Source organism: Arachis hypogaea, chromosome 5 (assembly GCF_003086295.3).
Source record: "Arachis hypogaea cultivar Tifrunner chromosome 5, arahy.Tifrunner.gnm2.J5K5, whole genome shotgun sequence".
In the NCBI taxonomy this organism is placed as follows: domain Eukaryota; kingdom Viridiplantae; phylum Streptophyta; class Magnoliopsida; order Fabales; family Fabaceae; genus Arachis; species Arachis hypogaea.
This window is the reverse complement of record NC_092040.1, coordinates 1,396,500-1,468,588: the sequence shown is the minus strand read 5'-3', so window position 1 is coordinate 1,468,588 and position 72,089 is coordinate 1,396,500. Positions and strand designations below refer to the sequence as shown.

Sequence of the window (72,089 nt, the reverse complement as noted above, 5' to 3'; positions counted from 1 at the left end):
AGGTTCCTCTAATTCTCTCTCTCTCTCTCTAGCTAGGTCTTTCATTTTCACTAGAAAACATTTCATTATAGTGATGATGATTTCATTCAAAGATGAATTAATTAATAAAAATTATTATTATATATTCAGAAAATCAGAATAATTATAATAATAATAATAATAATTAATAATATCTCAAAGTGGTTGTCCCAATGTGAATTCCAAATCCAAATTAGGTTTCTTGGGGCTTGTTGATGCTGACACGTTTGAAGATGAGCTTCCATCTGATATTCTCTCATAGCTTACACACTTTGGATCCATTTCCTTCTGAAAACAAACAAACAAATTAAATTAAAAAAATATTAGGAATAAAAATTTCTAGCTACTTTAATTTATGTATATGATAAAGAATTTCAAATATTCTAGTAATATCATATTTTAATAATTTTAATCATGAATTTTAATTATAAAAAATATATAATATTAATTAAAATCATCAACTAAAATATTTATAATAACAGAAAAAATTTAAAAAAATTAAATATAACGTTACAGTATAGTTGAAAGCAGCACAAAATTAAAGAAGAGATATTTATTTGAAAAGGGTTTGGGAATCAAATTAAAGGACATTTTGACTAGAGAATAATTACAGAATATTTATATCACTACACCTAAAAGCCTGCTAGAATTTGCAATGTTCATGTGATATAGCTTCCAATTATTTTTCTCCATAGCTACATTAGCATTCACACATACTAATAATAATATATTATTATTATTATAATAATAATATATATTTGACCCATCAGCTATAACCTGATAATTCAAAATGTTGTTAATAGGTTTAGGGTTCTAGCTAGGGGTTCTTTTTAATAATACGGTCATCAATAATAATCAATAAGAAATTAAATAAATATTAAACTAGAGGGGTAAGGTTGCTTCTTTTACAGCACAAATAATCTTTGGTTTTTAACCACATAGTAACTAGTAAATGTGAAAAGGACTGGTCTATAATACCCCCATTTGAATTTGTGAAGGACAAAGCAGCTTTATGCAAAGGCTTTTTTAATTTATTTTTTTCCTTTATATTAAAATAAAAAAAAAATGTGCATGGCAATAAGATGATGATGAATGTAAAAAGATCAAACGTTATTGCCTTTTCCTCTCTCAACTCCCTTTCATGCATTTCCAAATAAAGCTTTATTTGGGTATATGAAAAGGGCCTATTGAGTAAGATTTTTATTATTACATACCTCAAGGGAATGCACGTTGTTCCCAACAGAATCAAGCTTTGGCTTCCCATGCAACCAAGCTTCCCTGTTACACACAAAAATCAAAAGAATATTTCCCCATTACTTCAAAGCCATGCAAAAGAAAGAAAGAAAGAAAGAAAAAAGGGAGCAAAAATTGAGAAAAAGAGAAAGAAAAGCCATCTTTTACTATGTCTTATTTATAGCCTTATTCCCTTTTACTTATTCTTTTGATTCAAGATAAAGTGGTTGAAGCTGAAACCATCCATCCCCATGTGATAGTGCATTGCCCCCATGACTATGTAGTAATAACTTATCTTACTATATACATTTTTAATCATCACATATTGAAGCAAGTTTCAAAGGGTATATTGGCTTTGCCACCAAGATTTCTAATTATGGGAGGGCTTAGCTTTGAGACTAAGTTTCCCAATTCTAAGGGGCCCATGAAAATATAGCCCCACAAAATCCTAAGGAAAGAGATATATATGTATGGAAGGTTTTCAAGTGGATCGTCATACCAGTGTATCAGTGATTTTTAACCGTTAATCTTAATTATAAAAAATATATATTTTTTTATAATTAAGATCAACGGTTAAAAATCACTGATATATCATATGACGGTACACTTGAAAATTTTCTAATATGTATGTGAATGTGTATATATATTTCTATTTTTAAGGTGGATTTTGGCATATAGCATATATTAAATTCCCTTTTTTTTTTAAACTTACTTTTTACCCACTATAGAAGAAAGTATATTATTACCCCATCATGTAATTTGGATGCTCATGGTCTTTGGACAGACAGGACAAATTAAAAGCAAAATTTGAAATGATTTATTCTCTTTGTGATCAATTTTTTTGTGTGCCTAAATGTGTTTCCTTTTTTTTTTGTACGTGAGGTTATTAAGGAAGTAGAAAGAAAGAAAAAGTGAAAGAGAGAGAGAAATGCTATTAGGAATAAGACATACATAAATTGCTCCGATTATTATATTATTGTTACTTTTTCTTTTTGCAACATTAACGGGCTAACATATAGAATGAAATCTAAGTAGACTAAATTCAAAAACAGAAAAGTTAACCAGTAAGTAAAATGATACTTGGCAATGCAACTTGATAATAATTATTTAAAAAAAAAAAGATAAAATTCCCACTAGCTAAGGAAATAAATATGAAGATCATTGAAATAAACATTTTTCACTATATGTAGTTATATATGGTTGGAGACCTATGTAACGCACTGCATGCATATATAGTTTCATACAAATGCGTCTGTCTTATAGAAGGAAAGCGAATTTTCACCAAATTGTTATGAAAAGTTCCGATTTTCTTACTTGCACTTGGTACCAAACACATGTTATATACAAAAAAAAAATGCAATCTCCACACTAAAATAAATCATTATATATTTGTATATAAATATGTATTTTATATTTTAATATATAATTAATATAGTTGTATATTCATGTATGTGTGTTTTTCAATATCTTGCAAATTAAACAACATGATTCAAAGTAACAAAAAATAAGAAGAAATTTAATTAAATTTATTTTTGAATTATTATTTTGCATGCACTAAGAAAAAAAAAATGATGCACATGTTCATATACAATTAGCTAGTAGCTACTACTATAAGGTATATTAATTAGATGTATTATTATTACCTGGAAGAGTTACTCCAAAGGCCACGATATTCTTTATCTTGATTAAGATGATTGTTATTGTTATTATTATCTGTTCTTCCCTGCTTAACGGATAGATCAGACCTCCTTGTTGATGGTGAGTTTATGTCAAACATTATGTCTTCAGATGTATCACCCGATGATCTATTATCATATACATCAGATTGCCCTAATTCATGTTTATAAAAGAAAAAAAAAGTACATTAGAGAAAAATAATGGAACCAACAATAATTAATTGTTTGCTTAATTGTTATATATCTTCCAACAAGAATAGACAAAAAAAAAATGTAAATTAATTAAAAACTAATGCACTAACCTGAAGAAGCCGCTGCTCTATCTGTAGTTTTCACCGTCCGGTACATCTGCATTAAAATTTGTGCATCATGCAACAACATTATTAGACACAATAATAATAATACCATTATATCTAATTAATTAAATTAAGCATATTATTATCCGTAAGTAATAGTAATAAGTAAGTAAGGAAGCTTAATTAATTAATAAAAATAAGTTGAAACTTGTAAGTATTAAATTGAGATGCAGTGTGTACTGTCGAAATTGTATAGTATAACACAGAAGCATTTATGGCTTTTACGGTAAAATGTGCACATGCATGGGAGCATGTGACTAACCATGGTTAAAAGAGTTGTGGCCATGTGGTAACTAACATAACACAACAAAGACAAACCCATTTCTGAGGAACGGATCATTGAGAAATGATGGTGTTTTGGTACTACGTATACCCCTTCCTTGCTCACATCATTTTTTAATTATTCTTTTTTCGTTTTCTTCACTCTGTACTATACATACTACTCAGCCTTACCTTTTTCATTTTAAAATAACAATTTATTTATATATAGTGAAATTGAAGGGTGGGAAGAAGAGAAAGAAGTGTTTGTTTGAAATTGGGGGTGGTTGGTGGGTTGAATAATAATGAAAGGAAAAAAGGGTGTGTTAATGAGGTTGCGGAAGCAGAGGGGAGCATAATAGCAGATCTAATAGGAAAAAAAAAAGAAGAATTGCTAAGGATGTGTGATAGTCTCTCTGAGGAAAACATTGGAATTTGGAGTGTGTGTATTTTATTTAACTGCTTCCTATAATAAACTTATGTTCATATATGGAATCAAATCAATTTGATAATTAATTAAGAAAATCACACATATGATGAGATTTTTATTATTATTATTATTATTATTATACCTGTAAATGTGACTTAACATGTGCTAGAGTGAGATCCTTGACATCCATTAGTTCAAGAACTGATTTTGGTGTAGCCCCTAATTAATCATCAACAAAATCAATTAATAAAGGAAGGAAGGAAGGAAGGTTCGAGAAGAAGGGGGGAATTAGAAGAAGCATACTTTCATGGCCACCTAAGAGTTCAACGGCATGAACAAAGCGAGCATGGAGAGTGGTAGTCCAGCGCATCCTTGGAGCTCTCATGCTCCGTTTGGCGGGGAATCGCGACAAGAATCTCGACCGCATCAAAGCCTGGGACTGAAAGTGATGAGTGGAAGCGCCGGCGTTGGCGGTGGTGGGAGGAGACGAAGGTTCTAGAAGATGATGGTGGTGATGGTGGTGCTGCGGGAATGGCAAAGAAGGTGGGTTCTGGTACACCGGGATCCCTCTAATTGGTCTGAGAAAGCCGAGCTCCTGGCTGAGGGTGTGCGGCTGCGACTGTGGCTGCGGCTGTAACAGTGGATGGTGGTGGTGGTGGTAGTACTGCAGCGATTGAAATAAGAGATTATGATTATTCGTGGGGGTGGTGGTGGCGGTGTTATTGAAGTAGTGTGATGAGGGAGAAGGCCTTGGATTGGAGAGGGAGAGGTCGAAGTATGATGTGGGTTTGGGGAGGGAAGAAGGAGAAGGAGAAGAAGAAGAAGAGAAGGAGGTTCTAGAAGAGTCCAAGGCTCTCTTCCAGAACCCCAAATCAACTTCTTGTTGTTTGGCGGTGCCGTTGCCTGTTGGAGGGCTGATTTGCAAGGACAAGTCTGGTTGTGCTGGAAACAACTCCATCTCTATCTCGATCAAGAAGAATAACAAGAACAAGAACACGAAGAAGAAGAAGAAGGGGGATTTTGAGAGAGAGAGAGAAGTGAAGTATGTGTGAGAAAATGACACTTGAGATGAGAGGAGAGGAGAGGAGAGAAGGAAACAAAGGGTGGAGGGTGAGGGTGGTGGTGGGGATCGATGAATTAAAGAGACACAAACTTGTTCAATTCTTTCTTTTTTTTTTTGGGCTACCCTACTATACCCTTACAAAGCAATTACAAACTCGTCGACTTCACGTAAAATTGATAATTAAAATTTTTTTTAAATAAAAAAAATTAAATTAAATTAATTAAATTATTTAACAATTTTTAATTATCAACTTTATAAATTGATTATACCTAAATTTTCACCTTTATAAATACTACTATTATCATTTTTAAGGAGACTTTTGTAACACTATAATTTTAAGGACATAGGTTTAAGTTATAGAAATAGTTAAACTGGACTGGACTGCTTATATAATATTATCATTATATTTTGTTTGGATATACATCCAAATATTACGTAACTCATATTTTTTATTTTTATTTTGTAATTAATACTAGTTAATTATTATTTTTTATTGTAATTGATTCGAAAAGAATTACTAAATAATTATTAAAAATATAATTTATATTATATCCTATTTAACAATAAATAAATAGATATAATATCTTAGTACGGTATTATAATAGTTGTGTTAGTAAAATAATGAAAAGGGAATGGAAAAATAAGATAAGGAAAAAAGGAGAAAAAGAAGAAGAAAAAAAGGTAAATAAGTTTGGAACTTTTATTCCTTTTCACAAATACTCTCTTTTTCCTACCCCTTGTATGATTTCTTTTGATTAAAAATTGGAGGAAAAGCAACACATTTTTCCTATAAAAACTTTAACGTGTGCATTGTCTCTCTGAAACCCATAGTAGTTAACTTTCTAACTTCATACACGTACACACACAACAATAACCCTCTTTAACTTGACTGAAACCTAGGGCTCTCATGCTGCTTCTTTTTTGCCCCTGAAATTCTTTTTTTTTAATAATAATAATAATAATTGTGGAATTTACAGTCACATGATTGCACACAATTTTCAACATCTTACGGATTTGTTTTGTTTTGTTAACAAACAGCCCCAATTATAAACCACTCATTGTGGTTATCATGAAACCCTAATTCCTTTGCAAATCACATCATGCATTCTTCTTAGCAACAATTTTTGGACCCATCCATCACGTTCTTGTCATCTTCTTTTTTATAATCAAACCATGAAATTCAAAAGGTATATATTTGTGTGAGTTGTTAAAGATATGTATGGCTATCCAAATTTAGTACATCGTGAAAAGTCACATTTACCCCCACCCTATTTTACTTGTACATAATGGATTAAAAGAACAATGGATGGGTAGATTTGTCTTTGAACAAATTGGTCTCGTCATCAAAGAGACATTGGTATGTAGCAGTGAATGTACAAATATTCCATTTACTCTCGAACACTCACAAATATATACCCGTAGACACAACATAAGGAAACAAAATATAAATTTTAAAAAACATATTTAAGGTTGACTACAAGAATTTTCTTTTTACAAAAAAAAACGAGGTCAAAAGAAAGATATGATGAAATTGTATATAAAAAAATAATTTTTAATTAGTTAGCTAGTATTATTATTAGTTAATTTTTTATTACTTTAATTACTCTATTAGTCCTTATAGTTTCACAAAATTTTTAATTAGATCCTTGTATTTTTTTTCTTTTAATTGAGTCTTTGCACCATTTTTTTTAATTGGGCCCCTATATTTTTTTCTCTTTTATTTTAGTCCCTGTACGAAATTTTTTTTTAGTTGGGTCCCTATAAAATTAACCTAATTACTATCAACAGAAACCTAATTGAAAAAAAAATTGGTGCAGAGACCCAATTAAAAGGAAAAAAAGTATAAAAACCTAATTAAAAATTTCGCAAAATTATAAGGATCAACAGAATAGTTAAACCTTTTTTATTTTAATTAACTTTTTAATTTTATCATTTTTTAATATTTAGAATTTAAAACTTAGAATAAAATAATAATTTAAGAAAAAAAATGGCCGATATTAATTAAAAAATAATTAATTTTCTAGCTAAATTCTACAATTAATTGATTTCATGGAGAAGTTAATCATTTTAGAGCTTCGGAATAATTTAAGCTAGGCCTATGGATCGGAGATGATACAAGCTAATAAGGCTTAGCTTGTTATAACTTAAACTTTTGCATACGAAAGCAATTTAGCTTACCCAAATAAGGAAAATTAGATATCTGTGGAACGTTAACGGAAAAAGGAAAAATCTACTGGTGGGTTGTGATAGTATATCAAAAGTTAATATCTTATATTATGGTTTTAGAATGCACATATATATAGATGGTGTTATTGGCAATCTAAATAAGGGATGCTTAGCTTTCTTATATCTATATAATACTCCAAATATATTCCATCGATTATCATCAATGTATGAATAATATATAATCTATGTCTACCCTTCAATAATTCAGTATGTGTCACTATCAAGTTTACACAACATTATATATATGTGTGTGTTTCTTGACATATAAAACTACAAGAATTACCTGTGTATAAATGGAAAAATCTAGTCAAAGGGGCACACCCAATAATCACACTTTGTTAATTTCAATTAATTAATTAGTTCAGTAATAGTAATCATTTCTCATTTTAGTGTCGTAAAGGAAGAAAAAGCATTAGTATAGAGTAAATGCATGAATTGAATTTTTGTGACCTAAATTAATTAATTACTAGTATTGATTTTGTGTGTGCTATAGAGTAATTCCTTTGACTGAAAAATCAAACGAATTAGTACTACTAATTAAACTTGTATAATAATATTCTCTCTCCCACTTTATTTTACTACCATACATGTATATATATGGTTCTCTCTGAATATATGTTGTAAAGTTTATATGCACAAATACCGCTGCTAACAGCATTTTGCATTAAGACATTACGTCATGATCATTGACCTCAAGGCACAATCAACTTTCAGCAGGTTCTTCTCTATCTAGCACTACTCCTATTCCTATATTAGGATTAGGATCTGCTTGCTTCAGGGACAAAAAATCTTCTTATTCATTATTTATTTTTCATTTTTTAACTTCAAAAATTTTTTAAACAAAATAATTTACATATGTTCTTAAAATATTTACAATTAAGTAAAAATCAGGTACAGTCGACTTCACGTGAAATTGATAATTGAAAGCCAGACTGATTTAACTAAATTTTTATCTAACAGCTTTCAGTTATCAACTTTATGTAAAATTGACTACACATAAATTTTTATCTTATAATTATTTAACTAGCTAGTAATTTGTTAATCAAATAGTTAGTTTACTAATTTACTTACATAAATATTAAGAATTTAAATTTTACTTTAATAAAAATTAGTTTTTGACTTATCATATTAGAATATACAAAATGAAAAATAAAAATATATGTTCTTAAAATATTTACAATTAGGTGAAACTTAAGTGAAGTCGACTTCACCTAAAAATTTGATTAAATTTTCATCTAATAACTTTTAGTTATCAACTTAACGTGAAGTAGACTGTACCTGAATTTTTACTTTACAATTATTTAACTAGCTAGTAATAATCAAATAGTTAGTTTACTGGTTTACTTACATAAATATTTTAAGAATTTAAATTTTAGTTTAATAGAAATTAGTCTTTCACTTATCATATTAGAATATACAAAGTGAAAAATAAAAAATATATATTTATAATTATTTATTTTTTATTTAAAAATATAACTTTTTAAGTACCATATATCAAAATGAACGGTACGGTTGTATATAATCCAATTAACATATAATAATTTCTCATTCCTATAATTGAATCTGTAATTTATTTCCCTGCACCAAACTTTTATTAATAAAAAGGTGAGTTTCCTGTTTCCCTCTGATATTTCTTTATTCATAAAACTTACGTGCAATGCAGAAGAGAATGGTAAAAGCTAGCTAAAAGCATGTTATTAGGAATAAATAAAAATTAAAAATTTTTATTATCTGTTTACTTTTTTCATAAATAACAGCATTGGAACATTTATGAGTGTAAGATATTATGGCAGGCCTAGTCATGAACCCTAGTTCCTGGTGTTTTATATTTTTATTTCAATTTAAAATCCATGATGTGAAAGATTGTTACACGAGCAACTCCGTCACAAAAATAGTTTAAATTTATTTTATTTAATATTTAATTATTATAGAATATATTAAGTAAAGTCAAAAGTAACAAATTTTAGTAATTTTGACTCATATCTTTTTGTTATCAAATATGTTCGCTTCTTTAATAACTAATAATAAGAACTTCATAATTGGTTTCATCAAATGAAATGGTGCTGCAACATCAAATTAATGATATAGTAGTCAACCATTTTTAAAACCTGGGAAATGAAGATATCAAATTATCTTATATCCAGGGGTTTAATTTGTTTATAATAATATTTTTTTTTAAGATTGAAACACCAGTCACTATTTGTATTTACCAACGCGGTAAAATAAAAAAAGACGAAAAAAGAATGAAATTCTTTAACTTTAATATTGCCACAAATTAATTTTAAAACGAGGTTAAATTTGATGTAATTTACAAAGATGGAATTTTGACCCATAAATTCTGTGTTTTAAGGTATTACACCAAAGTTATATTTATATGGAAAAATTTCAGCCTAATTTTACTGCAAGAAAAAGTGACAGTGCAACTGGTATAAAAAAAAAAGGACTAAAAGGGAATGAAATTGTTTAACTTCAATGTTATAAAAAGGTGATATATAATCAATTTCTAGATTTAATAGATTGTAATAAATAGGTTGATTAATTTGGATCAGACTATTTTCTTTTGGGCCAGTTCGGGTCGGGTTGCATTTTGATTCGTTGGTCCCAGGGGAAAAAAAAATTGTAATGAGGTGTTGGATTTTATAAGTGACAATTGATACATAATATTGTTGTTCATTTAATTGTGATATAATTAGATAAATTAGAATAAAAGTATAGTTATACATAAGTTACATGGATTGTAGATTTGATTTTGATTGAGGGAAGAACCTATAGCAGTTCCTATATATAGGCTTGGCTACTTTTTGTTGGGTAAATAATTGGTATATGAATATATATGATTTTGCTTGCTATCATTTTGTCCTAATTGCTTCCTTTGACCAACATGCTTTCTAAAATTAGTGAAAGTTAAACTCACTTTTTGACCTTAATATAATAATAAAAAATAAACACAACACATACTATTACATTAGTAATTGGTAATTTGTCTTGCAAATCATTCTCATTGAGTAATGATGAGCCTCCTAATTTGATCGTTAAAGAATAAAATGTTAAACCTAGCTATTTTTTGAATTGGTCATCATTCCTTGTAACTAAAAATATACAAAATAAAGTTTCTATTAAAACTATTTTGATATATTTATTTTCATGCAAGGAGAATAGGTATTATAAGAATGTATATGCTAATAATCAAAAGAAAAGTGAAAAAACGGTGATAGAGAGATGTAGATTTTGTTATTTATATATATAGGGTTTGTGAGGAAAGAAAGTTGAATTAGGTTCTTTTTTCTATCTCCTTTTAATGAAAAAAGTAGAATCACTAGTAGGATGTTGGGCAAATAGAAAGATGATGAAAAAGCTCTAATAATAATGGCTTTAAAGTTTAAACCGTGCCTACGAAGAAGAGCATTGGTATGCGTTAATCTTTGCTACGTAACTTTGCTTTATTTTGATGTCCCTTCCTTGACTCATCAACCATCCATGGCATATAGGACCCCAATATCCATCCATCCATACACACCCTTCTTTTTCATAAAGCCTCCCTCGGTCCCTCCTTATGATTTATACTTATTTATGAATAGGGTGAGCACGGGTAGGAGATACCCAATTATTTGTATAAATTTGAATCGAATTAATTAAATTGGTTTTAAAATTAACGGGTAATTGAGTTTAATCCGAATTAAACCGATGGTCTTTGTTAGTAATTGGTTCGGATATCGATTCTATGGGTGCAGAACCCGAACCAACTCGCGAACCCGATTATATATTAATTAAATAAAAAAAATTATATATATATATATATATATATATGACTTTTTCATTAGACAAAGATTATTCATTATTATATGTTTGGATTTTAATGAATTTAGTTTTTAATGTATTTGGTATTTAATATGTTTGGATTATTTCTATTGATGTTACATGTTTATTATATTTGTTAAATTTTTAAGATAAAAATTTAGTTTTTTTTATGAATTTGAAAGTCATTGGGTACCTAATTACCTGAACCGAATCAATTTGTTCCTAATCGATTTGGTTTGGTTCGGATATATATACAAAAAAACACAAATCCAATCCAAACTGAACCAATTATATTTTGATCATTTCGATTCTAATTTTACCATGAACCCAAACCAAACCGATTCGTACTCACCCCTACTTAAATCAATTTTCTTTCTTATATACATAGCACTTTACTTGAATTAAAATTAGGAAATTCAAGCCCGCTAAAAATAGACTTTTGTTTGAAATAAATTTTAAATATTTTCTTTACTTGAATTTTGAATGTTTTTATTTTTAAGAGTTTTGAATTTTTTTATGTTGAATGTTGACTGTAATATATATCAGTTGTTCAATATTGACTCTTAAATTTTTTTTTCTAAAATTTTTATGTAACATTGAGAATATTTTGGATTTAAATTTAAAGTTTTCCTCTTTTGGGAAAAAATTTTAACTAACTACTAATTCAAATTAAAAATCTTGATTTAAAAAAATTGTTTAATGAAAATTAATGATAAGAGACCAATGAACACACTTTTAGAATGTGAGAAAGAAATGTTGATCACTTAATATTTGTATTAATGTAATGAATCAAACTTGGGGTCTAATTTAAGCTTAGATAATTTAGCTAAAATGAGATTATTAGGACAACTTATTATTTTAATTTGTTTGTACTTTATGTGAAATTTAATGATTGTTTGTACTTTATATGGCAAAGTAACTAAATAGAAATGATTATTTATGATTCTATTTTTATATATAATTATATTATTTAATAGTATTTAATGATGAGAGTCAATTTATTAATATTATTATAATCTTAAAATCATGTTTACGGTTATAAGCTATTTCAGTTTCTAACCCAAAACATACTAGATTAGCTGACAAATAGTCTTTCATAAGGTATATTTTATTTTTGCATTTTTTTATTGGTAGATTAATTCATTTGATTTTGGAGGAAATGCCTTGACCTATAAAATATTAATTCTATTTTTTTTATTTTACAGTATTTTTTAGTCTAATAAATTAAAGATTAATCTATCATATATCTGAACTTCATTTAAATTCTATCACTAATTAATAAATTACTGTATGTATAAAATAAGATTGTATGTATAAAATAAGATTCAAATTCTCAATACTTATTTAAGTGGACGAATAAGTTGATCATTGCACTAAACAAACCTAAATTGTCCTGATTCCATCATTTTGTTTGGTCAACCATTCTTCGGTTGACTTCATTTTCAACTCAAGCCCAAAGACTACTTGGGCCTCATTTATGTAGGGCCTGTAAATTTTTCGTAGTGGCAAACAGTAACAAAGAGAATAAAAAAAATTCCCTTTTTAACACGCACGTGAACCTTACGCTTATGCACTTATGCTTATGCATATGCATCTTTCGCTATAAACCTTAATATCATACTTAAACTCGTAAAATTATAAGAGTTAATAAAATTAAATAATAAAATTTAGAATAATACTAGCTATAATTAATTTTTATTATGTTAGACTAATTTAATTAAACTTGATTAAAAATTTCAATCCTCCTAAAGATCAATTCAGGTACCTATTGCTGAACAAAATTCAAGATGTTGAGTGTGTTCTAGACTTCTAATAGTGTTTTCTATTTTGATGGGATTTGGCAAAAACCCTAATATGGTTAGTTGGTTACTACAAAAAGATTCAGTTGTAGTTTTCCTTGAGAATTATTAGAGAGTGGGCATAATGGGAAATGGCCTTATTAATTGACATAGCCGCATAGGAAGGAAACACCTAATGAAGGCTATAGTCACATCTATTCTATTAAATACTCTATGGAAGAATATAGCTAGCTAGTTATATTATAGGGTCCTAAAAGTCCACAACGTACAACAATGGCTGAGCCCTTTACCTTCTTTCTGCTCTAAATTATTATTGTTGGGGATTTTGTACAATGTATTTAATACCTTTTCAACATCGACGGCTACTATACGTACACAAATACCCACCCTCAATTTTAGTCTCAATAATCTCTCTTAAGTAATCCTACATTGAGACCAACAAAATAATACTACTCTTAAATTAATCCTCCTATACATAAGAAAATGACATCTAATCTTATCTTTAACCAAACATTATTATAAGGTTAACCTAATGACAAGTGGAGAAAATACATAAGAGGAGTAGATATTTTAAAAGATAAAGAAAAATAAAGCTAAGAGAATATATACATGTATATATTGATTTTGATACTTGACAGTATTTGTTCTTAATAAAAAGATATTGATTTTAAATATTTTTGTTCTTAATAAACTCTTAATGATATTTTTATCTAATTATCTTATTATAATAAAATTTGTTAAAAATTTGTTTGTTTCATACATATTAAAAATTCGATTAAAAACAGTGGATGAACCAAATTGTCCTACTGTTCGAAAAATTTTAAAACATAAAAATTTGTTAGAAATTAAAGTATCGTATCTAATTCTTTTAAAAATCAATTTAAATATGTAATCTAAGTTTTATATAATTATCTAATTATATTTTATATTTAAATAATTTTTTAAATAATAAATAAAAAATTAATTATTTTTAATTATACATAATTGGTTATTTATATAAAATTCTTTTATTAGTTAAGTACACAAAGATTATATATATATAAATAAATTCATTCATTTTCTCATGGCCAAACAAATTAAAGAAAGACGCAGGTAGTAAGTACTAAGTACACGATGATGCAATATTTTTATTTTTTCAGGTCAAACAAAATGCGTCCAAAATCTTACAGTCTACAATATCTACTAGCTAGCATATGTAGGTGACATAGTATAGCACGTATATATATATATACATATATATATATATATATATATATATATATATATATATATATATATATATAATACTCATCAATGGCATTGCATAAAATTAATTGGGTCATAATCAGATGAGTTTTATATAATTATGTTATGAAATTAGTGTGTATGTTCTGCCTAGGGTTCCAGACAGCATGGGAAGCAATGTAATACATATACTATATATTATTAATTATTAATATATTAAATAAATAATAATCATTTGTAACTTGTGCTGTCTTAGTCCTAATGCCCATAATATAAATAAATAAATGGTAACGGCGATTGGTATGGTCCAGGAATATATACAGGCCTGACATTTCATTATTTCATTTTATTTTCTCAAGTTATCAAAAATGGATGTCAACCATATATTCATTAAAAATAAAAACCTGGCTTTGTATTTAATGAAGGTTTGAATTAGTTTATAATTATTTTTTATTGTTTTATAGTTATACCAGGATTCCAGGAACTTAATCTCTTGTGAATAAGTAGTACTGCGTATTAAATTATTGTGGTTTGAGATTTGTGCATGAGAAGCATCTAAACTTTGTCTCTTAAGTATTTCACTATAAACTATTTAATCATAATCATCTATGCTTCCCCCATGCTCATCAGGAGGAATCTTTCATTTTTGTTAATTGCGATTATAGCGCTTAAATTGCACATAGATCTTTAATATATTTTTTTCCCATAACACTATAGAAAAAAAAAGTTCAGGCTTATTTTATTTAATATTTATTAATTATAGCGATAATTAATAAATATTAAATAAGATGAGTTTTGATTTAGTTTTTTTTTGTTTTTTAAATATTATTGGAACTTTTTTAGTGTGAAAAAGTTTATTTGATATTAGTATGCATTGATTTTAACTATTGAAGAAAAGTTAAATATAAATGTTTGATTTTGAAAAGAGATTTGTTAGAGAGGATGTATCTTGTTTATCCAAGAAGCTTGTGTTTGATTTTGTTTGTTTAGCAAATACTATATATAAATATATTAATAATTAATTTTAGTGTATTAATAATAATATTTTGGTTGATCATATTTCCGTCAACTGAATATGGAAAGCACATGTCACTTCTTCCGCAAATTAAAAGAACAGAAGTAAACAAGGAGATTGAGGTTATTAATTAAGTATAATATCAGCTTTTGAAAATCGAATTTGTAATTGAACCTGCGGAATTAAATGTTCAATTAATAGGTATCAGAGTTTGTAGGTACGAAGTTCGATTCTTATTTTTTTTTTTTTGAAAAAAAGATAAAATAAATCTTAAAAAAAGTTTTTATTTAAAAAAATATGTTAAAAATATAATTATTTATATGTTTTATTCTATAAAATACGAATATTTTTTTGATTTGTCGTGTCTGTATATTTGTCACATTTTGAACACAACACTCGTTGCGTGTTTTTCGTATTAAATTGTGTCTTAATAAAAAATAAAAAATTTTCGTCGTACACACTTGGACACACCTAAATACCATCACGTACCAACGTATCCAACCTTATTTTTAACATATATTCTTAAAATAAATTTAGAATAATATATATTATTAATTATTAAAATAAAAAATATTTTAGATACTTTATATAATTAAAAAATGACACTAAAAATAATTAAAAAAATTAATTTATATTTTAATATCAATAAAATACTAAAATATCATTATAAGTTATCTAAAAAATATTATATATATATATATGTCATGTCTCCGTATCTTATAAGAATTTTAAATTTGTGTGTTTGCGTATTCCATGTCTGCATCATAGGTGTTATCCTGTTAATTTAAATTTTTAGAAAAAGTAATTTTATGATAGAATAAAAAAATTAATTAGTTTAATTTAAATTATTATCTAGTTATTGTATGATGTCTAATATATTTTTTTTGTTGCTTATGGTATTATTCAATATAAATTAAGAATTAAAATTTTGAATTTTATTTAAAAATAGATTGTTAGTTAATAAATTATTACATATACAAAGTAAAATTTAAATTCTAATATTTAATCAAATAAATAAATAAATTGATTATTTAACTAATTCAAATTAATTATGATAAGATCATCTTAATGAATAATATTATTGGTAAATCAGGGCCATATAGCCATATATGTGTAAAATAAGAGTGATGATGACAACTAGTTAATTTAAATGGTTGCAACAAAGCTTAGCTTCCAAAAGGGAAACATTGATTCAGCTTTATCCAACACTACTACTCTATAATTCTCCCACTTTAATTGCCCAGAATATAAATTATGAACAAAACATACACAATAGTAATAATGTGATATTTTTCACGAACAAGATCTACAATGTAATCGCGCAATAGTACCATTAGCACTGAAATGATATCAGGCTACAACGAAGAAGAGTTTAAAGGTAAAGCAAGCGAGAGATATAGAGATTAGAGAGAGAGAGCAGGGTAATTCTATTATTAAGACTATAAGAAAATTGTGAAAAGTTAAGTGAAAACAGTTGGTAGGGATTACTTATAGTAATGGGACTAATCAATTGTTATTTTGAGAATCACACATGTTAAAACAAACTAACTAATAGATTAATTAGTCAATGTTAAATGTCAACTAACTAACTGAGAATATGTACATTAACTAACTGTGCTAAAATTTAATGTATCTAATTAGCAGTCATATTTAATTGACTAGTTTATTCTATCGTGATTCTTGCTGTTCACTTTTTTTTTAGTGCTTTAGATTTGTTAAGCTCATTTATTAACTCATTGTCATGACTCCTGCTGTTTTATTCTGCTATAATTGTCACATTTGCTTGAAGGATTATATCATGTTTACTGTTACTACTGGTGTTCTCTCTTTTTGCTTTTTTACATTGCTTCAAGACTATCTTTCTTTTTAACTTTTTTTCATTGAGCCTGACAGAGGGAGACTTGTACTATTTCAGGTCTTCTACCATTAGTTTTGCCCTGAATTTCAAAAAGGTAGCACTTGGTAGTAATTTTGTTAACACATCAGCCAATTGCACAATTTCAGGTACATAACTAACTTGAACAACCTTTTTGGTGACATAATCTCGGATAAAATGAAGATCAATTTTAAAATGCTTTGACTTTAAATGCAAGATCGGATTTGCTGTCATTAACACTGCACTGAGATTGTCACAGTATATTGATGGAGATGTTGAGAGTGGGATTCGCAGTTCAACTCAGCAACTAGGTCTACCATAGCTCTATACCCAGCTTCAGTGCTGGACCTTGCAACAGCACCTTGCTTCTTTGAGCTCCATGACACCAGATTTTTTTCAAGAAAAATACAAAAACCTCCAGTTGATTTTCTATTATCTGGATCACTTTCCCAGTCAGAATCACTGTATGCTGCAATGCTTTGGATACTTGTTTTGTGGAGATGCAGACCAAACCTAATTGTGCCACTAACATATCGCAGCACCCTCTTTACCAACTTTCAATGCTCATCTAGAGATGTATACATGAACTGTGACACCTTGCCTACACGATATGCTAGTTCTGGACGAGTGACAGTGAGATACTGTAAGCTTTTTACAACCGATCTATAAAGCTTTGGATTATGGAAGACTGAACCACCAAAGGCAGAGAATTTGACTAAGGAAGGGAGGGGTGTGTGACAAGGTCTATAATTCTCCATATCTGCCTTTTTAAGTAAGTCTTTTACATACTTTTTTTGGGACAAGACTATACCACCAGTATTAGTCTTAGTGACATGAATTTCATGGAAGTAGTGCAAATCACCCAGATATTTCAGTGCAAATTTGTGATTCAACTGCTGGATCACTTGAGAGATTGCTTCTTCCGAATCACATGTGATGATTATGTCATCAATATACACAAGTATAAAAAGTGTGAAATTTTGTTTGAATCTAATAAAAACAGAAACATCAGACTTTATGGCACTGAACCCAAGATGCTGTAGAGCTATTAAGAGCTTGTGATACCAGGTCTTTGGTGCCTACTTTAAACCATATAATACCTTTGTGAGTTTGCATACTAGGTGCCCAACTCCAAGTTCATAGCCTCTTGGTTGCCTCATATACACATCTTCAGTTAAGTCACCATGCAAAAAAAGCATTATTCATATCAAACTGCCTAATTTTCTAATTTTTGCATAGAGCCAAAGTTAGCACCATTTGAATTGATATAGGTTTTACTACAGGGTTGTATGTCTCGGTGAAATCAAAGCCTAGCCTTTGCAAAAAGCCTTGAGCTACCAATCGGGTTTTGTATTTCTGTAGGCTACCATCATAGTTATATTTAACTCGAAACACTCACTTGTTGCCTACTGCTTCTCTTCCCTCAGGCAAGGGCACTGATTTTCATGTATGATTTTAGATTAGAGCATTGTACTCTGCATTCATTATAGCCTTCCAGGCTGGATTTGATAAAGCCTCTCTTACTGACCTTGGTTCAACATGAGTAAATAACACTCTGGGCTGGACTATTCCATTCTTACTTCTTGCGATCATAGGATGAGTATTTAAGGTTGTAGGTAAAAGATCATCTGTTAAGGGATGCATAATTTCTAGGTCTGAAATAGGAATTGGGATTGGGGTGGCTGATGGTGTTGTTGGCATGGGAAGGAAGAAGTAGGATTGGGGGTTTGGTTGTTTAGAGTGTTTGTATAACACCCTACCACACAAAACTTTACGCTTAAGCTGTAAACTAGAGTTGGAGTGGTATTACGACCTCTAAAATAAAATACATACATAATAGTATTGGAAAGAGAGTAATATACGAGGAGCCTTGAAAAACAGGTAAAATAACATCTCAAAATAAAAAGCGCAACGCTCAGAAAATGAAATTACTTGCGTACTAAGAAATCTAAAGTTTATAAGTATAAATAAAAAGAAAGTGAGAGTAGATAGTCAAGGATGCAGAATAACTAGCTCCTGACTCAACCTGCAAAGCCAAGGCTGGTTGGAGAATATTTACATACATATCCCAAAATGCCCAAATTGTATAGATAAAACCCTAGCTCTCCATAAACCTCTAAGAGGAATAAAAAGAAAACAAGTTACTCGGGGAGAAAGTTAAGTACATATATACATGAACTAAACAACAAAAAAACCCAAGAACTACTCCGTTTCAGAAGTCCAAATGCCTAGCGAGGTGCCTCTCAATCTGCATATGAAAACAACAACACAATATGGCGTGAGAACCAAAGGTTCTCAGCATGGTAAAGGTGCCACGCACATAATATATAAGGTCTGGAGAATGCCAGAGGCAATTCTAGAACACCGACACTCAGACTATAAAGCTTAAAAGTATTAAACGGAAGTCATAAAAGGTGGTCTTATAAGGATATCTAAGTCTAATTTAACTTAACCATCTAAGACTAACTTAACTTAACCTTAATTCTAAGTCTTTCCTCCATACCTCCATTTCCAATGATATATCACAGACAGTCAAGCAAATAAAGACAAACACAAGTAGAGTACAAGTACTGCAGATAACAATTATACATTTAACATAGCAAGTACATTTAGGCACACCCAGTTAATGCACTAACAAGTAATTCAAGTAATATGCATATGATGCATATCTGACCTATAGCTGATGAGTCTCATCTGTCGGTTATCAAGCCAACCCGACAAGTCCGGTTGCTAAACCATTGGACTGTCCCCCAACGTGCATCCCCAAGAGTCTATGCATAGCTTTTTCTCATATATATATGTAAAATTGCTCAATGGGGTCAACATTCCCAGGAATTTATAAGTGTCTGGTCACACTTGCGTCGTAGGGTCAACAGAGTATCGGGTCTCAACCTGGTACACGTGGTGGCAAGCCACGGTTCTTTACCTAGGAAAACCCGTATCTCAGATAACATTGAGTGCATAAGCCACAATAGTATTTATAATCATTTCATATTCATTCCATAACCTTTCATCATAGCCATGTCATCATCAACTCCTCATACATTCACATCATTCTTATATGATTCATCATATTTACCCTTTATTTCATCCCCAAGTTACCTTAATTTCCTAACTGCATCTCTTTACTAAGCTTTCTAACCAAGTTTAAAACTAACAATATGAAAGTAGAGGTTTAGGAGGTTAAATTGGCTTTGAAAACACAAAATAATCATTTGCTGAAAACAGGAGTATGTGTACGCATACACATGTATGCGTATGTATTGACCTCTTTTTGGCCAAAATACGCATGCGCTTGTCCGCGTACGCATGTACGATGGACAAAATTGAATGCATGCGTATGGCTCCTGTATGCGTTCATGAAACAACTATTTTTAAGTGCTATGCATACGCATGCACATGTATGCGTACACATAGGTATCAAACAGAATGTAATCAATGCGTACAAAGGTGTATGCGTACGCATGCAAGGCTTTTTACCAAAAATTTGACTAAGTATGAAATCTGCAGATTTATCATTTTAAAATTTAAACCCTAAACTTCCGACGCGCATAACTTTTTTGTTTTAAAACATTTTTCATCTGTTCTTCGAACGGTGTAAACTTCACGGACCCAATTTTTATATAAAATAAGTTTGAAATAATTTGGGAGGTCAGGAAGTCGAGTTATGGCTCGTCGAAATTCGGCCAAAAATCAATTTTTTCCAAAGCTCAAAACCTCAATTTCATTAAAATCAAACTCAATTCTCACCTCCTATACATATATTCAACACAAACACATATCATAGCTTTCCAAAACAACATTACCATCCACTTATCATATCACACCCCAATATGCTTTAGTTTTACCCAATTCACACCCTAAGTTCCTCATTTTCATCAATAAGGTAATCAACATTCTAACATACATATATAATCAATAACACCAACTTGTCAAACATTATCTAAACACCCAATAGCATATATTTTCACTATAACCATGATCACCAACATATGATTCACTTATATCATCAATCAATACCATTAATACTAAGCATCCATCCTACATAATCATTCCAACCTATCCTATGGTTCTTTAGCCTAAGTTTTCACAAGACATTATATGTTAAATACGAGAAACATAAACCATACTTTGGCCAATTTTCACGTATTTTTGAGACACCACCAAGGCACCCAAAAGGTCCAAAGCCACCCAAATAAAAGCACTCAACCTCCACCAAGTTCCAAAGCTTACAATTCAAACTCCAACATATACATATACACACCTAATACATATATACAACACATATACACCTGAATTCAATACCCAATACACAAATTACAAAATTTAGCTAGGGTTGAGGATCCTTACCATACCCACAGACCAAACAGACCAAACCGAACAAGTTTCCTAAGCTAGATTGAACCTAGAATACCAAAATCAACAAAATCTCAATATGGGTTCTCACCAATTTTTAAAATTCAAGGGGTAGAGAAAATGGAGTAGTATAGTTTCTTATCTATGAAATTGTTCCGATGAAATCATAGAGCTCGACGCGGTGATCGCGTGGCCGCAAACGGTGCGGTGATCGAAACTCGGATGGAAGAGATATGCTTGTTTGTATGTGGTGTTAGGGTTTGAAAGCTTTCCCCCTTCTCCTCTTGTTATGCAGCGTGAATGAAGAGGAAGAAAGAAGAGGAAGGCTGGGTTTATTAAAGGGTTTTGAGCTGAGTTGGGCCTTAGGCCCATTTTGGGCCCAGTTCGACTGATTAGATCTGTTCGACTCAATTTTGGGCCAAATTCTTTGAAATTAATGTCAAAATTTTTGTTTTAATGAGCTCTTTACTAATTTAATATAATATTTATATTTTTAATTTTTATTAAAATTTAATTTATTGACTAATTATTTACTAATTTAATGGGATTTACAGTTTGAAGGAGCAGAATTAGAATTGATAGTCAAATTTGGTGTTGGTGAGGGTTGAAAACTGCTTGAGCTATGCTGGGTAGGTGTTGATGTGTGTGATGTAGAGTTAGGAGTAATTAGAGGTGATGGAACATTTGAACTTGTTAGTAGATTGTTGTTTGGAGCTGAAATTATGAGATTTCTTATGAGAGGGATGGTTGGTGGTAATTGAGAGTGAGGTAGGGAAGTTGCTTTTTGTGATTGTGAGACTTTGAATGTGCCAGTTTTGAATAGAAAGTGGTGCTCATCAAATACCACATTGTTTGATATTATCACTTTGCCTTGTTTAGTAAGGCATTTGAAACCCTTGTGAAGTGTGCTGTAACCCAGAAAAACACAGGGTACTGACCTGAATTCTAACTTGTGTTTATTGTATGGCCTCAAGTGTAGAAAGCACAGGTAACTAAACACCTTAAGGCATGTGAAATCAAATTTCTTTGCAAACAACTTATTAAAAGGGGATTGGTCTTGTAGAACTTGAGTTGGCAGCCTGTTTATTAGGTAGAGTGTAGTCATAAAAGCTTCTCCCTAATATTTGTTGGCATTCCAGCACCTGCAAGCATTACAAGACCCTTCTCCACCACATGTATGTGCTTTCTCTCAACACTGCTATTTTGCTGGTATTCACGTGGGCAGGATAACCTGTGAATTACTCCTATGCCTGCAAATCCTTAGCTAAACTTATATATTCAATAGCACTGTCAGACTGAAATATTTTAATTTTAGTATTCAATTGCAGTTTAACCATTTGTTCGAAACACTTAAAGACTGATTTGATTTGAGAACGAGTTTTGATCAGGTACAGCCAGGTATATTTACTATAACCATCAACAAAGTTCACAAAGTAATAGTTTCCATTCCAGTCAAGAATAGGGGCAGGGCCCCAAATATCTGTATACATTAGTTGTAAAGGAGCAGTATATAAAGTATTAGAGAGAGGATAGGAAAGATTGTGAGACTTTCCAATATAGCAGGATTCACAAAGGGTTTTATTTGAAGAACAAACAACATTACAAGATTTTAGAACAGCAGAGACAACATTATTCGAAGGGTAGCCTAGTCTATTGTGCCATAAAAGAAATTGATCAGCTGCTGTGGACACAGTTGAGACAAATACAGCTGAGTTATTTGATAGAGCGAAATTGAAGAACTTGTACATTCCCTTTTCAACCTCTCCATGTATGACAATCTTTTTAGTTATCTGAGATTTTATACAGCAACCATTAGAATAGAACTCAAAATAGACATTATTATTACAACATAATTTATACACACTAACCAAATTCTTTGTGATGTCAGGAACATGAAGTAGTTTGTATAGTAAGAAATTTGTATTACTCAAATCAATTTTGAAATAAGAGCTTCCAACAAGGTTAATGTGCAAACCTGATCCGTTCCCTACAATCACTTGATCAGTGCCTTCATAATTCTCTTTCTCAATTAAATTTTGCTGGTCTGAGGTCATATAGTGTGTAGCACCCGAGTTTAGATACCAATTTTGATCTCACAGTGTTGCTGGTGTGGCTAGCACATTGCTCAAATTTGCTTATGCTTCTTGTAGTGGCTTGTATTTGACCTGCTATACTGAATTTTTGGACCTTCACTCCTTTCATATTTGTACCAACATGTCTTGGTAGTATGTCCAGGCTTATCACACTTGACAAATAGGTTTGGCACAGTTGAACACTCTTGAGCCACCATTGTTGTTAGTGAATCTTGAATCATTGTAAAATTGAGAGCTACTATCACCGAAATTATTTCCTTCTTCAGGCTTTGAATTGTAATAACTTGTACCAAACTATCCATTCTTATTGTAAAAACTTATGTTACCTGAATCATCAGTTCTTGAATTATAGCTGTTCAGACCAAATTGTCTACTCTCATTGTAGAAACCTCGATCATCTCTCATATTTCTGCCACCACCTCTAAAACCACCTTTGAATCCGCCTCTTATGTTAAAATTCTGTGAGTATCCTTGTGTGCTTTGTGCTACATTTGCTTGTACGAATGAATCTGACTTTCTAAACCTCTCCAGCATGCTTTCATGAGTCAATAAAAGTGATTTGAATTCTCCAACACTGATATTTACTGGTGTTGCAACCACAGAAGTAATTACTGTTCCATATTCCTCATTTAAACCATTTAAGATGGTATTGACATGATCACTCTCCCTCATTAGTTCTTTCATAGAGGCTAAGGCATCAATTGTTCCTTTTAATGCCAATACATACTCATTCACTGAGTTGTCTATATTAATTATGCTTAGTTTGTTCTTCAGCTGAATTATCTTTATTCTAATTTGAGAAGAAAAATGATCATCTAACATTTTCTAGACCTCATACAAATAGACACAGCCTACCATTCATATTGTGAAGGGCTTAGTCATTGAGGCAAGGAGCCAAGACTTCAACAATGCATCCTGTCTCTTCCAAATCACAAATTCTGGTATTATTTGTCTTGATCCATGAAGCCGTTGAAGAATTCCTTCTCCTGTGATGTGATGAAGCAGATTATGGCCTTCGATTGTGGACTCAACTTGATCTTTTTACTACAATAAATTATCATCATTGAGCTTTATAGAGATTGGTGAAAAAGTGAAGTTTGGAGCTATGACTAATTATTTCATTGAGATCTCTGTTACTGAACTATTTTTGCTATTAAATTGAGTGTGTAAAATTCTGATACCATGAAATGATATCAGGATAGAACGAAGAAGAGTAAAGGGAAGAAGAGTTCAAAGGTAAAGTAAGAGAGAGAGACAGAGAGTAGGGTAATTCTGTTATTGGGACTGTAAGAAAATTGTGAAAAGTTAAGTGAAAACAGTTGGCAGGGAGCTACTTATAACAATGAGACTAGCCAACTGTCACCTTGAGAATCACACATGTTAAAACAGATTAACTAACAAATTAATTAGCCAATGCTAAATGTAAGCTAACTAACTAAGAGTATGTACACTAACTAACTGTGTTGAAGTGTAATGTAATTAACTAGCAGTTATACCTAACTAACTAGCTTACTCTATCAAGTACTATATTCTCTCACTTTTCACACGTAAAATAAGCAATTGAATAGAGGAACTTCATTCAAATTTCAGAGCTAATATCTACAAAACCATAAAGTCCAATACACTTATTAACAATTAGATAAAGTTCTTAATTAAACATCCCGTCTAAAAGAATTAGTTATTATTATCAATTTATAAATCTAAGATTTAAAGTTAAAAAAACATTTAGCTTGCCATAAAAAGAGTAATATATCTAAAAATCACTTTAATATTGTTGGGGTCTTTTTCAATTAAAAAATTAGTATTATAGATATAATTATTTATATATTTTTTTATTAATTAAATTTTTTATAAATAACTAATTTCATTATATCAAAAATTTTATAATTAGAAAGTCTAAAATTCTATTTTCATAAGGAGACACTAAAAGTGTTATGTGGCGAATATTATTGATAGGATCATAGGAGTACAGTAACAGATAAAAGATTATGTTTAACAAAAGAGTAAATAATCATTTTTAATTATGAAAAATTTAGACGTTCATAAATCTATTCATGAGAAAATAAAACAAACATTATAACTATAAAAGATAAACAAATTTATCAAAACTCTAACAAATTATTCAAAATTCCTAAAATACACCATATTCCAACTCCTTGAATGCTTGTTTGGATCTCTAATCTCGTGTCCATTTTTTTATTTTATTCTTTTATACATTATCTCTATGCTATCACTCTCTTTCTTGTTTTTCTCTCTCCTCCTTTATCTTTTATATCTGTTTTTATGTGCACTCTCTTACGATTTTTTCTATAATTTTTAACTTCACTTGCCTTTTTCTTAAATAATTTTTTTCTATTCTTTTTTTCAAAATCTTGTTTATAAGAACAACAAAACAAAAAAATTAAGAAATGACAGGAAGCATAAACTTAATTTGCAAATATTCTCAACATTGTTTCAAGAATTGAAATTGTGACGTGTGTTTAAAATTCTGATGCATTTTTAATTTGTCTCTGCTTTTTTCTTAAGTAAGTCAAAAAATTAATTTTAACATTTTTTTCTTCTCACATAGCAGTAATTATTTTTCCTCCCTATAAATGGCTGAAAATTAATTATGGTGCTAGTATTAAAAAAGAGAATTTGTCAAAAAAGAAGAGAGGTTGTGGGATTAAGGAGAGTGGTGGTGAAACTTTGGAAGTTGTGGCTGGGTTAAAAATAAATTTTAATTGGAAATTTGGGTTAAATTAAGTTATTAAGGATAATTTTAAAATTTTAAATAATTTTTTAGAGTTTAAATAATTTTGTCGGTCAAATTCCATTTTTTATAGGTGTAACATCAATTTTATTTTTTATGAATAAATTTATCAATATTTAAATTTTTTATAGTTAAAAATAATTATTTACTCTTAATAAAGTTATAGATGACATGTGTATGAGTAGCTTGTGTTAATTTGTATGTAGATAATTTTTGTATATCTTGTTTGGTCAGATTTTGAAGTATATTTCTATTTGATGTGGGTAACAAAAATGGTAGTTTGTAGTTAGTCATTAATGATAATACCAAAGGAGATTGATTATGAATCAAAGACACTAACTCTCTTATTTAAGTCAAAACTTGTAGAATCACTTAAAAAAAAAAAAGTTCTAAAATTTTATTCTTGTTAACTCTAAAAATAAAATTTCAATGTAAGATTAATAAAAAAAAAAGCTACACATAAAAAAGTATATATTAAAAATAGTAAAAATTTGTATGTAGTTATTTTTATGTAAAGTTAATATTTAAAAATTATTAGATAATTTAATAAATTTAACTAAAGCATCATCTAACAATTCCAACTATTAATTTCACATAAAAATAACTATATGTAAATTTTCACATTATAATAATTTATGTATCTCTTTCAAAAATTTAGTTAAATGTCATTTTTTTTCTTATCGTTTTTGTTATTATTGTGAATGGATATGAATTGATTTGGTAAAGGGGATCGGTGCTTATTTTCGTGTCTGGTTTGTCCATATGGTTGCAGTCTCTTTTGAACTTCCAAATTCTTAGAAAAACAAAAAAAAAGATTTAATTAATATATATGTGCTTTAAAAATATATGATAATATTATTATTAATAAAATTTAATTTTTAATAAATATAAAATAAACATATTAAAATTTAAATATTTTTATATTTTTAACAAAAAAAGTTTATAATTTTAATCTGTATTTTGAAGACATAAGGTGAAAAAAAAAAAGAAAAATAAGGTTGAAGAATTATGAAAAAGTGAGTATTCTATAATAAGAAGTGCATAATTATCACTGAAATTTGGGACACACGTGATTTGATTATTTAGGGAGTAGTGGGTGACTTTATTTGAGGTGGTTTATTGTTGCTCTTACCGACACAACGATATGATAATTAAGATTTAGTTAATATATATTCTAAAAGGGGAATGCTAGTGGGACAATGACTTTGTTGAATAATATGAACAATCACCAATCAAATAAAAACACACTATACTTTTAAATTAACCCTCTAAATTTTAATATTAAAATAATCATCCATATACTAGTAAAATAAACATCCGATATATCTATTGTTTACATTGTTTAATATTTTCATTGTTCACCTATACTTTTCCATTCTAAAAATATATGTTAAATTTATAAATTAAATTTTTTTTATTAAAAATATAAAAATTTTAAATTTTAAATATATTTATTTTATATTTATTAAATAAAAAATATTTAAATTTTGTTAGTAATAATAAATTTATTATGTATGTATTTAGAATATATATTAGTTAAATCCTAATAATTATTATGTAATTATTATTATTTTCTTTGTTACTACTAGTATTACCATAGGAGTTTGAGAACATAATGAGATAAATGTATTTCCCGTGATAAAAGCAATTTGTGTCGTCCAAGCTAAGTCAAAACCCTTGCTTTCCAATCTTTGAACCACACTAAATTTAATAATATTGTTCAACCTAGGTTAAGGATACTAATTACATGGGTCTGTTGAGCGATGACATCTCGAGACATATACCTTTCACATGTTATTTGAAGGGTGTACGATTATATTATAGGATATTACGTATCAGTTAGGTTTTTCGATCGACAGACAATATAATAGTGAATGTTTGACGGACTTTCAACAATATATTGAGGACAATCGACCTGCATGGACTTGATTTGAGGAGTTATTGGGTTTTCTGCACCGACAAATTTACTGTCAAGTGCGTTTAGATGCAGGAGACATTCAGTGACGGCCTTCTTCAAAGCACAGACAAGGAGACAGTCAGGAGGTACTTGGCATGATCCAATTTCAGTACTTTGTACTCAACTTCACGGTGGATGTTATAAGTCTTCACACATAAGACAACTTCCTCTTTATTCTAAAACTGTTGACCGACTTAGAACTCATCTAGATCTGCGGTATCCTGTAAATCTTTGGTCCTAAAACTGGATTCTACATACGAGAATCTCTGTTGTCTCATGACATCTAAGTCTAGAATCAAAAAGTGCGGTGGATACTGCTAAGTTTCTGAGCTCGATGCTCCACCAGCCCCAACAAGAATACTCTTCTCTATATCATGATTGTTATCATCATCAATCATGGTAGGCTCCACATCATCATCATCCCCCTAATACATCTTCCACGGCATTTGGTTATCCAACCTCCCCAAAAACAGGGATCATAACAGAAGCATTCCTGTTATCACTTATTTCTGCAATCTCATCACGGTGTAGATCAACTGTAAAAGACGAAAATACCACCAAATCTCTCGTAGATGCCGTTACAGGTAGAGATGAAGACTCAACAACAAGGGTTGAACTAGAGGTTGCTACCATTACTACTAATTAATGATTTCGGTTCGATCCTCTTAAATTAGAGACCAAATTTCCAAACTTGGCCAATAGTTCATGGGTTCTCACCTTTGAAAATTGGCGATGATAGTCAAATAAAACTTGCAAATTATCTTCACTGTCTATCACAAACGAGTCGTACTTCACTCCATCGCAAACAACAGAAATTATAATTCTATAAAATAATTTCTCTACCCGTTTCATTCTATGTAGTCTGAATTTCTGTAATATGGTATTTTGAAAATCAACAAGTCTCGTAGAAGGTCTGATAAAGATACTCAATGGGTCTTTATCATTAAATTTTATTCTCACTCGCGTTTTTTTCTTAATTGTGCATTTGTAGTGCACTAGAAATAAAAACCCATCTTCATTAACGATCGTGGATTTACCTCTATTGAACACTCCACATTTTAATCCTATTTATATAGCACAAGCTCCTTAGTAAATCAAATTGATTTAATCAAATGCATGTTTATGCCAGTAAATTAAATCTATTAAATTCAATTTATCATGATCTACCAATTCATGTAAATCGGAACAAGTTGTTTTGATTTATTATATTTTATGGGTTTCCACCATAAATCGAATTTTATTGATTCGAATTATATAAATACAACGTAAATCGAATTATATTACTTCAATTTATGTTAATACAAGGTAAATCGAATTAAATTGTTTCGATTTATTTAGTTTTAGAATTTTCCTGTAATTTTTTTACATTTAGAATATTTATGTAAATTAAAAACTTTAATAGTTTGTTTATGTAATTTGTCCTTTAAAATACGTTGATGAATAATGTAATATATATAACCTAATCCTTAAGAGCAATCTATTATTGTATATAAATAGTTTTGCACGTAATTCCCCTAAAGACCAAAGCATTGATATCTATCACTCTATACGCAAAGTTTGTGCTTTAATTTAATTAGCTATATATAGATTGAAAGTGGTTCCTTTTGAATAAGATAGAAAGTCCGTTACCTTAAAGTGGGTTTATTTTTCTTCGGTTTTCTTTTTCCTGTCTACCACCTAATGAGCATCGTGTAAAATTTCCTTTTGTTCTGTTAAAGCCTTTTTTTTCTAATAAATTAATTAAAGGGCTAAAACTTATGGAAATCAAAGAGAATATAATGATAAGAAATGATTTGTCGAGAGAGATGACCCTACACGGTTTATGTCTCAATCTTTAATCGACATGATTGTTACAGTAGTTGTGATTCTCACTCTAAATAAATATATTTGTGAGTGTGATAAAATTAAGAAAAAGAATCTTTGTAGAAATTGGGATATCACTCTCGTAGAAATTTTGTCTCACCAATATCTTTTTTCCTTTACTAGTACTTCCTTGCTTTTTCCTTTTTATGGTATATTTTTTTCATTCCATCACTTAATTAATTAGTGGAATATATTGATTGTCACAAGTTAATTAAGAGGACCATTCATTCGAGTAAAATTATTCTAAATTTTATATCAACTTATCTAGTGGATATGCATTTGGTTTAAAGTTAAATATTCAATTCCATTCTGATCTAAGTTTTGAAATTATATGTTATAAGTCAATCTAATTCTTTTACTATCAGCTATTATTATCGTTAAGGCTGTCAAACACATGATATTGTGATATTGATACAAAAATATAAAATAATATTTTGCAGGTGAGATATAAATAAAGATAATATATTTTAGAGCATTAAATTAATATATTTTATATTTTTTTTTGATAAAAAATACAAAAATATTAGACGGAAACATACATAATTTATTTTATATATTTTTTATTATTATTATTATTATCAAATTTTTATGCTAAATTTTGTATGAAAAAAAAGAAGTTAAATTAAATTTTTTATTATTTATTCTATCTGATATTTAATTTATCACTAATTAAAATATAAAAATATTAATTTTTGTACCTCTTATTATTTATATCATGTTCTTAATGTTTTATTTTAACCTATTTTTAAAACCAAATGACATACACATCAATATATCATGTGGCATTTAAATTTATAATGACATTTCACATGTTAATATTTATAACAGTAATCATTTTTAAGACTAATAAGAACACCATTTGTAATCTAGAGGTGGCCAAATTTTTAATTATTTATAAAATTTTATTTAATCACATATAAAAAAGTTTTTTAATCTGACATTTTTTAAAAATTACACGTATTACCCTTTTGAAATTAGGTTATCTATGCCACAGTTGGAAATTAAATATTCAATAACAATAATAATAAAGTTTTATATCATCAGATGAATTTGATTAAATAAAAAATTTTATTTAAACAAAATTATTTTATTGTTAATTTCCTACAACTAATTTAGTGGAAATGCATTTTGTTGGGTGATTGATGACTATACAAAGAAAAGAAAAGGGTTTTACATGCAGGTAGTATATATATTGTGAAGAAGAATATATTGCAATCCATTCAGATTGGGGAAGAGTGTTTTAGATGTATAAACCAGCAGAGAGCATATATAGATGATTTCTTTTAAGCAGCACAACATAAGAGAATATTAACTGGATGGCAACCTTTTCAGACACTTAGGATAAAAATCTGAATCATATATTATCCTTTTCAATTTCTTTTACATAAAATAATAAAGGTATATGTGAATGGATGAGTTGATTAATATTCCTCCGAAGTGTCATGAGATCGTTTCTTCGGAATGTGGCTTTCCTATAATATGAAAAAATGTGCCTTTGAAAATAGACTACAATCCATCAATAATGGGAGAATTTTTTCTTCACTTCAACCCCACACATTGAAGCATTCAAAAGTATTAAAGAAGAGTTGTATTTATTTTATATTATTATTATTAATTTTTTTCATTTGAGTCTTAGCTATAAACACAGACACAAAATCAATTTGAGTTAGTTAGGTGATTAGTTCATTATTTATTTAAGTAAATTTTAGATTTTAAATCACGTATTGTTTATATAATAATTTATTGACCAATAACAAATTTTTAAATATAATTTAAATTTGCAACATTTTAATTATTAGCCTGTCTAATTAAAAAATACCATTAACAAAAAAAAACACAGGATAATTCCTAAACAAAGTAATTGGAACATTTTTTTTTCTATTTTTTTTGGTTGAGTGTATGTTGTGTGAAAGATGGATGATAAGGTTCCCCACAAATCTAGCTAGTAGTTAGACCAGAGAGTGATGGAAGATAATATGCGATCGATATTTTGACAAGAACCCATTAACATACATAAATCTTGGCTTTGTTCCCTGTCTCAATCTAACATTTTTTGTTGCTTCACTTTATTTAAATAAATCCACACATTACATATATTCTCTTTGGAAAAAGATACACATAATTGTGGGAGAGAGATGGTTGGTCCTACAAATAAAAGTCTTTTTAGGTACTCAATTATCAAACTCAAAATTGGTTCTTTGTCATGGGAGTAGGCTAGGTACACAAGTAAAAAAAAAAAAAAAAAGAAAAAAAAAGAAGCTCAATCCCTCTAATTTGAAGTCCGGTAATAATAATATAATAAGGTTGAGTTGGCAACTTGGGGAAGGTTAGATGCCTAGCAATGCTATGCTTTTTGCCTATCCCATTTTAACCAAAACTTACACTCTACAAATATGTTGCTTTTTGGACTATGTATGTTCATGTGACTGCTATTAAAAACTTGTTTGCTTAAGCGAGTGTCGAGTAGTCAAATTTCGTTTTGTATATGTAATAATCTATTTGCTAGCAAAAGACTCTTATATGAGGTTCAGATTTACGATGGATTATTGCTTGACCTGTTGAGTTTGAAGATGTCGTGGTCAGCAAAAAAAATTAGAATAATATAAGTTAATCATAAAAGAGTAAGTTAATGTATTTGAATGTAGTAGTATTGCTTGATTAAAAGGGATCTGAAGCAAAATTTAATATTAATTGATCTCAACGGCATGCTTAAGAATAAATAAATAAATAAATAAAATCAACTCAACTCAACTTTGTGTTGCATTTTATTTTAAATTTACTGAGGCGTGCATCTGTGTTCTTTCTAAGCATTTAAATGGCATTTTATAAAATTTGTCATATATATAGTCCTAAAACTTTGGTTTGACCTTGATTGAATCTCAAATGAAATCTTTGACTCCCTTCCTTCAACGATTTAACTCATGGATCCAATTATTGGAACAATGTTCATCAGTGCTATATTGGCATCTACATTAGGGACAACTCAGATGTGTGTGTGCTAGTCAGAATATTCAAAGCAAAGTAGAGTTACGAGTATTATAATTATTATAAGGTAAAGATAATTAATGCATGAGTGCCAAAAGGTAACCAATTGAGATATTAATATTTAATATGCATTCGATTGCTATTGTGATCATCATAAGATTCTCCAATAACCATGTCTTCTCTGCCCTTATTTTCATATAATATACTCTCAATGTAAATGCTAAAAGAAGAACATCATCTTCCCCTAAGATACTGAATATTTTAATATGGGAATTTTTTTATCAGAAGTGAAATTGGATGAAGGATAAATATTGTAAGTAAAATTTTAGAAAAATGTGTATTCCACATGATGTATTTATTTATTTTTTATTTTTTTTCCTGTTGTAAAAAATAATATTCACTCTTTATTGAGAAACATTTTTCGCCATATCATCACTCTTTTAATATATACTTCTAGTTCCACCTGCACAAATAAATTGGACCATTTTTCTTATATGTATTTTTTGTTTTGTTTTTTATTTCATATTTATGGAGACCTGCAAAATGCACATTGTTGATTTATGTAACCTATTTAAGCCTAACATGCTCCACCAAAAAATAAACCAAATAGTAGTTGCTGGACCTTTAAAAAAAAGGAAAAGAAAGAAAAAAGGCCTAACTAGAAGCTGTAAGTTTCTCTTTTGTTTTAGTCTTGTGAAATTAACTAGTAAGGGAACCAAACCTGATTGGCAAACCCAACAGTATGACCCAAAAATGGAAACTACTAAACTTCCGTTTTTATTTTCCTCTAATATATTTTGTTATTGGCTCAGGTTGCATCAATCTTCTCCTAGAATTGGGCCATTTTAAGAGATCAAAATCTAATTGAGGCCCAAAATTATTGCTAAGAGCCTTACTGGATCAAGAAAAACTCCAACCCATCAAAATCAGAGTTTATTGACAGTTTCTCCTACCCTCTCTTTCCATCCCTTAGCCTCTGTTGTACTTTTGTCTGTGGATTGTTTTATTGATATCTGATTTTTCTCCACCGTCACTTGTCTTGGGATTTAAGGGTTTTTTTTTTAAAGTAAAAAAAAAAGTAAAACACTAAAACTTAGAAAATTCTCATTCGTTACACATCATCGTCGTTAATTGCTAACGTATGAAAGCAACATTTGTTACATATCGTGTTTTTAACATATCACATGATATTTATGAGTGTTCCAACGAAAACACCAACAAAATAACTGATTTGACTTACATTATTATCTTTCAAAATTCATAATCTTCTATATACTAATTTAAATTTAAATATCAACCCTAATTTTTGGTTGCCAACGCTGGTACTCACATAAATTACCTGCCATCTGTCGACTATCATTGAGTACACGTTAAAGAGATCTAAGTGTTCAAGTTAGGAAAATGCATAAATCATAATGTCACTATGAAAGTAGCATATTTGTCAAATCACATGTTGCTTGTAACAAAATTTGTGGTATATGGCAGACACATGAAGTTCAAACCAGCCGTCCAAATTTGCAAGAAATGGTAAGAAACACTCTTGGGATAAAGTTTATATAATTGTTTCTTAGAATACGAGTGTATCTATTTTTTAAGATTATACGAATAAGTTGTATTGCTTTGGAGGAATTGTTAATGAAACAACAAAATCATGAATCAGCATGGGAATTGCAACTTTAACGCCGCAAGCGTATTCCACTTTATTTGTCATTGTTGGCAGGAAAAACATAGCGGAACGGAAAGGAGATATAGAGAGAAAATGAGGGATTTCTTTGTAACTTTATTCAAGTAGTTCTAGGTGCAATGACCTATTGCTACAAAAAGAATGAATGAACATTAAAAGGGGAAGCAGCTGGTAGGCATAAAATGAGAAAACTATGAATAGACCCAGGTTCCTAACAATACCTAAATGACTGATCAGAGGGAGAAAAAAAAATGTACACTGAAATATAAGTCACTAACCCAATTGTCTAAGTCTAAGCTTCGCAGGTCACAGGTTCACCAGCCAAAGTTGGAAAAACACCTCGGCCAGAGAACCCAAAAGGATCACCACCCCGTGCAGAATTCCCGAAATGTTAGGCCCTGCACAAAGAATGTAAATCTTATCCTAATTGGTTAAATTTTTTGCCGCTGCTTCCAGAATCAATCATTTGCAATTTTGTTGTTCGTGTTGGTGTTAGAAAGTCCATTAGCTAAATGGAGTTAGCAAAATCAGACTCTCGATGGTTTTTGAGGAAACTTGGAGCTTCAATTCAATCTGCTTTCTAAACTTAAAAATGAGGGGCCTCGGACTTTAAGCCGCTTTGGTCCGATCTCGATGGAAGGCGGTTCCCTGATAGTCTGCTGCAGCTTGTCTCTCCGGTGGTGATCTCGTTGCCTACTTATCTCGTCGATACCAAACTTCTTATACCTTACAGAAATGGGATTGTTGTTGTTTGCCCCTGTGAATCTGTCCCTGGAAGAAATTTCACCATCAACTTTATGAAAAGGGTGACTGTATTTTTGACTTGATTCACTGCTTCTCATTGAATCCATTGAATGTGCACTTCTTCCATCGGGAAGGACTTTCTTCAATCGTTTGAGTCCCTGTTCATGCACATCGTTTCATCATGGTCAATGCATGCAATCGTACACCAAAAATTGGATTGGCCAATTTAGGAAAGAAAGAAAGACATTAAAATAAATTTCGCTTTCAGTGTACCAAAAAGTAAAAGCCTTGGAAATATCTGTGCTGTCCGAAACAACACAAAGGATTTTGGACTAACAAAAGAATCAATTATGCTTTTACAATACCTGCTGCTCAGAATGCTTCACAGTCAAAGCATCATTTGCACTTCTCCTCTCTGCTTTCAGTGAAGAAGGACGCTTTACCCTGAACATCTCCGAATCAGAATCATCACTCCTATTATCCACAAAGGGCTTCACGTCAGATCTATGAAGATCTCGCTGTGGTTTACATGAGCTTTCATGATACTGAGCAGGGGTTGGGGAAGATTCACATGCATTGTTCGATGTTCTTTCACCACCATTCTCTTCAAAAGCACTACTTCGTAGCTTCAAGTTGCCATGCCCCTCAGCCTGCAAGCAAATGGAGGAATTCAGATTCCGCCAGGATGTAGTTTAGGAATAATTGCTGTTCTATTCCTGATGCAATATGCATAAATATTCAAGAACCAACTTACACTTTTTAGAGAAGAGGAGGATTCAAGAGGTTCTGAAAGAGAACAAAGAGTGGTTGCAGCCTCAGGCACTTCTGGCATTCGATACTCCAAGCCATGTCCGAAAACAAATTGACTTTGTGTACCACATTCTTGATTATTTGTTGTCTGCTCTGGAGTTGTATAAAATTCAACAACAGAATCAAGTTTCAGCTCACAATAAGGTGTGTATCCATTTGCCTTAGCTTTCCGAAACATATTTGACAAAGGATGGCAATACATGTTTTGGTCACTTTGGGTTTGCGGAAGAATCCCATCTTCCTGCTCAAACAACTTTGCTGCAGCTTCCATATCTGTAATATCCTCCCTCACAAAAAGTGTGTATTTGCTCCCACAGGTTAAGTCGAGGGATTCAATATCTGGATCATCAAAATTTTGGAAACATTAAAAAGGGGAATATTTGTATCGGCAAGACATCCCAAGACTCTCTCATGCTTGAAAAACAACATAATGTTTTCTTCTTGTTATGATGCTATATAATATTGAAGAAGCAATTAACTATTAATCGAACAATCAAAATATGGAAAATAGTATTAAAAAAGAGCATGGCAGTGGACCAGCACATGACAACAAAACATAACGGACAACATTGGTGATAGTTTTGAGCATAACTTACCATGTCGTAGGCATACTGGATGCAGGTGACAGCTGCAGTCAACAAAAGCTACATAACAGTCGCGTTTGCAGACGCTACAGAGAATCGCGCCATGGGAATGAGAAGAGACACTTATACATGCTCTTGATTTCATTAGTAACCAACGGGCACAATGCTGGAAACGCATCAAATTAACAAAAGAAACCTTAATAGAATGCTGGTATAGCAAGCCTATAGAGATGTCTGAATCTTCAAGCTCCATGGATGCATACAGAAGCATTGCTTCTTTGCATAGAAGTTCTTCATGGGGAAGCAAAGGAATCCTATTAAGCAGTGCATATCTCCGGCTAGCAATAGCTCCTAAAGGAAACCAATCACCAATTGCAAAGTTCACAGCTTCTCCGCAGTTGAAACCTATAATTTAAATTAAGATATGCAACATTAATTTTTCATGTATTAACTAACTGTGTGGGAGAAGGCAGCAGGGCATAATATTCTTGGAAATAAAAGTGTACGGCAATGAGAAAATCTAACCATGACTGAATCCAGCATGGTATGCCCTAGGGAAGGTTATCACAAACTCCCCTGGCTTTTGAACAGCCTTGTAAACGGGGACTTCATGTTCCAACAAAATATTTGGTGGAAATAGTGTTGTTTTCCCCAAGAGAACATCAAAGGCTCCATCTTCCCCATCACTTGACAAAATATCATTAGTATACACATGTTCTCTCACCACCCTTTCAAAGTCCAATGCTGCATGACCTGGAATACCATACCATGTTTTTGATGCCCCACAGTGATGATAATTAATGCTGCAATAACAGGATAATATATTGATACCATTAAATAAACATCTAGAAAGGGGAATACTTGTTAGTAATATAAAGAATTATGAGCCAAAGTAATATTTACCTGTACAAATAATGATCCTCAACGTGCCAAGCGAACATACTAAACAGCATTCCAATGTACAACATGGGTTCGGTTACTCCCTGAAATAAAACCATGTGTAAGTTGTGTTAAAAAAGTACAGAAAATGTTGGCGTCATCCAATACAAAGAAAGCAAAACCGAAACAAAAGGCCCAAAAAAATCTTACTGGAATAGATGATTCCAAGAGCCGCAAAGTAGATTTCGGCAACCGAGAAAGTTTCTGAGATCAGTAGAAAAGAAAAGTAGTATTTAGTATACTAATCAAAATAGCAAGGTCAAAGCATTCAGCTTATTTGTTTTGTTAGAATATTTCCTCTTCTAGACTTCTAAATAAAAAAGAAAAGATATGTTTTTAAAGGAAGTGGAGAAAAGAAAAAAGGAGACTCTAGTAAAATTAACACCTTCAAGTTCCACTTGCTGCTACCAAGCTGATCGGAAGGAGAAGATGAGAAGGCACTGCCATCAACATCACACGCATATTCAACTGTTTCCATCTTCCCACAACCAATTTCTTGCCAGAACTCTTTTTCCAAGTAGGAGGCAGGAAGACATCCAGCACTGCAATATCTTCTAGTAAAAACCTTGTTTGCCGTTTTCTCAAAATCCCTAAATGTATAATTTCTGGTTCAAATATAATGTATCAGTAAACAACAATGATAATTATAATTGGAATCATAAACACTAGCATTCCCAGTAAGGGAACTGACCTTCCACTCATGAAAAAGGTCACTTTGTCCTCAGTATCCCATTCAGCAAGGCGTAGGGGCTGCACTCTAGTTGTAAACTTGAAGCCTACTTTCTCCTTCATTAAAACAACCCCAGCAGGAACAGAAGCACTCAAAGGTGAAATAATCTTGCATATACCTGCCATTTATCATTGAGTCAAATTGATAATAGTTCGGTCACCATTTTTATCAACCTGTTGATTTCTGATTCATAAATATGCAAGGGCTAAAAGAGGATTGCCCAGTTAAAGTTATATCGAATCTACGTGTCCTTTCAGCTCATAATAACTATTACGCTTGTTGAATGCCATGGCACGCATCATTTTCTCAAAACGGGAAGCAAATTAACATGCATGGAGGAAACATTCATTTCATTAAGTTGAACCTTCAAAATTATTGATTATATAGTCCGCTCAATAGTACACCAAAAGTCAGCAGAAGAGAACAAGCGATAAAAATCTTGAAGGAGCAATTATATCCACATTCGGAGCAAGGATGCAAGATTGAAAGGGAAAAAAGTGCCTCCACACAATATTGTGACCTGATTTGAATCATCAATTCTATTTTTCTTTGGAGTATATATAATAAAGGGAACAGAGGTGAAACAAAAATGTTTAGGAGTTTAGAATGAAATGTATGAACAATTGCCTTGTTCATCAATAGTATTCCAGATTGAGTCAAAAATGTCATCATAGATTCATAGACAAAAATTTGTTGGCTAACTGGAAATTTTCTAAAATGTACACTTGCAATAACATTTTTGTTTAAAAAAGAAAAAAGACTAAGCTGTGGGTGAATGCAGTTAAAGCTATAACTTTCTTCATGTTAATTATTGCAGTTTATTATGTTTTGGACTTGATCATACTCTAACACACCCTAAAGCTGGATTTGAGAAAAGACTGGGGCAATGGAATGCCTAGAATTGTGAATTTGTGAATATCAATAAAAAATGCTAAATTGAATACGCAGTGAAACAAACATTAGGACTTAATTAAGCAAAGTTATACCATATTTAGAAGCTTCAGGAGCTATCTTTTGCAAATAAACCAAAGGATCCTCAAATTCATCTTTTGTTGGAGAATACACAGGACACTCTGGAATTTTATCAATCCAATCTAGATTACTTGTGTCAAACTTATCCACCTTACGCTTAGAAAAGGCATCTGCATTACCATGCAATCCCACACCACATGAAGCCAATCCTCTAAGAGCATCTCCTCCACTTCTGTTCATCATGTTTGCTACACTTGTGCCAGTTGAAGTGACAGACTTTGCTCGCTGAAGCCTTTTACGCTTCAAAATTTCTAACCCATTTCTAGCTTCCTTAGATAAACGCACTCTCCCTTCCACCTGTTAGATTGTTCATCATTTCACACTCACATTAGTAGGTAAAATTAGGATGAATTTGACCACACAAAAGGAAGCAGAATATCACAAAACTGTGAAACTTGACATACACGTAGAATCAACAATAAACAGACTAAAGCACAAGCTCAAAGAGCATCACTAAAACTTCAAATCAACTTGCAAACAGTCAGGCAGGACATTGGCTACTAATTCTTCAAAAATAGAACGAAAGATTGTCAATGCACGGCACCGTTTTTTATGCACTAGCTAACTCGAGTAGGGAAAGTATTTTGAAAATAATAAACTTTCAACCCAAGCAAACTAAAAACAATTCTGGGCCAAAAACAAACATGATCTTATTTGGCTTGTTACTACACCATTTAGGAGTCAACGACTAGATGACTAGGGCGTGAATCAAGTCCTTTGAAAAGTAAATCGCCAGGATAAAGGATAAAAATAAGTTTCTAGAAATCGGTAAAGGAAATAGGGAAGGGTCAACACACAACAATCTTATAGACACATTCAACGAATGCATGCGCTGAAATTTGTAAAGTTTCTTCCTCTCAACATCATTACGGCCACCTTAACACAAACCAATCAAACAAAAGATAATACTATTAAACATGTATACGAAAATAGAATGAACCACACAAATTCCACATAGGCAAAAGAGAAGAAAGACCCAGAATAAATTATTGATCCTTGATTAAACTAAATCCTCGAAATTCCCTTCCAGGAAAAAGGAGGAAAAAGAAAATAGAAGAGCCCTGTTCATTTAATTTTCAAACAAGGTCTATACAGTTTACTGAATAAAAGAAAAACAATAATTTTTTGCAAAATGCACCATACACATCAATCCGTAACATGAATTGTAACGGGGTCCAAGCATAAAAAAAAGAGGAAAAAAAGAAAAAAAAAACATCAAACCGCATGGCGAGTTGTGTTTTGACAAAAACAAAAACAAGTTCATCATTCAAGCTAACAAAATAGGAGAAAACCCATCCAAACCGTAATAGAGCACAACAATGTCCGAGATCTGAAGATACACCGGAGGAAAATGCATTTTGCACAGAGTTTTTCAAGCCTTTAAGAATCAAAGTAAAAATCAAAAGAATGAGAAAAATAATTTAAATAAAGCATGATTGACTTACCATCTCATTACGAAGCCGCTCCCTGTAGTTCTCCGTCTTCGCTCACTGGAACAAAACGAATCACAGAGGAAAAACAACAAAACCGAATCCAAATCACAGAGCCAAACCCTAAACCACGATCCAGAACGCTGCAAATTAAGAGCGAGCCCAAAACCACAACGAGGCTCCCCACATTCTCGAAGAGCACCGAGTAGAAGGCCAGAACCGTGTCTCCGGGAGATCCAACCACCTTGTTGAAGCAACCGCGGCGAATTGCGAAGGGAATGCAAGCGTTTCAATAGGAAGGCGGTGAGCAATTTTCTCCGGTGGCGGAGAACAGGGTTGACGAAGACGGAGCGGTTTTCCGGCGAGGGGAAGAGGTTTCCCGGCGAGGTGAGAGAAACGGAGAGAAACAGTGGATGAGGAAAGAGAGGAAACGAATGCTTAGAAAACCGAAAAAGGGTAAGGATGGGATAATTTATAGTTTTATAGTCCAAAATAATTAGCTCTTTATTATTAGCTCTGAAAACCGAATAATAATTGTAAATATTGACCTCCTTTTAATTAATTCACTCGCGTCAAATTGTAAATAAAATAATAAAATTAAAAGAGTCTTTGTGGAGAAGGAATGGTGGTTGTTAGGTGGTTCAACGAAAACAAAAGTTGCCGTCCAAATTCCAAAACGCGTTTCGAGTGTAAACGCGATTGAATGTTTCGCCGTTAAGACGGAGTTGCCGTTATTGTCCGTAGGAATTTAATGGCGGGTACAGAGTCAAAGGGAGGGGTAATTAGGTAGTTACATCATGTGGATGGAGGGTACTTTGGTAAATATGGTTGACGGTGTTATCGATGAGGCTCTGGCCCCTGTACCGGTCAGAGTGAAAGAAAGTGGCAGGAAGGAAGAAGGGAATGCTCACGTGAGCTAAGTCTGGGTTTGGATTGTTTACACAAGGTAGACATCTAGCCGTTGATTTTCCCTCTTTGTCTTCGTCGTTTACTTAGAACCGTCAAAGTACGGGAACTCGCTTGAAATCAGAAAGCCCCAGATGCATGTGTACTTTTTCTGTTCAACTGCCGAATTGTACAGGATAACTCTCACCTACCTTCCAGTTAGTTAAGGCCCATGGTAGGGAAAGTACGATCCTACCCTGGTTGGGTGTGGCCCCGCGGGTGATCTAGGAAAGGGGCATATCAGGGTTTTTGCATAGGAGGGATGGTCACATGCGAAGTGACTTCCGTAATGTTAGTGAACCACCAGGATGCGTGAGCAAAGCGTAATGCGATGGGACGAGGTGGGTCCGACACGTGGCGTGACGAGGAGAGTGGGAGGGTACACGCGGCGTGAGGATAAGGCTATGGTTTCGCGGACTTTGTGTTTGTGACTTGGGGTGGTGGCCAGAACGGTAATAGCTGGCGGTTACAACATGTTCTGTAGTAGAGTTGAAGTATGTCCCATCCAAAGGGCAGAGGACTAGAGTAGAGGACCCCAGCCCCTCCCCTATCCTATAACAATTGTTGCACCTCACGAGATGTTTCTCTGTTCTCTGCAAATTGGCTAATTCCTTTGGAACTTTCTTTCTCTTTTATTATTTCATAATAATGGGAAAATATAAAAACCATACATGGTAATGGGATTATGGTTTCACGGTGAGCCATTTTTCTCTCTCCTCATTCTATTGGCTAGTTTCTGCTTTTGAGCTTTTTGTTACGCGGAGGTTGGGCTAATCATTAGAATTCAACACAGTCAGCAAAATCAAGCTTTCACACTCTGTTTGGCGGCTTCGCTTGTGGAATGTGTCAACCTTCTTCTAATGTTCTTCCACGCCTCGGCTCAGCTCAGCTCGGCTTGGCTTGGCTTGGCTTCAAACTCCAAATTAAAATGGAAAAAACATGAGACGACTAAGGTTTGTGTTTTCATATTTGGAAGTGGTTTGTTTTTAACAGAGGCATGAAGTGACAAAATTTCGCTTTTTTAATTATACGAGCAAGAGACACGCAATAAATGCAGCTATGGTGTACAGAAACCTAATACTACTATTGTGGAGAGTTCGAAGGCGAAGCTTCCCTGCTTTGCGTGTAAGCTCAGGTTGTGGATGCTCTCGCTTAGAATAACTGCGTCTAAAATGGCCCTTCAAGCACCCAGGGGTGTTTTCGTAAATCTGCATTGAGTAAGGGTAAAGATTCTGTTTCTGGAAAGTTCTCTAATTGACCAAAATGCCTCATCAACACTGCAAAATCACCTAAATACCTAAAAATTAAATTGAATTTAAAAAGGAAAAAAAAATACTCTTTTTTTATTGGGGACCACAGCAGAACGAACCAGCTTTTGTGAAAATAAATGGAAGGTTTAATAAATAAAAAAGAAATATTTGAATGGAGTCTATGCTAATTAAAGGGGCGAGAGAATGAAGGGTGGATTATGTGGTTATGAGGAAATGGGCGATTGTGAAGCGTTGGATTTGTTGTAAGATGTGATGATGGGATGGGACCATGATAGAGGGGATTGGATAGGAGATAATTGAGTTGAGGGGAGTTATGATGCCACATTTATCGCTGGTAGCTATAAAAGTGAAGTTAGCCAGCTAGTATTGATGATCATCATCACTCCTAATTTCATAAATTCTTCATCTTTATTCTATGGTTTACCTATATTAGTAATCAATTATGTTATTATTATTTTAAAATTAAATCATACACAAATTTATATATAAATACAATAATAATTGATTTAACATATAAATAATATTTTTTATTATTTATCTTTTTACCATATTACTTAAAAATCAACTTTTTATATAAAATATATATTAATTAATTTAATATCTGATTTTAGTCTATATATTAAATTTTTATTTGTTATCTTTTTTTTCTAAAAATAAAATTTGTTATACTTATCTTTTTTTAAATAATTATGTTTTTTTAACCAAATTTTTAGAAATTTTAGTTGTTTTATTTTATTTTAAAATTTAAAATTAATTTAATAATTAGTATAATTAAATAGCATTATTCTCTCCAAAAACAACAACACAATAATAAAAATTTTTCTTTTTTTATTCTTTCATAATTTTATTAAAAAATTAATTATATATTAAATGTGCCAGAATAGATATAAGTGTTTCTGTTTATTTTCCTTAATCGATGTGTGTTTTAATTTGGTATAGATATTATGATAAGGGTAAGTAATAATTTGAGGTGTCTATTTCCAAAGCACCAAGGATGTTGGAAAGTTAAATAACCCAAAACAAGGGGTTGAATGAGCCTTATCTGTGGGAGAATTTCAAGCTGAGTCATAAAATAAGACAAAAGAAGAAAAAAAAATAGAGAGGAAAGGATATTTTGTATGTACCAAAGTAGACCCCATCAGTTACTTTGCCTTAATTTGGATTACCCACTCTTTCTTATCTCCAAAAGTACAATTATGTTTAAATTTATTTATATTAAAAAAATTAATTAATAGTGAGAGACCAAGCGGGCCTTCATCATTGACATGTACCCATCAACTCATCAAGTGCATTTATGTAAACGAGAACAGGAAAATATAATACAAATTATTAGTAGAATTACGAGCGATTTGATTGGGGGAATTTGGATTAGAAAGAAAATTAGAAAATGACGTGGCAGGAATAGGTCCAACCAGTTTAATTTTTAGGCACATGGGATAATTGACTAAGGTTGGTACTTTTAGATTAATTGGAATGAAATGAAATATTTCCAATCTTAGTTAAACAATTATTCGTTGACTATTGTATTTGGCTAAGAGTTTTAGCATAGCTTTGAGTTATAGTTGAGTTTGAAAAAAGAGGGAAAGACCGAAATGCCACGCTTTCAAACACAACCTGTGAACTTGCTAGAAATTATAGTAGTGTATATCTAGTTATAAATTTAAGTTAATAAATATTGATAAATTGCACAATATAAATACCAATAGAATAAATAAAAATCATAAATAGGTTGGCTAGAAATTAAAGTAAGATATTCTGATTATGAGATGCCAGAGTATGATGATTATACACATCAAACAGGATATTAGAATCTCAATTGCTGATCCTAATTCTCTTGAAAAAAAGAGGGGCAAAAATAAATGAAGAAAAAATATTATAGCTACAAAATCTTAGAGCTACACGCATAAGAATCTTTGGTGCAGACACTATAAAATCATCCACAGCAACAAAAGATACCAAAAATGTTTCACATGTTTTGATGGGGATGGTTGCACGCCCAACACATACATAAGCCCTTATTGAAATAGAAAGAATGAAAAAATAAAATATATTTTTTAACTAATTTGGATTGGTCGAATCAGTTCATTTGTCCACTTAAATAAGTGTCAGGAGTTCGAATCCCGTCTTGTACATGTGACATACCCTTAAATAGAGTTCAGATCCGCGACGGACTAATCCTTAGCCTGTCGAGTTTTGAGATACTGTAAACAACAAAAATATATATATTTTTCATAGTATTTTTTATTTATCGATAATCAATAAATTATTATATATACAAAATAAAATTTAAATTTTTAATATTTAATTAAATAAATATTTAAACAAGTAAACTAATCATCCGATCGAATGAAAGTTAAATGTACCTCAAAAAGGTTTTCTTCAATCAAATGCTTAATAATATTTCTTGAAATGAAGCCAATGCAAAATCTTGCTCTCAAAGATTCACACCCTAACTCTATCCAAGAATCAATCATTGTGACATACTATAAAATATGAATAGGCAGCAGTGTCACGTTCTCAGTGGTTGATTATTGCTTAAGGCATCTTTACTATTGGAATAAAATAAAATAAAATGATCATAACCTTTACTAATCCGCCACAACAATATGAAAAAAGAGCATAACTCATTTGATAACAACTCATTCATGCATCCTTATCATAAAAAAATATATATGTATATATATAACCTTTTGTTGTTACCTACTATTCCTCCATCACTATCATAAAGAAAAGACGTTATTATTAAAGCTAACGTAACTCTTCATATCTAGAAGTGAATTATTATATGTGGACTTAAACCTTCAAATTTAATTTCGGAAATTATTATAAAAATCAACCAATTGTCTATATGTTTATATATATTGGGACTTAAAACTAAAAAAAAAAAAAAAAGAACCTTCCAATATATGTATTTCTTTATCAAATCAACAACCAACCCATCCATCAATTTAAACCTATATTTATATTAGGAATCTAGTTGGTAGTAGTAGGTATTATTCAATGGAATAAAAATTCAGTGAACTTTTTAATTTTGATGAATTAATCCAGCAATGGGAAAACATAGAGCTAGGAAATAAAACAAGTGGGATTGTATGTGTAAGGAACGGATTTTTTTGATTTGTTTAAGTGAAGTCATATTCAGAGATACTCTGGCTATGGAGATTATATGTGTGTGGGTAGTTTGGTAGGACAAGGACTTATTGGAAGCATGAGGTGTCACGTGGTCTTACACAGATGCTTATTGGTTTTCGAATTCGGACTTGGGAATTCAGAATGGGGACCTCAATTAGGGCTTTCTTAAGTTAAATAAATAATATACGAAAGTAAAAATAAGATAAAATTCACCTACAGTTATCTGTATATGAAAATAATATTTAAGAATTATTATTGTTTAGGTAAAATTTTAGATACAGTCAACTTTACGAGAAGTTAATATCTGAGAGTTGTTAAATAATTTGACTGATTTGACTAAATTTTTATATAACGATTCTTAGATATCAACTTCACATGAAATCGACTTCACTTGAGTTTTCACTTATTATTTAATATTTTTAAATATTAATTTCACATAAAAATGATTATATATAAATTTATATTTATAAATAAATTTAAAAGGAATGAATAAAAAACTGAAAGCCAAAGAATAAATGAAAATATCACTAGGGCTGGAAGAGATCCATAGTTGACATAATTATGCTCGTATTTTCATATTATCTATGTTACCTGAAAATATTTCTTACAGAACGATGGTGCTAAATTTGTTTAAACTTTTGTTTAATTTACTAGTTTTTATAAAAAAAAAATAAAAAAATAAAAAATCGGATGCATAGATAAATACTTAAATATACAAAAACAAACTAAGCCAATTGATATTTTTGTTGAAGTATTTAAATACATCCGAAAGAATCACCACAAGTACAAGAGACGAAAAAAATATGGTGAATGTTATGGTGTCTATAATGTGGTGTTTATTTATTAAAAAAAATTAAAAATTATTATTTTATTTAAAAAGTATAAAAATAAATAATTTTTAAAAAATTAAAATTTATTAAAAAAATAAGTTAAACAATATTTTAGACAAAAATTTATAAGCATCGTAGAATTCGCCAAAATATATATAGAAAGAAGAAAGAGGATTTTAATCTGTTGAAGAGGGGTTGGTTGGTCAGAAAAGAGAGCAGTGAGTGGCGATGAAACTCACTCAGCCACCTGCTGCCGTAATTTTTGGGAGAGCCCTTCCGACTTCACAGTTTTTATAGAAACAAGTGACACGTGCCCCCTCTTTTTATTCTTCTGCTATATATAACAAGCAGGTTTCAATTCTAACCATGTGCAGCATATGGTTATGCCCAATCTCATCAAGTTATATGTTAACGAGTTATAATTTAAATTGTATAATTTTTTTATTTAAAAATTTTAAATTTAAATTTTATTTTTAATTTTAAACAAATTATATGTATTTTTTATTTTTAATTTGTTTATTAAATAAAAATATTTAAATTTTTTTATTAATAATAAATTTATTATATATCTTTAAAATATATATTAAAAATAAAATTTAAAATTTGGAGGTTTGTTGTAAACAAGTTTAACCATAAATTCTTGAGCTAGGTGAGTGTTTGTAAAAATAATGTAATTAGAAAAGAAAAAAATAGAACGAAGATAATAAGAGAAGATGAGAGAAGAAAGAAGATATAAACAAAGTTGTATAATTCTATTATAATGATAAATCTCCACAATTAATGTATCAAAAAGATTTATATATAAGTAAAAAAATGAGTGACAAAGTGATTAGATAAATTCTAGTTAGCTAAGTCTAGTAATTAACATGTATTGTAAGTGACCACACACTAACTACTACTATTACACACAAATAAACAATTTAAGTTAATGACAAAACTAACAATCTTAAGTTCAGCAAATCAATGATTAATTTGTTATAGATTGGACTTTATTTAAGAATTTATAAAATTCAAACTCTTAATACTTATTTAAATAGAGTAGTGAATTAACCGTTAAACTAGTTCAATTTGGTTTATTATTGATTATTTATTATATGTAAATGGCACATGATACATGTAAACATTAGACCTTAAATAATGAAAGAGGTTGTGTATGTGGTATGCGATGTTATCAATATTGTTCGAAAAAGCAAAGCTTGTATATGAACAAGAAAAAGATGGTTGCCGCTTAAAATAGAGGCACCATTATTGTTGTCTCTAGCTGTACCCTTGTAATGTATTCAATGTTTCATTGTTTCATGATATATATACACTACATCGCTAGCTAACTATTTTATTATTTTCATTTTTTAAAAACAAAAAAGAAAACAAAGAGGTTATATGGATAATCTTTTCTATATTGAATAATACCCTTTAAAATCATATGATGATGACACTATATATTTGACCAGAACCATGAGGAATCTTCTTATCTAGAGTTATTTAATTAGATTATTTTCAATTTAAGCACAAAAGTTAAAATAAATTTTGAATGTAATTATGTATATCTTTTAATTTGCATGTAATTATTTATTTGTTTTAGACTTTTTTTTTAATTATTGAAGATCAAATTTTAAATCATACAAATTCTAATATTATATTATAGAATTAATTTTTTAAAGTTTAAAAAAGAAAAAACATACAAATAATTATAACTCTCACAATATAAAAACATTGAAATATTTAAATTGTTTTTTATATATTTTTTAAAAAAATTCACTCTTAGTATCAAATCGGCAAATCCAAAACTCTTAGATCAATAAATATATGAATACTATTAACTCACCGATGATAATTGTTAAAAAAATATAATCATTTGTATATTTGTTCTTATTAATTTAAATAAATTTATAGAAACAAATGAATCTATATCATGATTAATAATAAAAATAATCTAATAATAAATTACATAATCGGCAGGGTCATGCAGGGACAATAATGGCAAAATAGCAGTTACACAAATTGATTAATTGTCAATGATGAGTTTAGGCAAATTAAATCACATAGTTATGTATTATAAGGTGTTTAAATGAAGTAAAAGCCTTTTATGTTTTTGAAGGTGTTAGTACTTTTTGGTCAAAGGGATGTGACAAGCATTGAGCCTACACTAGAATACACAATAGAGGCATATATAGAATACACAATAGAGGCCAATTTTATGGTATTTTTTATTTGGTGTCTAATTTTTGTCTAAATTATTTTTTATAATAATTTTAAAATATTTAAAAAATTTTAATTTTTATATTTTTAAATTTAAAATTAATTATTTTACTTATTTTAATAATTAGACAATAATTTTTAGGCACCATAAGAAATACCATAAATAAATACAAGGCATAAGGCAAGCCCCTAGGAATGTCAAAAACCATCAGAGAGTTTTAATTCTTTTCTGGTCCAAGACACAGAAATCCACCAATGAAGTCTTAAGTTAATTTATGGAGGTCAACTATTTCATGTAGTATGTGTAATTAACCAACTCTACTATAAATCCGCTCAAGAATATTCCCTAATCAACTCATATCACCATTTAATACCTCCAATTATTGCCCACGGTCCCATGTGCAAACTTTAATTTATCATTATATATTTATATTTATAAATATAATAATATAAAAATTTATTTAACCTGTGTCCTAAAGACACATGTTAAGACGATAAATTAATTTTTTTTAAATAAAAAAATTAATTTTTTAATGTATTTAATTTTTATTTATTAAATAAAAATATTTAAAATATTAATTCTCTAATATATCTCTACCTCATGATATCGCACTATAGACGTAATGGTCATTGTATAAACAATTGTTCAACTACCACAACCCACTGTAGAAATTCCTTTCAATAGTTTCTAGAACGAACAAAAAAAAAAGAAGAAGAAAAAAAATGTGGTGTACATTATTAAACATTATCCTTTATGAACAATACAATACATATATAGAAGTAAAATCAATAAAGTAAAAAATGAAATTGATGATTTTCCTGAAAAACCCCTCCAATAATAAAAAAGAGGTTCATAATGTGAACGTAGACCTGAACTTCATTTTCAAAAAAGATCACACTGCTATAATAATAATAATAAATAATGAATATATATCCTGTTCTAGATATGGTATATAATTTGTGCATGTCATGGATAATAAGTACAAGGTTTTGAAAACCATATTTGAGACTGGAGATAAGAATTTGACTACGTACTTCACTTTTATGTTTCCACACGAATTTGGACAAAAACATAAACCAATCAATAATAACATTCATCAACACTAAGACACGTATATAGAAATTAAAGCTACCTAGCTTACCCAAAACAAATTCAATTCAGTAGAGTAGTCTTCATCTCTGACCTAAAACAACGGCATTCATTTATACTCACATGGAAATAAAATAAAATAAAATAAAAATAAAAAATTGCGGTGGAAACCACTCATTGGACACAACCTTTTCAGCCACCATGTTGAGCCCCACTGGCTGACCAAATCTTTGAATTTTCTCACTTTGATACCAAACTTTTATAGGCCCCATTTATATTTAACTTAGCCTACCTTCTTTCTTCAATATTATCCACGTTTCCTAACTTTCTCACATTTAATTAATTATTTAATAATAATTCAATTATATACATGAGTGGAAAAACCACGCAAAGAATACATACATGTGTAAAATAAAATTCGTTGAAATTGGAACATGGTCACATATTTTTAGAAAGGGGAAATAAATAAGAATAATGTATATATGCAGGTATATTTTTTTTTTCTTTTATGGCTATGGAGTTAGGATTTTTATTTATGGCAAGAGAAGCTACCACGTACCTTTGTGATGTAGCTAAAAAGGAAAAGTTAAGAACAACTTTTTCGAACTTTATTACACATTTGTGGGGATGTTGAAACTTAACTAAATTTTGTGTCCATATTTGGTTGGGAGCCACGGTGTTTTTCACACTCACAAAAAAATAAAAATAAAAAATAAAATTAACCCTATCAACCATAGCCACATCTCATTAAATAATTAAAAAAATAATAAAAATAAAAAGAGGTGTTCCTTTGGCTGCGGTGTCACTGCTCACAAAGCACTTTTACTTAACCCCACTTATTTTATTATTCCATGGAATCAATCATGTTGTGTATAGTGCAAAGTGAGTTCCACAGCAACAAAATCCCCCTCTCCAGTGGCCCAATATCTATGGTTTTGGAATTGTTTGTGGGCTTTGCCGCTAAGAATATCAATATCTCTTAGTCATTAAGATTTAACATTTCTAAACCAACTTGAGTTGGTCGAATGGTCAGCTCACTCGTCTGCTTACTTTTAAATAGGGCTCAGATCCGCGACGTATTAGTCCTTAATCTGTCGGGTTGGGTTTTGATGTACTGTAATATAAAATTATTTTACACGTACATCTAATTACGTAATTTCACATCAGTAAAGATAACTACTTTTTACATTAGTTGTATGAAGTCATTCGAAAAAACGGATATAATTGCATGACCATCAAAATTAAACTCTATTAATAAGAAAGAAGGGGGGTGTTTTGGTTGTTGTCATGAAGTTTATGTAGCATATAGATCGGTTAGATTAGATGTACCTAATTTATTTAATTTGTGTTCGAAATTGCTAGGAATAATAATAATAATAATAATAATAATAATAATAATAATAATAATGAAGCATATGCAAGAATTGAAGGTGATGTGGTGTATGTTGATGGTTGCACTGTTGTTGATTTTGGTGATTTTGTGTAGATTTCGTTTTCAGAATCCAGTGTGGTGTGGTTCAGATTAAGATTCTGGTGGTGGGGGGAAGTTGAATTAGTTGATGTTGGGTCATATCTCCTTTTCCACTCTTTGAGGCCTTCTCTTTATTATTCCTCAACACATCACTACTACTGCCACCTCATCCTAAACAATTTCTTCTATTTTATTTTATTTTATTTTTTAGAAGAAATTAATTAGGGTATGATATGAGAGTTTGACATTTGAGTTTTGGCTTGATTACATAGTTAATCCCTACATTAATTAGAAATTAGAATCAAATTATAGTCAGTGGAGGAGCTTGACATCAAGTAGGCATAGCCTCAAATTTATTGAGTTACTTGTTTTTTCAAAAAATAAAAAAATTCAAATATACACAATTAGCTTTTTTTTTTTAACTTTTCTCTTAGGTCATCTTGTTATTAGATGACAAATATTCTTTTTGTCTTAAACCCAAAAGTGTGTATCCCCATAATTAATAAGATTAAAGGCCTCAAACCTATTATCCTATACAAATGTGAGTGTATGTGACCTACAAACTAATCTAATAATGAAGGTTTTTGTGTAGAGATTAAGAATTTATCTTAATGGAATAGTTCACTACAAGAAATTTAATTAGCAACGTTTAAAATTGGTTGCTTACTAGTTGCTAGGGCTTGTATATTATATAAATATATGATTAAGTATTTTTAAAATAAAATTGAGTAAAAGTGAAAATTGTAATTGTCTTTTTAAAAATATTCATTACACATTATACTTTTATTTTTGTATTTTTTATTTTAAAAATTCTTTTTCTTCTTCATTAAAAATCACTTTTTTTACTATAGCATATCCCTTTTCAAGATTTCAAATTAATACTTAAACTTTTTGTCAAAGACTTAAGTGAGTGACTAAACATAAATTTGAATATGATTTTGTCTACACCAACTTAAGTCTTATATGATCAAGTTTAATTCTTATAGAAATTACTTTTCCTAGGATAACATATTTCACCATTAGAATTTAGAACACGTGTTTTGGAAGGAAGAAGTATTAATACTAGTTTATTATGAAAATCACAGAGACATGTTTGAATTATCACCAAAGTCCGCATTGGAAATAGCTTATATGAAAATGAAATTTTCAAATTTTCAAAATAAGGGTATGACCCACGACTAGTATATACTAAAGAGAGAGCAGTTTTTTTTTTTTTTTTTGGGGGTCGGCAAGAAAGTAGTTTAATATAGCCTCAATCATTCAATGTTTATGAACACTAGCTAGCTATGACTTTATGAGTACTAATAAAGAGATAAAAAGAAAAGAAAAGAAAAAAAGGGTTACATGTGTATGAATGAATGTCTACTAATAGAGGTTGTTCATACTTCATAGCAATTGGCTGAATTTGCTAAAAATGCTGACACTCTTGAAACCTTGACTGAGTTGATTTCTTAGAAAATGATGTTGTGTTTTTTATGTTATGTTAGGCAAAGACTATATGACTTGGACCTTTCTTTTCTAATTTTATTTCTTATTTTTTTGGTTGAACCGGTCAAACTCAAAACGACAACTACTCAAAAACCGGCCCTTAATTATGTGTGTCTTGGTTGGCCATTGCCGAAAACGACATATACTCATTGGAATCTTCTACTTTCGATGTCATTTTTGGAGTTTCCAATTCAATATGTTTTTTCTATCTCTCTTCTTTTTTATTATATTAAAATATGGTAAAAACTCAGGTACAGTCAACTTCATGTGAAGTTAATAGTTGAAAATCGTTAAATAGTTGGACTGATTTGACTAAATTTTCATCTAATAACACTCAGTTATTAACTTCACGTAAAGTTGACTATACCTGAATTTTCACCTTAAAATATTAGTGATTACTTCCTGAATTTTTTTTAGTTGAAAATTAATAATTTAATAAAAAAAACGTTATTTGATAATTTTTATTTATTATCTTAGCATGAAAATAATTTATATGAGTAGTCACCAGAAATATAATATTTATTTATTTCAATTTATACATTAAATTAGTAAAAAAATATATATATTAATTCGATTCGATGCATAAATGTGTTTAGCAAATGTTGATTTGCATGCCAATGTATGCATGGAATCTTGGTCAAATTGATGTGTTTGCCTTTTGCTTCTCCTTTCCTTTCTGCTGTCCCTTAAAGCTTTACTTCATAATTTCACCAAAAGATTTGAGTTTGATTTTGATATACCTCGAAGTGGCAACATATTTGATTAAGTTTTGCTTAGAATAGTAGTATTAGAGCTAACCTAGGACCATGCCATTATCTTGAACACCGAACAAATGCCTCAAAGTTAGAGAACCACTATCTTAGAATGGAGACATTTCAACTAGAATTTTTACAAAAGGGAATAACCCTGTCTCAATGTCTCCCTTTTTATTATTTTAATTTATTCAATTCAATTCTAGTAAGATTTCAAAACTCAAGCGTTCAAGAGAAAATAGTCAATAATTAGTTTTTACTTTAGAGTATCATTGACTAATGACTAAAATTTGGATTTTGTTACAAAATGATTATTATTATGGATATCATATCATGGAACATTATCATACATAATAAAGTATAAAATATTATCAATTATAAATATCATATCATAACGGAATATAGAATATTATCAATTAATGAAACATGGATTTTTATAATATATTTCTACTAATTATAAGTGGGTTAAGTAAATAATATCTTATTATGATTTATTTCAAAATTTTCATGTATAAATAGATCTTAAAAAAAATTTCAAGACATATCAAATTTAAATTATCCTAACTTGTGTTGAAATCTTGTATATAATTTTTATGTAATAAAAAATATATTTTTATATATTACCGAGTATTATATTATGAGAATATCATCAAGTTATAACTATTCTATATCCTCATATATAAATTTCTATCTCTATTTATCTATTTTTCACTATATTTTCACAACAGATTTGATCATTTGACACTTTATTAAATAATAAATAGAGGTATATATAGACCTAGTAACTAGTCTTCAGGTTACATTAACGGGTCGGAGAAAGAAGCATATGAATCGAGGCTTTTCTTTATTCTTTTTTTTTTTTTTGTATAGAGAATATGAATCGAGTTGATTGTACAAAAGGAGGAAAAAAGATATATAAAAGTAGAATAAGATGGGAACATGGATTGTGCTTTTATGAGGCCCAAGGAAAGCCCTAGTATAATAAAGTAGGCCTGTTATTTCAAAGAGTATTTGAAAAAACATCACAAGTAGGGTTTCTGAAAGATAATGTTTTGGGCAATCATAAATGGCACCTAAGCTTTGCTCACCAAACCCCTTTCCTATAAGCGGGCTCAGGCCCCGTTTTTACAACAAAAAAGAAAAAGGCTATAAGCTAAAGAAAGCTATCATAGTTCTTGAGTTTGTCTCTTACCATTTTGGTTTTGTGAATACCAAGTCTAATCCTTTTTCTTTTTTGTTTTTAAGGTGATTGATACGGTATTTAAATTTTAATATTTAATTTATAAAAAATGAAAATTTATATTTCATTTAGATAATATTAAAATAAATAATTTTAAAATATTACAAATTCATTTTTAAACACCAAAAAATTGGCCTTTTATTAATTAGAAGTTCTTTTATCTCCATCACCTATCTGTGTTGGCACACGTGGATGATATACTAGTTATAGAAAGTAGTTCTTCTGAACTTGATATTCTAATTCATCAATTGAACTCTATATTTTGTCTAAAAGATCTTGAAAAGGATTCTGTGTTACATTCAAGGTACTAGAGATCAAGAACTACTTTTTTCTAAAGTACTAACACCAGAAGAATTGGCTTTACGGATGCATATTGTGGAGAAAATCCTGATTGCAAAAAGTGTATGGTTAACTATTGCATTTATCTTGGAAATAACTTACTAACAAAAAACAACTTAGATTGATCGAGTGATCAATTAACTCGTTTGCTTAAGTAAGTGTCGAGAATTCAAATATTGCCTTATGCATAAAGTAACCTATTAGTCAGCTATGTATCAATTTATTTGTACCATGCATCAATTTATCATCTTATCATATATTTTTCATATAAAATATTTTACATATAGCATATCACATATAATATTCTATGTAAATATATAAACAGGTCTAGTACAGATGCTGAATTCAGAACTCTAGCACAAGCAAAAAAAACTTGGATTAAAAACTTGCTAAGAGAATTCTCAATTCCAATTTCTGCTCCTCATACAATAAATTGTGATAATCAAAATGTGTGCCTCTTGGCAGCTAATTATATTTGCTTTGAGTGAATCCAAATACTTTGAATTGGATTTGCATTTTATTAGAGACCAAGTGAATTAGAAAACGACTATTCATTACCCATGTTCCAGTGAAATCCAAGTGGCAGACATCTTTACAAATCAATGGAAATTCAGGTGCAGTCAACTTTACGTGAAGTTGATATCTGAGAGCCGTTAAATGATTTGACTGATTTGACTAAATTTTCATCTAACAGCTCTTAGATATCAACTTCAGGTGAAGTCGACTTCACCTGAGTTTTCACCTTACAAATCCCTTTGAAGCTGTATTAATAAAGTTAGTTATTGTTTGTTAGGATATAACGAGAAAGTTGGTATTGGCTGTTAGGTGAGATTAGGCATCTAGATATAACAACTCTTGTACATCTCTTAGTGTAAAAGATTCTAATCCACTCTGCTTTCTTTATTATGATTGCGAAAGAGAGCAAAGTAATACGATTGTTGAGTGTTGAGCAAAAAGTGATTGAAAATGCAGAATTATGATAATAAACAGAAGAAAGCGGGAGAGATGAAAATGAAACAAAGTTGAATTGAGAATGAAACATATGTAGAGGCTGACAAAGAAGCAGGAGTCAATACCCGAACCAACACACCCTCAAGAGGGTATTATCTGGTGCGCTCTTGACTCCCTCAGTCCCTCTACACCCCACACACATAACATAACTATTAACTACACCCACACCCACACATTCATCACTTCCCTAACTAACTACTTAAACAACTAACAACCCCCATGTGCTTTTTTATTTAAATCCCACTTTTACCCCTCCCATTGTTAAATTAAAGTTACCACTAGGCTAAACAGATTCGGTTTTAGGTGGGAGAATCAATGCAAGCATTAATTAGTTCACTGTTTTGGGAGGTGCAGTGGTGGTGGTTGGCTCATTGTTGGCGGTGTTGCAAAGAGAGGCTTCGATCTGGTGCACGGTGCTGCAGAGGTGGTTGGTGATGGAGGTGACGCTGGACAGGTTGAGCTTGGCGGAGGGAATGGTGCTAGCTAGAATCTGGAGGCCAACGGTGAGGAGGCAGCCATGTTCATTGATAAGAGCTTCAGAAGAGGATGAGTTGTTGCTTGATGGCGGCATTGGCGTTATAATGAAGCCTTGTGGGAGAAGCGCAATGCATGAAGGATCCTCTCCGCTCATGGCTACCTGAATGGAGTCCACAGCAATGGTAGTGTACACCACCACACTCCCTGATTGGTCCGTACAGCTCTCTTGCAGCATTAGCTCCACGTTCTGCGATGAGTTGCTCGCAACCTGGATCAAAACAACGTGTAACTAACTAACTAAATATAGTTGTTTAAATCCAAGTGATCTTACATTGATGCGGAGAAGGGAAATGCAGTTTCCTGGATGGGAACCATTTGCAATGTGAGCAACTTCATTGAGTGAATTCCCATTGGAAAGAGCATCCATCTGAGATCTGTGGCGTTCATCGCGTAACAGATCGAAGACCTTGGTGTGGGAATAGGGAAGCCAAGTGGTTGAAACAGCACCCAGAATGACACCGTTGGGTTGACCAGGCTCTGTGATCTTCCTGGTGGTGATTCTAACGGTATCTTCAGGGGAATCTGATATTGCAGTCCATGATTGACCACTTGACGTGCTCATGTTGAGGCTGAACGTTCGTATCATCCTCTGTGCAAGTTTCATCAAGTTCTTTCTAGCTTCTGGTGAGTGTATCACTCCAAGATCTGAAATGTTTCTGGCCATGAGGCTTGCAACCCTCTCACATTGTCTCTGCAAAACACCCAACCACCGCTGTGCACCAAAAGCCATACCACTGTAAACATAGTTGCTGAATATCTGATGCACGGGTTTCTCTTCTACTTCTGCATGCTCAATCCATGTTACCCTTGAATATCCATTTGGCATATCTTGAATGAGACAGCCAGAGGGTCGCCTGCAGTATCTGGGATAAGAAGGGTGCAGGTTCTGCTGAAAGCTATCGATTGGGAAGTCAACAATGCCCCACGTTCCCTCCTCAGCGTTATGTTGACAGTACCGAAGGAAATGAGTCTCACGAGTCGATACCAATGGAGAAAGAACTTGGAATTCCGCATACATCTGATCCATCACAAGTAATAATCAATTAATCAAACTGCATGCATGATAACTATAATTTGAATCATTATTGACACCTACCAGCTGCAGAGACCCGCTTGCATGGCCAGAAGCATTTGAAGATATTATTTGCACCGTTTTTGCTCTAGAAACAATTGTGGGAAACAGTTCCATCCACTTGTTCTACAATATATAAACAAGATTAGATGAAAATAATCAACATGCAAGATTGTGTCTAGTTGAATAATGACTTACAGCATCGAGGAAGGCATCAACAAGAGTGACACTATTCATGATGACAACAGCGGTGTCACGGCTAGCTTCAGTCCGGTGCTTGAGATTCAACGGCCACGGGAACAGCCTGCCGTGCTCCTCAAAGTTAAGAACTTCCCTATCGCCGTCGCAGCCACGGATCCAAAGCGGCTCGTTAGCATGGCACATCTTGACAAGCTCGGCCATGGAAGAGGCGGCAAGGTCCATGGCCAGAGACTTCTCCTCTTCCATTAAGAGACCGCCCTCCGGGAACTGAGAAGCTTCCGGGGGAAGCATTGGAACAGGAATCATCTCGGTGCACGGGGGAATGGTGGGATCAACGTAGTGCCTTGGGTAGATGTTCATGTCCAAGTCCAGTGATGGGGCCATCAGTGCTGGTGCTGGTGCCATTGTTTGGATTGGACGCCCGCTGTATCTTGATGTCAGGCAGCACACACGTTCCAACTGAAAAATTAATCACACGCATTCTCAAAACTTAATACTTATGTAACACCGGTAACAAGATACAATCTAAATCAATTATACTTGCTAGATAAAAAAAAATCACCTATCAAATCGTATAAAACATATATAAAATACAAAATATTGATATACAAGTATATAAGTCTTTAATATATACATAATTTTTTGTACATAAATATAATCTTAGTAATAGTAAACTTCACTGCTCTCTATTGATGGATGCAGCCGTGCAGGTCTTAATAAATGTAACAACTTTTACTTTATAAAAATATGTAACTTCTATTGAGATTTAAGTGATATTACATACAAATAACATAATAGAAAGCACTGAGAACTAAAATTTTTAGTTAATTTTAATGCTTATGTTTATAATTTAACGTTTGTAATTTAAGATCTAAATTTTAAAATAAATAAAATAATTTTAAAAAATTTAATTACTAGTGGTAATCAATTTGTGGGGATGTTTTTTTTTTTCCAAAAAATTGACATTAACATGTATTAAGGAGTAAGCATAATTCATATATAGCCTCCTAAGTCCTAACCTCTTCTAACTAACTTGTTAGTTTCAAAATATAAGATAGAATGTGAAATATATTTAAAGTCGTCAAAATATAAAGTTTTCTTTGTTTAAAATAATAAAAAAATAATTGACATTAATTAGTGCAAACGTGCTAAATGATAAATTAATAAATCAAGCGATGTCACTTATAATATCTGTACGTTCTTAATTTATCTACATGTATTATATATCCGTCAAATTAATGTGCCTTCACCTTTGATAAAGTTGATGTTATTATGAAACTACATGTCATGATATAGTACTACCAAAGTAGATATGCATATGCATACCAGCGTGTGCCTAATTAATACATATGGGTTTAGAACCGACTATTAATTTTCGAAGTCAGATAGCATAGAATAATATGGTTGGTCAAAATCAAAACAATAAAAAAATGGTTCATATAATATCCAGCAAAATTATTATTAGTAGTAGTGCATTTAGAATGAGAGAGAGGGGAACAAATAAATTGGGTAAGGTACCTCCTCTCTTAACCTGGCATTTTCAATGCGAAGTTGTTGTTCATCCAAGCCAAGATCAGCTCCCATTATTCCTGGACCACCACAATTGGGACATATAACACTACGCAGTGATGCTTGTAGACGATAATTCTCATTCTTTAGAGTCTCATTCTCCGCTCTTAGAATCACATTTTCAGCTCGATCTTGTTGTGCCTATAATATTACCAACAAAGTTATTAAATTAACAACTAACAAGCTAGCTAAGCACACAAGATAATCTTAAATCTTAAAATGTATATACATACAATAAGTGACGATAATGATGATAAATTATTAAATACGCACTAAGGTATAATAAATACAAAAGCTTTTACTACTACTTGAAGACCCTTGGTTCCATTGTATCGTAACCCTAAAAGACTGTAATGATGAAATAGTGCAATAAATATGAGTACTGGTTTTGCGACCACATGTGGCAGGTTGGGTTAAATGCCTAACATTAATGGGATCCAGACTGTATGATGAAAAAGGCCAAGGAAGAAGAAAAATAAAAGACCTCTCGTAATAATAATAACAAGTAAATGAAGAAAGAAAGAAAGAAAGAAAGAGGAGTGTTCACTGTTGAGTATTCTCTCTTCACTGTGCTTCATTTTATTTCTACTTTCTAGCTACCACCGCCTGTGTTGCATAGCTGATTATTATTATTACCACTGTGTACTAGGGCTTACAGGAAAACAAAAAAATTCAAATTAAAATTGAAATGTTAAAACTTAGGTACAGTCGACTTCACGTGAAATTAATAACTGAGAGTCGTTAAATGAAAATTTAGTCAAATCAATCAAATCATCTAATAACTCTCAATTATCAACTTCACCTGAAATCGACTGAACTTGAATTTTGACCAAATTGAAAAAGGAAAAACAGAGACGATTTTAATGCAAACCAAGGAACGCGGTTTGCATTGGGAAACGTGCAAGGTATCTATAGGCGGAGACGTTCAACTTAATGGCATGAATTAAGAGCTTTATGAATTATGGGTACACTACACATTTTTTAGGGTTTTTTCGTCTTAATGGAAATGTTGGTGATTTAAAGCTTTCAATTCTTACGACTAGTATATAGAATAAAACAATAATAACAACAAAAGTTTGAACCGTACCTTCATCTGCGTTCGGCGGTTCTGGAACCAGAACTTAACCTGGCGCGGTTTAAGGCCGAGTTCATGGCTAAGTTTCAGCCGTTGCTTATCATCCGGGTGTTGACATTCCTTGAACAAACTAAAAAAGAAAATTACGTTTGATAAAAAAGAATAGAGATCTAAGCATAAGGAAGTGTGGGGGTTAAGTGTAATTACGCTTCCATCTCATGGATCTGGCGTGCAGTGTGCCTGTGGTAACGTTTCTTCTTATTCTGAGGCTGTTGTTGATCAGTCTCTTGCTCATTCCCTGACTTGTCTTCAACTTGTTCGCTCCCTGAACCGCTCTCCATGATCTCTTCCTTCCCTCTCAAGATCCCGTCTTCTTCCTTCTAAAACCGCACAAACTGATTAAACAGGAAGCAATAATAATTAAAGTGAAGAGAAAGGCTTGTTTTGCGTACCATGGTGGGAAAAGAGTGATGAAAATGCATGGTAGGCATGAAGGTGAAGCTGTTGTTTTGGATCGGAGAAGAGAAAAGTGTTTCTGATGAGTTTACAACTACGTTGCCTCCCATTGTAGACATTACTTGGCAATCCCCATACATTCTTGCTGCTTCTTCTTTCTTTCTTTTTATGTTGAGGAGAAAAAGTTTCTTCAGTGGAGGCAAACCTGTTTTGTCACACCAAAGAACGAAAAAATATCAGAATCAGAATCCAAGCAACAGAAACAAGAGCTGAGCTAATGAAGAAAGCTAACGGGACATTCTCATTTCACCAACCCAAAATACAACAATAAGGGAAGATTCCTTTCACAGACAAATAGGCAAAATCTCAGGAGTGTATCAAAGGAAACAAAATAGAATAATGTCCCTCACAATCTTTCGAAGATTTATTTTCTTTTATAACACACATGTAAAAAATGTAAAAAATAAAATAAGCAAAAAGAGTAGTAAATATTATAGAGAATAGAGAGCATGACCATGGGGAAAAGGTTGGAAGCAATGGTATTGTGACGTTCACAAGAAGACACACCCACTACTAGAAGAGTGTGGTGGAGTTGTAATAAATCGGTTATAATGGTAGTAATTTATTTTACTGGTGGGAAAAGGGTAAATGCGGTTGGACAGAAACCGATCAGCGCCACTTACTGCGTCGGCTGTTACATTCCACGTGCTTCTTTCTTAATGGCTCGCTCCTCGCTCCATGCGTTTCCCACACCCTATCCTCTACTATCCACCAAAGTCAAACACATTTTTCTTCCTCTCTCTTCCACGCGCCTTTCTTCTCTCTTTCTTCCACTTCCCGCCCAAAATAATACATATTTTCTAATAAATTATTTATTAATAGTAATGTTAATATGTGTCTTTAGCTAAATTCATATATTATTGTGTGAAATCCTCATCTTGAAGAGAATGAAGCTCGACGTTACATGTAAGCCTTTTTCTTTTTCCTATATACCATACAAAAGTTATTTGTTAATTTAGAAATGTAAATGACATCACATGAATAAAGCAATACATTGTACATGTACTAATCGATCCAAATTAAACTGTTTATTTAATTCGATCCAAATCAAAAATCGATTAAAATCGTACTAATTCGGATTTGATTGGATTCTATTTTTTGCAAATCGCTGAATTGATCATATTTTGAATCTACTTTTTATAACCGATCAAATCCAATCCAAACCACACAATATGCTATAATATTATTATTTTATTATTATATTTACAATTATACTTATAACATGTTCAATTTGTTATATATTTTTTTATTATTCATGTATTATTATTATTTAATAAATATTTTATGTTCAAAATGTTATTTATTTATTTATTTTAACTAACCTATAACTTTATTTCTATTTTTATGTTATCGTTGGCTTTTTAAGATATTGTTAAAACTTGTTATGTCATTGTTGATTATTTAAAATTTGATATTGAGACTTATTATATGTATTTAATTTTTTTATTTAAAAAACCGTAAATCCAAACCGATCCAAACCGCTTGTAATAAGATCGGATCGAATTTTCAAAAAAAAAATCATCCAATTTAAACCGCACCGCACATAAATTAAACGTTCAGATTGAATGATTTTTTTCTTTAAAACCGAACCAAACTGCACTGTGAACACCTCTACATTAACTATTAAATTAATTATTATATATTTATGTATTTTTTTATATTTTAATATATATTTTATATAAATAATTAATTTAATAATTGATTTTTTTATCTACTTAGAATTGTTGATGCTTATTGTTCAAGGATGTATACGACTCCTTAGATATTGCAATAAAGTAGAGTAAAAGCATTTTTTGATGAAATAGAATGATTGAACAATGAGCATGTAACATGTGAAGCAGATTTATTGGTTGGTCAAACTTAGTTTTTTTTTTTTTTGTTTAACAAATAAAATCAAGTTTAGTTAAACAATAAATTTTACTATTTGATCAAATTGATTTACTCATTTTCTTTTAACAAATAAAACCAGTTCTATGTTTAATAGCTCAATATCACTACTCCCGTGCACTCAAATTAAAGAAATAAGAGGCTCGATGTATTTTACGATAAAACATAAAAAAATAAAAATAGAATAACTAGCTAAGATCTCAAAAACCCATTTAAATAATGGTGTATATGATTTTCTTATTTGCACTGGGATAGTGTAATCTTCATGATTCATTCCTTAAATACGAAACTGATAATTCGAAGAAGAATCAACCTCTGATTAGATTAGAATCGCAAGTAGGTATAATAATTTGCAAGAATTTTTAGAACAAGTGCTCCACAAGCTCACATGTCAAGAGCGGTCCAACCGATTAATGTTAGGCGGATGGATGTGTCTATATATTTCATATTATTTTTCAACTAAACCGATGAAGGACTAATTTATAGAAAATATAAAATCTTTTATTTAAAAATTTGTTATTTATAGTTGTTGCGTGTGTATAAAATACAATTTAAATTTCAACACTTATTTAAATAAATTAATAACAAACAAATAAATGTTAGATATATAAAAAAATATATTGTCAAATTAATTATTAATATAAAATATATATTAAAATATAAAATATATATTACAAATAAATTAAATAACATATATATTTATATATAAATATATAATAATTAATTTAGTAGTGCATTTTGTATATACATAATATTTTATTAAAATATTGTTTTTATGAGAAAGATTAGATGATGAAATGTGAAGAGATAAAATGATACTCGAAATTTGAATTAAGGATGAACGATATGATTTCCTCCCAATAGAGGTTCTTTCCACTAAGCTAATTAACTTCTGTTAGCAGGGACGGATAAAAAGTATTATTTTTAATAATGTAGTGATAGTAAAAAGAGTTATTATTTTTGTTAATGAGTTATAGTTTAAATGACATAGTCTTTTCATACTCAATTAAGAGCTCGTAGGTTCGAGTCTCTTTATTTTTGGTAAAAAAAAGAGTTATTATTCTTTATGTAATAGAATTTAAATTTTTCTACATATATTTATATTATTTGTATTTTTTATTTAATTCGAATTTTTTTTTACATTTTTTTCTTAACACATTTATAATCATATAAAAATATTTTAATATTATTATAATAATATTATTTTTTTCTAATTTTATTTAGTTTTTTATTCTTTTTTAATTAATTTTTACCCTATTATTATATAAAAACACTTTAATATATTTTAAATTCACGTAACAAAATTGTTAGTGTAATTAACTTATATTATTTTATGTTATATTTCTTAATGATATAAAACATAAAAATATAACTTACTGTCACATAAATATTTAATATAGTAAATTAATTAACAAAATATTTAAAAATATATAATTTTATACTTTAATTTAGTAGATATAAAACTATAAAAAATTATGAAAAAATTATAAAAACTGAAATAATTTTTTTATTTGACAAGTATTTATTAATTTTTTAAATTAAAAAATTAATTATGGTTATATCTATTATTAAATATATAGCTTTATATTTGATTATATAATATTTTAATTTTCGACCCCTCCACTTTTAGATTTCTGGATCCGTCCCTGTCTGTTAGGTTTAATCATAATTTTTTAATTTGATGTTGTCTATCGAATAAATTATCATATATTAAAATTTTCATATATGATATAGATTAAATATATTATTTTTATTAAAAAAATATTATTATATTTTTCAATTTGTTATTTTGATTTTGATATTAATTTTGTAATTTGTTTAAAATTTAAAATTTTAACAAAAATTTTATTAAAAAAGTATTCTATATTTTTATTACTTTTTACATATTTTATAATATTATTTTCGCCTGTTATTTTATTATCATTTTGATACTTTTTTATTTTGTAAATTTAATAATTTTTTAAGAGTTAAATTTTTATTTATAATTCTTTTATTTTTTTTAATTTTTGAAGATCTATATATTTTAATCTACCAATTTTTATTATTAATTATTCCATTGTTAGTCTAACCATTTTTATTTTAACTTTGAATTTCTTGAATAAAATTTATTGAAAATTTGGTATTTTTAAAAAAATTATTTTGTATTAATTTAAAAAATTCAATATCATTTAAATTTATATTAGTTAAAATTATTAGTTTCTGTCTATTAGTTTGAATAATTTAATTATTTATTTTCTTAGATATTTTAAATTATTTTTTGATTCAATTTTATATATAATTTATGTTTTTATTGTTAGCTCATATTTTTTTAGAGCACGTTTTTTAACTGTGTCAAAATAAATAACTTTAAAAAAATTATATTTTTTATATCTTTATATGAGTGGTGGTTAAAAGAAATGTAGAAGACCTAAAATTGAAAAACACGCGCTGTGTTTGCTTATTTTTTTTATTTTTTTTTTCCCTAGCGGTATGCATTTTTACCAAGGCAGTGATTAGCAAAGGTAAGGAAAATATTGACTTGCAAGAAAAGAGAAGCGTTGAAGGACAAGATTCTATAATGGTCAAACAGATCAGAACCGTCCATTCATACGATGAACGTGATCAACGGCTATAAGAGTTTTTTTTTTTTTTGCATGGCGGAGATTGTGATGGCCCCCCGTGGGAGATGATATAACGTGACAAATTGACACTGAAACCAGTGAGAAAGATGGGAGAAGAAATTGATATCCATGGATGTCAATTTCAATGTGGGGGACCACACCATCCATCCCAAAAAGGCCCCTTATATATGGAATTAAATTTTGGGTATAGAATCCAGACAGAGGATATTATTGCATTTCATGAAAAACTTTAGCAATTATGAAATCTTCTGCAATGAATTTTAATTTTTGCATCATGAGTGGGGAGCCCAAGTTCCTGGTTTATGGTTGGGTCAAAAATGACAATAATAACTGGGGGGTTGCTTTCAAGCATTTTCTTGGCACATCTCAAAATACGGGGTTTCGTTTATATAGTGAATGGTTTAATTTGTGGTTAAATTAAAAAAAGAAACTATGTCATAGATGTATCTAGTAATAGTAAGAAATTAAGAAGCGATGAGTGTCAGCGTTAACAAAATAAGGGTTGGATTATGTGGTAATGTTTTCATTTGAGGGATAATTAATCATTGTGGGAAGAGATTGGTGCAAAGTGCAAACTAGTTTGAGCAGACATGTCATAAACATGCCAAAAGAAAAACCGGGATAAAAGTGGAATTTTAATCTGTTTTAGGGAATCATCTATCTATGAAAATATATTATTCTCGTATTCATTTGAAGTTTTAAAATCTAAGTCCTATGAATATTTTATTTCTCAGAAAATTAATTGTCAAATTTTGAAATTTAAAAATATGTTATATTCTGATTATTATATTTTTTGTTAAAGAGCTTCTTCTTCTTCTATTGGTATTGGCGTGTTTTAGAAATTAAGAATATATTTCTAGAACAAAAATGTGTATAATAATAAAACAAACATATTCATAATTTGTTAGTAAAATATTAAAAACAATTCCCAATAATGTGTACTATTAAACAAACAACTTTTTTAATACTCGACATCATATTACTAAGAAATGTTCTTAAAATATCTTTTTAAGGCTTTTGTATGTGTTAGTGAGTGTTTGGTCCGGCATATTGTCACTCACCGAAATAATTAGTTTGTGTTTGAAAAGGTATTTGGATGTGTTGACCATTTTCTGACTCCAGAGTTTTCACTCGCGAAGAAGAAGATATATGAACACGCTTCTTCTCCTCAAACTTCAATTGCACCTGTTTTATGGAAGAAGACAGTTTAGAGATCTTTTTTTTTTCTCTTTAATAATACCAGACAGCTTTTCAAGATGTGACGCCTCCTTCTCTTCTCGGCCCAAAGCAAACTCTTGTGTCCTACTAATGGCAACAATTCGAGCACCAATCACCTGTAAAAAAAAAGGATCAGTAACAATACCACAACAGAATACAAATAACATTAAAAACAGGAAAACAAATATACCTGAAGAAAGCGACTAACACCAGCTCGACCAACCTCATCGATTATTTTCATGTCATCCGGAAAACAACAGAGCTCGTCAGCCATTATACTAAAAGGATAGAGCTTCGCCCACAATGACCTCCCATGCTCGTTCTCATCATATCCATGAAGCCTCTTCTGTGACTCGTAGGCAGACTCCACCATTTGGAGAATCATGGAAGAATCACCCTTACCCTCCAATACCTCGGCAACACTACCCTTCGCCTGACCCCTCTTACGCTTTGGCTTATGAATAGGATCATACTGCACAACAGCAGCAGGACCTTTTTCCTGCATTGGAAGAAACTTCATTCTCACTTTTCTTGCATTGGTTGAAGAAAGACTTCAACCCTGCAGTAGTAATGGTGGGAGCTTTCTCGGCTGAAAACCACAACCAAACCAAATCAGAGTCAACATATCAAAGCAGAGAAGGAAACAAACATAGTAAATCAAATTACTTATGTGGTCATACACAGCCTGTCTATCGGTATCTCATTTCAATATTTCAGCAACCGATAACAAACCTTTCGGACCCAAAGACTTAAACAAAAAATTCATTACAATATCATCATCAAGAAGCCTATCATCTACATCCAGTGCTTGATATGGCTCGGCACACCAGAACATGGGGAACCTTTCCACTAAATGTTCATTCAAATAAAAGGGAAAATCCTCGGATACACTCCTAACCTTCACAAACATAGATTTGAAGTCCTTAAACGATGACTTATACAGGCCAAATATCGCACGATAGGGGTAGCTACTAAGGTTCACCCACAAGCCCCGATTTACCCCTTTCGCCTGAAATAATGAGAAAAACAACCTAAGAGACAGCTGACGGTCTAGCAGCTCCATCAATATTTCGAACGCCCGAACAAAACTCCAGGAATTAGGGTGAAGCTGAGTTGGGGCACAGTTTAACCAATACAAAATCCCACACTCAAATTCGGTAAAGGGAAGTCTCACACCCAGCTCAGTGAATAGACAGCTATATATATAGAAAAAGGACCAATCATCTAATCGGTCACAGACCCGGTCATCCATCCCACATGGCAACAATTTTATCATAACATTACTACCATCTCTGACCCAAATATTTGACCCCAGTAACCTCACCAACTCCTCATCATCAAACTGAGACACGCGCTTCCTTACCCTAGCATTAACCCAGTCATAAGGGTCTACCACATTACAGTTCTCCATCAAGGACAAGAAAAGAAAAACACAAGAGAACAAAGAAGAAACGAAGAAAGAATCACAACTGACCTTGCTTGGTCATTTTTTTCAGACAGTGAGAGAAAATAACCTTTATCTCAGAACTCAGCAGTTTGAAAAGAAAAAAGAAGTGTAAGCAAAACATAACTTCTATAAAACAAACGGTTACCAACCTGTGCATTTACTCCAGATTGACAAAAAAGAAAAGCATTAAAATCCACTACTAAATCCAATAGACAGGGGTGCCTAGAAAAATGGGACAGTTTTCACATCAATCATGTCATGATGGCGCGTAGAACGAAGCCACCACTACAGGAAACATTTTGAATTCTGAACAAGACCAAGCCGAGCTTGGGGGCCGTAAGGAGCATATACGACAACAACTCAGCGACCGAGGACTGCGGTACTCCTGGTCCGAAAGCTTGCCTTAGTCCTGTCCAAACTAAGGCAAGCTTGGGGGCTATGATATGTCACCCTTATCCTCGGCCGTCTGAAAAACTCGGCACGTAAGCAGCTAAGATCGGCCTCACGCTAGCTGCCTGATAAGCTCGGCACGCAGGCATATAAGCTCGGCCTCACCCATTTGAAAACAAGAAACGTGCTCAACAAACCTAAAACAGAATATCATAACCAACCTACAAACTAGGACTTATCCACAATAAACGGTAAAACAACTCCTATAAAGCCGAGTTAGTATCCTCGGCCAAGAGTCAGGTTCTCTCACTCTCAGTCTTTTATTCCTTATTTTGACTAGTTTACTTTAGATCCTTATTGACTTGAGTGTTGGAGTATCTTTTGCAGGTATTTCTGCTGCGGTGTTCGATTCAAACCGACGTATAGCTCTTCCTCTCCAACGGCCGCTTGCTCGGAGTAGCTAAAGCTCAGCCACTCCAGAGCCAGGACGAAACAACATTCATGTTGATTGGTTTTGAATAATATCACAGCGAAGTACGTAATATGCCTCAGAGGTTCGATTTTATGTTTAGATAAAGGTCTAGCTAGAAGTAATATAATCCAGTTTTGTTTCCAATAAAACAAAAATAAAATAATGACATAACGTTTTACATTTAAAAATACACTTTAATCAATATTAATCATATCATTTTTTCAACATACTATAAAGTAATAAAGTATAAACAAACTCAGCCCATTAAGAATAAAGGTCCATCAAAAATGGCCTATTTTACTTATTAGACCTCTTAAGAGATAAGTTCAATCCTACTTGTCTAAATAAGTAATTGACTTTCCAATTTTCTCATATTATTTCTATTTCATTTAAAATATAAATTTCAACAAACTCCTAATATAAAAAAAAAAACGGTTATTCACTAATAAAGATAAATCTACTTTAAAATGTGGTTATCTTACTTATTATAAATACACTGATACTTATATTCAAATTCTAACCTACTAAAAATAAGCTTAAATCCCTTGATAACTTAAACATCGAAATCTCTTACAAATACCATTCTCCACATTCTTATGAAAAACTCGGACGACCAGCCAGAATAAGTCGGACATCATATAATTTATAAATATAATATATAATTTCAAAGGTTCAATTTATAAAAACAGAAACAAAAAATTAATTAAATATTTTATATAAACCAACAACATATTTAAAGTAATATATTTAGTTTTAAATACACCTACCTTTTTCGTCCGTCTATTTCCTTGATCTACCCCGTAACTAATTAGCCATTTTAATATGGGGCAAACCAAAAACAAAATTCTCAAATTATTTTATTATTGATAAAAATGTTTTTAAATTTTATTATTAATAAAAATATTCTTAAATTATTTAAAAATATAATAAAAATATATATTTATTCCGTTAATAAAATATGTCTCTAAATATTATTGGGTATTTTTGGCACCCTTTTTAATTAATTGAAGCCATTTTTATTAAATTAAAAAATATTTTTGTCAACACTAAAATGATTCGAATATATTTTTTATAGTTTACCTTTTAACACGTGATGATAGAATATTTTCAGTTTCTTATTTTGTTTTTAATTTTTATATTCTCTTCTGGATCTAATAACTTGCTTTGTTGTATAATCAAATACTCTCCTGAAATGGAACTGAACCAACATTTCATATTTTATTCATTTCTCCAAGATAGCAGTACCGGCATTTCATGTTTAATTCGGTAAGATATTATATACGAATAGAAGTTGTTATGCAATTAATTATCTAATAACATAAAATATAAATTATTAATTAACAAACTGGCCTATTAGCTCAGTTGGTTAGAGCGTCGTGCTAATAACGCGAAGGTCGCAGGTTCGAGACCTGCATGGGCCAAAATTTTTTTAAGCTTCTTTGTTCTATTTTATTCCACATGTTCTTACTTCTTTACCTTTTCAAAAGCAAAGCGTAGAAGATAAATCAGTGATTCAAAATGAAACTTTCACATATATTCTCATTCAAAGAAGTTAACAGGTCCCTCTTCACAAAATTTGGAATATGTACAAAAAGATACATTGAATGTACTAAACAAATTTAAAAATCAAAATGGATATTTACTGAAGAATTAATCATCATTTAAACGTAGCATGAATCCGGAGCATGCAATGATGTACTTCCAGTGAGAATCTAAACAAGAAGATAGTTTAATTTTAGTTTTATGAAACAAGAATCATTGAAAACGAGCAATAAATACTAGTCAACGAACCATATAAATTATGGGTCTAGGATAGTTAAACCACTGGTATAGGATGTTGCAATAAATTTGTACGAACAATATGATCCTCTCTATTAGTCCATCTATATCTTGGGATTTTATATTTATATTGGTTGGTTGTTCAAATATTTACTAGGAAGCATTCAGACTCATAATTTCTCCATATATTAATTATAAATCATAGGAGCATGCCTAGCATAACAATATTCATACACCTCCTTAAAGTTTCGAAGCCAGCCACTACGGAATTTTGGCATTGAATTGAAATCAATTGAATTTTGTCCTAGGACCGCACAATAGTCACAAGTATCTCGAGTTACATTCACACATTTTGCAAAACATTAAATATGGATTGCTCTGAAGTGTTACCCGAAATTGGATTAATTTTTAGGCCTAGATGCGAGGTTAAAACATCTAAAGTTGTAAGTATGAATAAATGACCATTTATATCCATAAAAGATAAAAATATTGATATATGTATCCACATTCGATCGAAACTAAACTTGTATCACGTAAAATATATTTCGTGTGACAAAAATATTCTATGTGACACTCCAATTCTCCAAAGACAAGGTATTTTTGCCA

The 72,089-nt window shown here is 30.8% G+C and overlaps 3 protein-coding genes and 1 non-coding gene across 10 annotated transcripts in view; 1 reads left to right on the top strand and 3 right to left on the bottom strand.

The window, feature by feature from the left end:
• The window catches only part of LOC112800051 (probable transcription factor KAN2), a 5,391-nt gene extending 254 nt beyond the window's left edge, over positions 1-5,137 (bottom strand). Inside the window, exons 1-6 of one of the 2 annotated variants that reach the window (XM_025842100.3) lie at positions 4,275-5,137; positions 4,114-4,190; positions 3,230-3,275; positions 2,895-3,081; positions 1,233-1,296; positions 1-306 (exon numbers count right to left, since the gene is read on the bottom strand). The exon at positions 1-306 is cut by the window's left edge and continues 254 nt beyond it. In XM_025842100.3, coding sequence (XP_025697885.1) covers positions 175-306; positions 1,233-1,296; positions 2,895-3,081; positions 3,230-3,275; positions 4,114-4,190; positions 4,275-4,929 — 1,161 coding nt within the window. In that variant the 5' untranslated portion in view covers positions 4,930-5,137 and the 3' untranslated portion in view covers positions 1-174. The remainder of the gene's footprint in view (positions 307-1,232; positions 1,297-2,894; positions 3,082-3,229; positions 3,276-4,113; positions 4,191-4,274) is intronic. The other variant, XM_025842101.3, reaches the window with a different exon arrangement.
• Positions 5,138-34,727: 29,590 nt separating this feature from the next.
• LOC112800049 (lysine-specific demethylase JMJ13-like) lies at positions 34,728-43,016 on the bottom strand. Its single transcript, XM_025842099.3, has 11 exons — positions 40,947-43,016; positions 39,456-39,798; positions 38,431-38,587; positions 38,125-38,344; positions 37,890-37,943; positions 37,704-37,783; positions 37,326-37,603; positions 36,813-37,205; positions 36,161-36,555; positions 35,772-36,056; positions 34,728-35,564 (listed from the first exon to the last, which is right to left on the bottom strand). The coding sequence occupies exons 1-11, from the start codon at positions 40,947-40,949 to the stop codon at positions 35,226-35,228; spliced, it is 2,547 nt and encodes an 848-aa protein (XP_025697884.1). The 5' UTR covers positions 40,950-43,016; the 3' UTR covers positions 34,728-35,225.
• A 13,629-nt stretch (positions 43,017-56,645) lies between these two features.
• Positions 56,646-62,241, bottom strand: LOC112800048 (homeobox-leucine zipper protein HDG5-like). 6 transcript variants are annotated; one of them, XM_025842098.3, is made up of 9 exons: positions 62,124-62,241; positions 61,606-61,814; positions 61,361-61,533; positions 61,166-61,283; positions 60,028-60,219; positions 58,507-58,968; positions 58,333-58,434; positions 57,508-58,254; positions 56,646-57,444 (listed from the first exon to the last, which is right to left on the bottom strand). In XM_025842098.3, the coding sequence occupies exons 2-9, from the start codon at positions 61,747-61,749 to the stop codon at positions 57,028-57,030; spliced, it is 2,355 nt and encodes a 784-aa protein (XP_025697883.1). In that variant the 5' UTR covers positions 61,750-61,814; positions 62,124-62,241; the 3' UTR covers positions 56,646-57,027. The 6 variants fall into 6 exon arrangements, with proteins under 6 accessions (XP_025697883.1, XP_072052300.1, XP_072052301.1 ...); XM_072196199.1 differs by having other exon boundaries at positions 61,361-61,530; XM_072196200.1 differs by having other exon boundaries at positions 61,361-61,530; positions 61,924-62,155.
• An 8,810-nt stretch (positions 62,242-71,051) lies between these two features.
• Positions 71,052-71,125, top strand: TRNAI-AAU (transfer RNA isoleucine (anticodon AAU)). Its single transcript has one exon. It is a non-coding gene; the product is annotated as a tRNA-Ile (tRNA).
• Positions 71,126-72,089: the final 964 nt, after the last annotated feature.

Bases quoted from the DNA above. Each gene is read 5' to 3' on its own strand.
- LOC112800049 (XM_025842099.3), bottom strand. The intron at 37,944-38,124 runs GTGTTAATTTTA...TACTGATCTCAG, and splicing joins GCAGCAAGTGGAACTTGAAG to AAACTTTCTCGGTTGCCGAA. The intron at 37,784-37,889 runs GTAAGATTTTTT...GTTTTATTTCAG, and splicing joins TCTTGGAATCATCTATTCCA to GGAGTAACCGAACCCATGTT.
- LOC112800048 (XM_025842095.3), bottom strand. The intron at 61,534-61,605 runs GTACGCAAAACA...GTGCGGTTTTAG, and splicing joins ATCACTCTTTTCCCACCATG to AAGGAAGAAGACGGGATCTT. The intron at 61,284-61,360 runs GTAATTACACTT...TTTCTTTTTTAG, and splicing joins CAGATCCATGAGATGGAAGC to TTTGTTCAAGGAATGTCAAC.